At 41.3% G+C, this 72089-nt stretch overlaps 2 protein-coding genes across 2 annotated transcripts; one reads left to right on the top strand and one right to left on the bottom strand.

Annotated features, from left to right (window-relative positions):
* Positions 1–23433: 23433 nt before the first annotated feature.
* On the bottom strand, positions 23434–55530 carry C5H14orf39 (chromosome 5 C14orf39 homolog). Its single transcript, XM_075753045.1, has 17 exons — positions 55482–55530; positions 55090–55146; positions 52078–52204; positions 46568–46657; positions 42093–42280; positions 41560–41602; positions 41033–41153; positions 39756–39850; positions 34757–34896; positions 34230–34309; positions 32328–32413; positions 32170–32234; positions 28946–29016; positions 27112–27269; positions 26456–26591; positions 24867–24924; positions 23434–23636 (listed from the first exon to the last, which is right to left on the bottom strand). The coding sequence occupies exons 1-17, from the start codon at positions 55528–55530 to the stop codon at positions 23434–23436; spliced, it is 1767 nt and encodes a 588-aa protein (XP_075609160.1).
* An 11383-nt stretch (positions 55531–66913) lies between these two features.
* On the top strand, positions 66914–69276 carry SIX6 (SIX homeobox 6). The gene is made up of 2 exons (XM_075753046.1): positions 66914–67905; positions 69108–69276. The coding sequence occupies exons 1-2, from the start codon at positions 67334–67336 to the stop codon at positions 69274–69276; spliced, it is 741 nt and encodes a 246-aa protein (XP_075609161.1). The 5' UTR covers positions 66914–67333.
* The last annotated feature ends 2813 nt before the right edge of the window (positions 69277–72089 follow it).

Genomic DNA, 72089 nt, shown 5'->3' on the forward strand with positions numbered 1-72089 from the left:
GTCCAGAGGAGGCTACAAAGATGATCCGAGGGCTGGAGCACCTCTCCTATGAAGACAGGCTGAGAGAGTTGGGGTTGTTCAGCCTGGGGAGGAGAAGGCTCTGGGGAGACCTTAGAGCCCCTTCCAGTCCCTAAAGGGGCTACAGGAAAGCTGGAGAGGGACTGGTGACAAGGGCAGGGAGTGACAGGACAAGGGGGAACTGCTTTAAGCTGAATGAGGGGAGATTTAGATTAGATATTGGGAAGAATTTTTTTATGATGAGCATGATGAGGCACTAGAACAGGTTGCCCAGCAAAGCTGTGGATGCCCCCTCCCTGGAAGTGTTCAAGGCCAGGTTGGATGGGGCTTTGGGCAACCTGGTCTAGTGGAAGGTGTCCCTGCCCATGGCAGGGGGGTTGGGACTACATGGGCTTTGAGGTCCCAAACCATTCTATGAGTCTATGATTCTATGAATAATCCCACTGCTATGTACAAGAAACTGTTCATTTATTACCAGTACCACTTGTCTGCTCAGGGAAAGGCAGTGTAAAAATAGAAAAGTTTCCTCTATTTATAAACTAGCTCATCGCAGTTAGATTTAACCCACAGTGTTCAGAAACCCTAGGGAAAAAAATGCCATTAATTCCAAGTAGCTTTGGACCAGACCCTGTCTGAAGGGAAACATTTCCACTTGCAGATACATCCCATCAGCAATTTAATTTTCCTTTCAGAGTCTGAATCTGATGATCAACAAAATCGTTTACTGTGGAAGTCGAGGAGCGCACACGGAAGTATGACTCTCAACAATGATCTGAGATGAGAGGGTTGTTTCTCAGTAAATATTTTGAAAGCAAAAATTAACTGAAATGTTCACGATTCGAGAATTATGCAATGGCTTGTTCGTCCAAATGCACAAGCCAATTAAATGAAGGTAAAAATGTAATGCAGAGTAATGAAGTAATACTGCAACATGAAGCAGCGATGCCTCAGTTGCAGTGGGTACATGCTCTTTGTGCCCCAAATTCCTCCCCACTGCAGTGTCCCCAGCTGCCGTCCCCGCTTGGCAGGAACAGCGGCACATTGGCTCGGTCATGGTGCTGCCCTGGCCAAACACCCCGGTCCAAACGCTGGGTAACAGCTGAATCCTGCCTGTCCTTCCTTCAGCAGGGGACTAACCTGCCTCTCCTGTTCCTTCTTGGCAAAACCGTAAGGAAACCGACTGTCAAACGTGATTAAAAAGGACGGTGAGTTCAGAGGTTGGGAGAAACATAGTGTGATTCCCTCAAAAACAAATCCAATGAAAAGGTGGGATATTTTCCTTAACAAAATGATAGTGAGGCGTTGGACATGCCCAAACCCCAGCTTCACTGCCGAGACTATCCACGCAGTGCTTTTTTTTACGTAAACAACTCAGGTTTTTATAGTACTGAGCCTCGAACATGAGCTTTTAAAAAGATGCTGATAACGGTACGAGTTCACACCAGGAGCATGCAAATCTGCTAAAAATAAAATCAGATTGATAGAGAGGAGGAGTGGAAGCAGACTGTTACATTCCCAGTTTGCAAAAGACTCGGTGTGCAACAGACTGGGTAGGTAGGTAGGTAGGTAGGTAGATAGACGGATAGAAAGGCAAGGAAGCCTACAGGGTTAGGGCCAGCAGGTTGTAGTGCCAAGCAAATAGTCATTTAGTTTCCCTTTGGTTTGGGTGATGGTCCTAGTTAGAACATCGTTTTCACAATATAAATAATGGCCGGTGTGATTTTTTTCTTAGTCTTATAACTTACACAGTATCTTGCATACGTGCAAGTGAGCGTGAGAAGCAGCTGTCTGGCTTTATAACCACCTTAAACTCCTCGTGCAGAAGAGATCGCTGCTCTTTGCTACCTCTGGAGCGCATCCTCGCCTCTGAGAGAGGCCCTCAGCTAGCCCAAATACCTTTAGCTTTAATGGTTTGTCTGATCAGAGGAAGCCAACGAGTGAGTGGTAAACATTTCCCCACCGCTGGTCTGCAGATCCTCAGGGAGTTGTGTGTGATGCTTCAGAGACCCATGGAGGGCAATTAAGAAAAGTCAGCCTTTCAAAGGCATGATAGAGTAGCGCTTACTCCCACTGGAAAAAAATTTAGACATTTATCAGCCAAAATAAGCCCAAAAATACTTTTTTGCAGAGACAGCATAGCTTCGGAGTGTTCATTCTGTCTGACCTTATGAGCCACGTCCCCAAATCCTCATGTGGACAGGACTCACCAGGCACAGACCCTGTCCCATGGAGGTCTGTGGGCAAGTGGGGCTGATGGACACAGCGAGAGCTTCCCACTGTGGGCAGGGGACCAGCAGCTGTCCCAGGTTGTCCCAAGACCCCATCTACCTCTCACACACCATACCCCTGCTGCAGGAGCCACAGCTTCCCCCTCCTGCTGTTATCCTGAAGGCACCCAAATCTACATGCTGTTCCTCATGGTGCAGGTAGGACCCCACAGCAACTCACCGTTCCCATCCCACAGAGCTCACAAACTGCTTCACAAGCAGACACCAAGATGGACAGGCTGGCGAAGCATGGGCAAACGTGCCAGCACTGAAGCTACATATTCAGTGAGGCTAATGCAGAGGAGGAGCGACAATTCCTGTTGTCATGTGGTAAATGGATGAAGCCACCAGGAGTTGTGTTTATTTAAGGTCATGGAAGAAAAGGTTCTTCAAAAAGTATTCAAAGTAGGCTAGGGGGATGACTTCATGAAAGCACCTCAGGAAGGCTGTGAATAGTGGCAGGAGGAGAAAATGCTAAAAGGTTCACAGAGAAGCAGTTTCACAGGATGCTGAAGTTGATATGTAGGGCATGGAGGATGTGTGAGGGATAGCACGCGAAGTGGGGAAGAGCTGGAATTATGCAGGGCACAAAGGCAAGGACAAGGAGCTTGAACAAGATGCAGTAGAGAAAGGGGGAGTTAGTGACTGATTGAAAAAGGGCTGGGCTGATCTTGGCAAAGACAGAAAGGGATTTCAACAGCTGTGTTCTGTCTGGGTGGCAGGGAGGATGGAGAAAAGGAAGTTTTATTTAATAACTAATAAGCAAATAATTAGCCTGGATTTTTAGCAGTGTAATTTGAAAGGCAGAGTTTAGCCCTTTACTTTTCTTTCTCCTCTCACACAGACTTCGTTTGATTCCTGCCATTGCTGGAAAAAGCACTGGCATTTTAATTCAGCTTTGCTCTCATTTGTATTGAATTTTTCTTCCTCAGCCACATGCATGGTAAATGTTTTCATTTCATCCTGGCTCAGAATTGCTCAGGACCCACTCTGATTTCTCTTACTCCAGCTCTGCATCGCTGCAAATCCCTCCATAATGTTGCAGTTGCCTCAAATTTTCTGTGGATGTAAATGCAAGAAGCGTCAAGCCTTGTATTTGGATCAGGAGGACTGACTGCCTTTTAACAGAAGCATAATGAAACCATCAAGAGTTTTCATTCAATTAGACTTTTTTCCCTCTGGCAAATGATTATAACACATTTATAGTGTAATGGGCAATTACTTTATACTCCTTGTCTGTTGACATCTTATTAAGTCTACATTTTCTGTCCCTAACAAAGAGATCAGATATAATTGTTAGGAACTACAAGGAATACATAAGAACTACCAGAATACATTTAAGCAGAATGAATATGTATCTGTTAGTGAGATGCATGATATGCGGTGGCAGATTTCTCCAGTCCTTTCTGCTCTGGTGAAATCTCAATTCTTTTATTTCTTCATACATTAACTTTTCCTCTGGTGTCAAGAATGATCTTTGTGCTGAGTGGGTGTGGATTATACAATGAATTCTGTACTTGTGAACATGAGACTGAGAGATGCGATGAAGGCTGCAGAGGAAAGTTCTGCCCCTGGTGGCTCTGAAGATATGTGTATTGCTGGGGTTTTCTAAACCTGTAGCAGGGAGGCAGGGAAGGCAGGGCAGGGGCAACAACTGATGGAGTCAGCTCCGTTGTGAAGCACAGCGGGTAGTTCTAACGATGCTGATGTTTTCTTTAGCTCAATAACATTTCTTATCCAGACTCTGAAGAACGTGAACCTTCCTGCGGTGCTCTACCACCTCGGGATGTCCTGATGCCAGGCAACAAGCAGATGTGTTCAGCATGAATGGGTATTGATGGGAGCTGTGTGTACATATCCCTGAGAGCAGAATACAGCCTTTGCATTGGGCTACTGAGCAATACCCTTACGCAAGGATTTTAACTGAAGTCTGGTAGATCAGCACTTTCCAGCAGCATTCTGCAGAATCCACTCTGGTCACACACAAGCTACCACCGATCTGGGACTCACCTGTCTCAGCAAGAGTCTGAAGATCTCATATACGTGGCAGTAATTCTCCTACGAGCAGCCCTGCTCACCCTGCACAGGGATACCGTTAGGTGATGGTCCAGGAAGCATCTCACGGCTGCACTGTCCTTGTTTGCTGTCACCCTTCCTGAGGTACTCTGCTTGGAGAGGTATTACACCGGTGGGACGTGAGGCCACTGGTAGTGGCAAACCATGTGAACTCTGTGTGGGACACGTACGGGCCTTTGCAAACTGTGGATCATCTGTGAGGTTAGCAAACACCTGAACACTTCGCTCCCAGTCCTCGTTGGTGTTCCAGCTCATCGCGTTAGAGCTCCTAATAACTTCAGCGTGGCCATCTCTTTACGGACAGATTAAAGGGCAACAAACAGTACGTGCAAAGACCTCTTTCACCTGCTTGGTTTGATGCTCTTTCATTACCCTCTGTGGTTACACACCCGTGACTGACAGGATAAGCAATGCCACAGCCTGACACAGTTGCCTGGGAATCCTGAGCACACGACAGTAATTCCTACCCGGCCGCTGAAACGGGATCGGTTTACAGCTCAGGAATCATCTTACAAAGAAGAGCTTTAAGAAACAGTGACAGTCACCCAGAAAGAGACGTTCCTCAGATGCTCTATCAGCAGAGTCAGGGGAGCGGGACAGAGCTCGGTCTGTGACAATTTCCATGGGAGCAGAGTCCAGGCCAGGACTGTGGGACGTCTGAAATCAGCAAGTCAGGCAAAAGCACTTCATCTGCAAGTCCAAAAGCCACAAACAAAGACTTTAAACCTGAGCACCAAAGCCCTCACTCTTCTTGATCTGCCTTCTACACCTCCCTGGAGCTTGAGACAGGCAAGAGTGCACCTGTGATGGGCAGGGACACACTTCTCATGTATGGTCTTCAAGGTCTTTGTTTTAGTGCCCTCATATGAACACCACACTGCTTCTCTGTTAGGTTGATGCTGCTAATTCTGATCGTTTATAAGAGACTGAAAGGATATTTTTTTTCACCTCTAGTATCACCTTGGGGTTGCTTTTCTGCAGCCTCTTCTGAAACACCCACATGTGGATGGATTTTCATGTGAGTTAAGTTGGTGCTTCCACTGATCCCAAGAAACCTCTCCAGTAGCAGGTGCCTTGTCACAAAGTTGGGGTTAAATTGATGACAGGCTTGGGGTCAAGAAGGAATTTGTGCCATAGATCAGACGGACATGTGCCATTGGTTTAGGGCTACAATTTTTTGCTTTTACCTATAGTATGGGGTAAAATCTTCTCCCCAGTGTCACCCAATTTCTCACTGACACACAATAAAGGTGTTCAACACACTGAAGGTGTTAATTTAACACACTGAAGATGTTAAATGTGCTGTTGATGCCAGAGTGCTGTGTGACACACCAGGAATGATGGCATGTGAGGACTGGCGCCTGTGCTGTGAGTCTATCGCCAAACTGTTGGTGATGCCAAGGGTGGACTTTGGTGAAATGGGGGGACCCTTTCCAAGCCTTTGTCCCCATGTATCTGTGCATTCCTCTATAGAATAAGAATGCAAACATCTGTGCTTCTGCCTGCTGTTGGCTCTTGTCTCTTCCTCCCATAGATTCAAGCATTACTTTTTTTCACGCACTACCTAAATTATCCATTTTGCACCCATTTGTTATGGATTTGTTTTCTAAGGCAATTATCTGGGTTTTCTTAAATCAAATGCCTGCATGCATTTTGTTTTCAGAGTAAATATGAATTTCATTATACTTTGATTATTGTTTAATAGTACTGGGGACACAATGTTTGGAGGCAGCATGAATTTTGATTCAAAATGTCAGGTCTTTTTCTGAATAGCTCCTTCAACTGGAGACCTTCCCCATCAGGTCTTTCATAAAGAGAAAGGAGACAAATGGGAAGATAAGCTAACTAGGAAAGAAAGAGATATTCCTTCCCTTGACCTAGAAGCCTGGCAGGACTCTTTTTCAATGCAGTGTATTATGTAGTGGTTTTCACTATTATGCATATATTTAGCAACTGCCGCTCACCAATCTGCAAAGGGAATAGGGTGGTGAAAGATGGAATTCAAGGGAGGAAAGAAACACAGGAGATGTTTTGTCTCTGCTTTTATATTGCAAAGATTGCACTGGAATATACACAAGAATATATCTCCATTGTAGTGTGGGACTCTGTAGCTTTTAATACCTTTGGCATCTCTCCATTAATATACTTCCTGGTGACATTTCTGAACAAAAAACCCACTTCAAATTGCTGTCAAGACCAATCAGAAAGCAGTTCTAATTACAAGCAAAGGTGAAAAAGATACACCACAGTGCAATGAGGAATGCAGGGGCCTGTTGGAGAACATATACCAAAATGCTCCTCATCCTCCAGGTAGGGAATATATATTGGGAAAGACTTTGCTCAGAAGCTGGATTTTGAGCATCGTTTAGGCATATTAGTTTTGCTGGGTTCCTACTTTGCATGCGGTATGTATACTGGCTTACAAGTAATTTCCACTGATAAATTCCGGCATCTCAAGTGCTTGGTACCTGCTACAGTTTAGATTCTCTATTTTAAAGACCTGCTGGAGGAAAGTACCTCTGAGTGTTGATGTGTCGTTATGTACTCTGAGCGTTCTTTGTTTCCTTGGCATTATCCCCTGGCAGATTATCCAGCTTGCAGATAAATCACTTCTGCATATGGGCACTGTACAAGCAATATAGATGGAGACGCTCTAGTGCAGAGTCACAAAAATACCGCTCTACTCTTCCTGAGTCTGCTCGAGTATCTTCACACCTTCCAGTTCAGAGCTGACTGTATATTGTAATGCAACTCACGTGAAGGAGGCTAATGTGAGCAGACCTGGCCACACTCCTTAGTGCAGGGTCCGTGCTTGCACAGCTCCTGCTTCATCCTGCTGGAGGCTCCTAGATGTGTCCACAATGTACATTACAAGGAGTCATGCTTTAAGCTGGGATTTGCACAACAGCAAAGATGTCGTTACTCACCTGTTAGTTTTAAAATATTACAGACAGACAATGAAGGCAGAACTTGGTTCTAATGGGGGATACAAATATAAATGTCCTGCTTCAGTTATTGTGTCTCTGGGCCAATAGAAGATGACAAGGGAGATTTGAGTCCAGAAAGTGAACTAAAACCCTGAATCTCAGCAGCACAATGAGCAACAGGAGGAAATGCACATCTGAAAGGTGTGGTAAAGCCACATTAGATAGGAGGAAAAAAGAAAAGGGTATGGAGGTCATTGGAAATCTTAAGCTTGCAACTGGTGCAGGTTTATGAAACAGGACAGTCCATCTCAGTAAAGATACAAGCCAAGAGGAAATAAAGCCAAGGAAAGAGATAATTTTCAATGTACAATGTATTTAATTAATACACGGTAAGTGTGCCATCTCACAGCACATTTAATTTCCTTTATGCATTTGGGTATTTGATGTTATTTTTTAAGGTTATTTAAGTTTTTGTTTCTGGTCAAAAGCAGTTCATCGTGAATATTGTGTATTTGGTATTAGAGAATTATTCCCCGGATTAAACTGAATGTACAGTGAATGTTTAATCATCAGTCATCATCCTTCACCATCAGTCCTGACCTGCCGGAGTCCCTCTGCAATTGCAACATGAATTCCTATGCAAGAGAATTTGAAATACAGATTCTGGACACAGAGGAACTGGTACAGAGGACATATGCATGGCCTGAGACCAAACACAGGAGTCAGCACTCAACAAAGAAACTCAGAGAGGGGCTGAAGTAGAGCCACGTGAAATGTTGGCATTTCTGGTGCCTCTTCGCTGTGTTCAGCACTGCACATATCACAGCAGATGAACGTTTCCATGAAAGCATCCATGAACAGAATAAGCCAAGTGCTTACCATGTGCCTACTATGGACTCACTCTCCGTTCTCGAAATGTTCAACCACAGACTGGAGAATAAAAGCCTCCAGGTGAGCCTACATCACACACCTCCTGTGTTCAATGCCTCATACTGACATCATTTCTTCAGGGACATTTTTTGTTTATACTGCAATGAAAACCCAACTCATTTATGAGGTGTTTAGTCTCTTTTAAAGGCTTTTAGAAGCAAGATGTGAGGCTCAAGTTAATTCTGTCCTTCGCTCTGTAGTAATCCCAGTAATGAGAACTGTTTCCTAAGTTATCTGCCAGCCATTGCAAGCACTATTTTTGAGTGGATGCTGAAGTGATTGAGAAGTCCGTAACACCTGGGTATTGCTTGGGAGATGCAGCATTCAGAGCCCAGTGACTGACAACCAACCTTTCAACAAAAACAAACAAACAAACAAAAAAAAAATCCAAATTTATTTTTCTTCACCAAAGTGATTATTGATTGGCTTAAGGCAAAGCCGGTGACTAACCATATGGGGATGTCTGTTATACGATTGGATTAGTGTTTGCGTCTAACTGCACTCCATCTCTATCTTTAGGATCAATAGAACATGATAAAGAATTATTAGCCTTGCAGCTTCATTGTACATTGTAATTCTTCAACCATACAGCAAAAAAAAATTGAGAAACTAATCAGAAGATGTAGAAAAATAACTTTTATCTCTAAAAAATGCCATTCCATTGTTTCCTAAACTGAGGGAATATTTAGCAGCAGTCAGCAACACAGAAATATCAAATGTAGATTCATATATAGTTTAACTTTCTGTTCCAAGAGATACCTCTACTGCCTAGAAGACGCAAAATCTTAAATGCTTTGGCTGTAACTTTGCCTGTAAAAATTGTCAGAGAATTAGATTGGTCATTTCTTTCTTAAAGGATGGAGACACATGGATTACACTCAAAATCACATACTCATAAAGACATTATAAAGTTTTCTCTATATTCTTTCAAAAATATACTACCTTCCTTTTATTCTGCTTTGAGAATATAGCACAGGGCTTTTCTTTTCTGCTTTGAGATGAACATGTAAAAATACATTTTAGTACAAAGGAACACCCCTACATTCTAATATTAGAGATGGCTTGGGTTACTAATCCCTGTTTCTAGGAGCAGATGCTGATTGCCCTATTAATCAAAGCAAATCATTAGGCATTAATTACACTTAGTAACAGAATAATTGCTTGGTTTACCTAAACTGTGGTAGGAATGTTTTTTTCTTTCTGAGTAGGATAAGCTTATTTAAATTATGTCATGTGCACACTCACAAAACTTAATGAAAGTAGATCAAAATCTGGTTTGTTTTGCACATGTTTGAGGTGAGCTGATCTTGGAAACAGTGTCGATGGGTTGATGTAAGCAGTCAAAGACAGGATCAGTCTCAGAGATGTTCTGGCAGAAGGAAAGATTGTTGTGATATAGGAGGAAATAGTCAATAAATTGTGTATCTTGATTGGTGGAAGTGATGGCAACTGGGTTTTTTTCTGCTTTCCCTGGTTGAGGTTTGAATGTTGAGTGATCAGCTCTTCCACTGAAGTACAGAAATATGAGTCAGTGAAATATACCCCCGGGGTCAGTGGAGTACCTTTTCTGATCAAGTAAAGCAGTACATAATCAAAAGCACAGAGGTACGATCTAAGGGTGCATTATGAACTTTAATGTACCCTATATACAAAGTTAAATAAAAGAGTTTATTTAACTTTGTATGATGAGATGGGCATATACGTTCCACCTGGATTTTTAGAGAGACAGGGGACCCATTCTGTCACTCTGGTGCCAGAAAGGCAGGCGGATGTGACCAGGATCATGCCGGTGGTACCTACAGCAGTTCCAAATACAGGGGAGAGGTGCCAGTCATGCTCAGGAAGGTCAGAGCTCCGCCATGAATACACCCCTTTGGTTAAACACTCAGCTGAACTGGGTTGGCTTTTCCTGCCAATGGCTTTAGAAAGACCATGTCTTTCCCTGGGAAAGAGAGACTATATGTCCCTGGTGAATAAAAAAAAAAAAAATTCCTCAACCAAAGCTTAGACTCACTTTCACCAGGTTTCCACCTGAAGTTTGCAGAGCTAAAAGCTCAGCACAGCTTTGCTGTATTTATTCCCAATAAATGTCCTATGAATGTTTGTGATGTTTAAGGTATGGAAAAATGTAGCTTTTCAGTACTGTAACAAGACAGTTACAGATTCTAGACATAGCAATCCAATACTGGCAATAAGAAGCATTTGTTGTCATAAACAAATTAATATACTCAGCAAATACTCAGCCATGGTCAGGGGACACCGTTCCTCTCCTGGAGAGCAAATGGGAGCAGCACCTGGAGCAAACAGCTCAGAGCAAACCTCACACTGGCCTAAAGGTGGAGATATTTCCGACAAATCTCAATTCTGTCTAAGAAATCTAAATATTTCTCACAAAAGCTGATCAGCAAGATACGAATAAAGTCAACATCAGCTGCAATATTTTGTTTTCCATCAGCACCGAAAGGTTTATCAGATCTGGCCAGAGTCACAGAACTTAGTTTTCAGATTGTTATTTCAGCTTTTATATTTTGTACACTGTAAAGAAATCTAGTTATAAGTACTTGAAATAAAAATGTTTCAACTGACCCCAGACATCCATAAACCATGTTGCTCATGGAAAACCACTCCTCCAGCAGAGAAGAAAGGTAATATTTCACAATGTCAAAACCTGTTCTAAAACCTTCCGTCTCCTGCGCAGCTTTAGTCACCGACTTAGGTGGCAGCAATGAGTTGGTGCCCTGGGTGCTCCCCTCCAGTGCTACAACCCCTGGTTTTTCACCTTAGAGTCGGTTTGAACAATCCTTGTAGACAGCACTGCTCATCTCTCGTGGGGAGAGGCCGTGTTTTCAGATGAGACCTTGAATAGAAACATGCAGAAGCACTTAAAAATCCGCCCCCCCGTGCTAGACACAGGAATCAATTTTGCAAATTACATGTTCAGCCTTTATGAAGGAGTGGGAGAAGCTGCCAGTGTATGAAAAGAGGGAACAGGAACGGAAAGAGGCAAAGTCAATGAGACGGGCTGGATGCATCGGTGGAGAAGTGGGGCGGTAGCGTATGCGTATGGGTCTGTTTTCACCGAGAATCCTGGGATGAGTTGTGCTTATGTATTACTAAGATCATAATTCATCTTTATCAGAATCATGACTGCATGTTCAGAGACTAAACCCTTTTTGTAAGAGGCACTCAGCTCACTCCTCAGAAGAGATTAGTCATGCCCTGTTCAATTTGCAGTCTAAACAACCACAAGATGTACCATCACAACTGATGCTAAGTCAAATTAACTAACAGATTTTTTTTTCCCCACTCGTTCAGTCTAATTAAAGACATTATCTCTTCTTACAGACTTTGTAGCACATCAAAATAATAATGATGATGACAATGCCATTATTAACATGCTGACTTTTACCCATTGAGAACTGAGATCCAGGAAGACTAGTGACTCGCCCAGTGACAGATCCAGCTCTCCAGAGCCTTAATGAAACGAATAAATTAGGAGCTTGGCCATTGACCTTAATAAAATAGGACTGGCCCCAGAAATGGTGACACTGCATTTATAGCTGTTCTAATTAGAAATTATTTAATGGTACCAATACCTAAGGATGTTAGTGGCTCTACATTCATTCATTCAGCAAATTATTTAGACTCTGCACTAGTACCACACCTTCCTATATCCACACGTGATTCGGGAAGTAAGAGGCTGACAGCTGAAGTGTGTGTGGAATAGGGACTGCGCTGCTGTTTGTTGGTGTGCGTGCGCCTGCGCTTGCTCACATTCATTTTATGGAGATAATGTTCTTGCTGATCCTGAACGCGTGAACAGCCAGGTCTGCCAGCCATAGGAGTGTGAGTGGTACTTACACCATGCTATAAGTATTGGTAAGAGGAACAAAGCTGAAAAGCAGCATGCGCTTTGTCCTTGCTCTACTTTCCAAGGCTCTGAGAAAGTATCAGGAATGTAACCAGACTCCGTTACCACTTGGCTTCAAACTCATCATACGAAACAAATTTATCATAAGATAAATATCACCGCTTTTGGAGAACGCTGTCAAGAAACTCATTTGTTGAAATCAGCTGGTATCTTTGTCCGTCACAAGGAGACAGAGAAGCCAGTGAGCTCTGAGTTCAGGGGATCGGCTCCCTCCATCACAAATATCCCACCCGAGTGACGCAGGCGTCCTCCATCCGTGATACTCTGAGCGTCCTTGCATTCCTGACTGCATATCCAAGCAGCTGGCCAGACATGAGTCCTGTTCTAGCAGCGTGCAAGCAGCTCAGATGCAGAAATCAACTTTAGCAGAGCCTGTCAGGCTGGGGCAGCACCTAGATTAAGTGCAGCCCACTTCACAAACAAAGAGCGACTGCTTTGGCGTGTTCAGGGCAGCGCTGCTCAACAACAAGGCACGTTGTAAGCAAACACCAAATGAAAAGATAATTCATTCCGTGGTCAAACCAGGCTGGTCTAGCAGCCAGGGCTGGCACTTTGTACAACGGAGGAGTTAGGTAAGTGGAAGCACACAGAGGCGTAGACATTTCTGCATCGTGATTTCCAAATCTGCTACTGTCCATCTCAGCAATGGTTTTACTAGCTATGTCTTTACCTCAGCGTCTCCTCAGATCACTGCCCATCTAAGTTGATGTAATTGGCCATTGAGGTCCTCACAAAAGCTATAAAAGGGCTAAGAAAGCTGAGGTCCCTGCCTAGAAGTAGTTGGCCACGTCCTCACTGGAGCCAATGCACAGCAGGGAGGAGGCACTAAGGAGGTAAAGCATTTGGGTCAAAGAAAAGTGTCTCAGCTGGAATTAACAGAACCCATTTGGAGATCTATTTTCCCACCCATTGTTCCTTCTTCATGCTTCGTGATCCTGTTCTTTTTCTGATATCCCGCTTCTTGCTTATTTCGGTTTTCCTGCTTTTCCTCCCCTACTTCAAGCTCTGTTTAAACGCTCTCCCTTTCACTTTGTTTGTAAGTGTCTGTCATTCTACTCCAGATCTTGCGACAGACGCAGTAACCAACATTTCATCTGGCCAAGTGATGCTCTCAGCCTCTTGAGAGTTCACCGGCAGTGAGACTGAGGGTGGCATAAATAAGTTTAGTACATTACAGCTCCTTCCCCAAAATTTATTTTCTCCACAGGCGATGGAAAAAATGAAATTGGTGGCCCGACACAGTGGCCCAAGCCTGCCTGTCTGCAGGCTTACTCTGGCTTCAGTCCCACTGTTGCAGAGAGCTGCTGATGGCAGCATATGACCCTGTGTTTTTCACAGTATACTGTGCACATCTGTGACGCTCTGTGCATAATGTAAGAAAGACAAACAGAATTGCCAGGGATTAAGGTTTTGATTCTGCTCCTACTAATAAACGCCAAAATCCCCATTGACTTTGCTGAAATAAAATCAGGCCTTAAATGACCCACCATTGACATTTGTAAGAATCTTCCCAAACGCAAGACGCCTTTGATACGATACGCAGCGCCATATGGATGGCCTTCTTTTCGCCTCCCGCAACAGCTGCCAGAAGCTGTAACGCTGACTGTAGTAAAGACAATAAAAATAACCCCAACAAAGATGGTATTTACTATAGGAAAAAATCAGGCCAGCTTCCCAGGCTGCTTACCTGACATAATGCTGTTGACTGCGGTATCTTTACGCTGACTGACACTGGCCTGCACATGGACTACAGCTGCACCGCTGTGATATAATTATAATAAAACATGCTAAATGCTGGGTTATGCACACCCATGCCATGGATCTACCTTACTCAGCTTAAATCCGGCTCTGAAAGCACTGGAGCACGCAGACATTGACTAATCTTACCTATAGTCTTACATACAGTCTGGAGGTAAGAAGGAATAAATGTGTTATATCTCTGGCACTAATTGTCAGTCTCTCCTTGATACCAAAGACCTTTTCCGTGACTTTTTCCTTCTTGCTATTTGCCTCTCTTTCCCTCATCAGATTTGTTCTTTCATCATCTTTCTAGACTGACATACATTGAAAGGACATTCAACACTTCGAAAGCTGCTGTTTTTCAGATTTTATAAATTTCTCCCAGCTTAAGTTCTTGATGACAACTCTGCTCAGAGCATGGCTTGTCAGTAACATTGATCTAGTGGAAATGGCCCAGTTTGAATTTGGTGTACGATGCTTTCCTGAGACATCCTAACAAAGCCTGGCCAAAGAGAGGAATTCTGCTTTATTTCCAATGATCACAGTTTCCAAACGCTTAGTATTTCTTTTAAGGCTTTTTCACCTCTGCAAATGCTATAAAACTAACAGAGGGAGGTGTTATTCTTTATTATTGTAGTTGATATTTTCTTTTTAATGGGTCCTATGGGCTTGATGGAGCAGACTGACTGGTACTGAGAGGTGCTAAGCAACCTTACATCCCATTGGCTTCACTGGAAACCCAACGTGCTCAGCACTTATGGGAAGCACTCAGCATTTTATCATCCAGCCCATCAGTGTCTGTCCAGTCCTTTTAAATTGTAAAACGTTTAAGGCTTGGACTCTCTCTCATTGTGTGTAACACAATGCACCCCTAAATGAAGCTGTACCCTGTGGGCACTCCTGTAATCTAAATGATAATTGCTACATAGGTCTCCCAGCTGTAACTACAAAGTTATTCAGACACATGCTTGCTTTCACTGATGAAGGGAGAATAGGAAGCATTGCTCCCAAATCAATCTTTCCAGTCATTACAGCAGCGATGTTTTCTCAGCCAGGAATACATATGCAAAGTTTATCCAGTTCTCACATACAGTGAAAGAAAGTCAACCTGTTCTTAATTTAGAAGTGGCTGATTGCATAAAACTAAGTTTTATTAGTTCATTTTTTACACAGTTCCTGAAATCTCAGCCATATTTATCAAAATGATTTAGCAGTGATTATTGTTTTCTTTTGCCAATACCATAGTCACAGAGGTTATACTTTACAACTCCATATATCTACATTACAATTACAGTATAATGCAGCCATGTCTTGATACTTAATTATCATTTAGTCATATGAGGGAAGCATTAATTATGACATCAAGATTTAAACTTTGCTGTTTTCTCAGTTGTTTTTTTTTCTTAATATCCTGGTACATTAATTCAACTCTATTCATATTACAACCCCTCAATGGCAGAACTTTCTAATTACAAGGACTAGTGCTTCACCTAGGGAAATTTAATGTATAGTTAAACATTACCTGTGTAGATCGTTAGATATAAAATTACCATAGGGTTAGCATCACTGTACTGTAATATATAACAAAACCAGCTAATAGAAGCACACATTTACTCTAATAACAACATTGTTCTAAACAACTTCCACTCAGGAATTTTCAGAGATATGAATATTTCTGAAACACTAGTATTTTTCAAGAGACTTGCTCAGAATAGTATTTTTATCTTCCCTGCTTTATGATGGCAAAAAACTATTCTCTGAAGTTATTCTGCACAACTTAACACGTACCAAGAATTTTACCAAGTCTGAATATAAGTACATGACATAATCCCATGGAATTACCTTATAAAAGCAGAGAGATGCCTTTGTTGCTCCTAACTTCATTTTGTAATTTACAAAGACAATATATAAGCACTGACCATCAACTGTCAGTCTTGATATGATGATAATAACAGATAACTTAACTATTTCTGAAGCTCTGGAAGAAATCGCTAACCCAGCAGCACTCCCTTGTCAAAAACATCAGCATAACTGACAATGTAAGCCACAAAAGACAGAAAACAGAAATTCAAATCATTATTTTACTTTATGCCAATACTTGCAAATGATAAAAGCACTCTGCTCAGCCTTTGACAATCTACTTTATTCCAGTAGTGTCAGCTCAGATAAAACTCAACAAAGGGAGCTGAAATACATACAGTGTCCACTGGATCATCTTTCCCTTTTTTTTTCTTTTTGTGATGTAAAATGTTCTGTGTTAAAATATTGACACTGCAATATGTGAGCTAGCTGCAATAAACATGCAAAGCAGCGTATGCTGCTGCCAGCCTTACGCTGCTGTGAACATGTAATTTGCATACTGAAAGAGACTCACGCCTCAACCCTTTGCTTTTGCTGTGTATCACAGAGATGCCCAAGGTAACACTAAAGCAATTTTGGCAACACAGGAATTCTTCTGGTTTAGGTCATCTGTGGCTTCCTTCTTCCACAAAATCAGCACAGGGACACGAGCAATAGGTATGCACAGATCTTCCGTACCCCAGCAAACCCTGGTTATTGTAATGACATGGGCAGCACATTGAATTTAGGCCAAACCCACAGTTCCCTTACATACAAAGGGAATGCCTACCATTAATATTTTTAATTCTTTTATGTGAACGTGTAGCTGCTGGGAATAATACTATTAGCAGTTACGGAGATAAATGTCCTTTACATACCCATAGATGGTCCAGTGGATCAGGCAATAGCAACAGATTCTGAAGATCTGAGCTAATATTTCTGCTTGTGATCCTGCTTTTAGACCTGTGGGAAGTCTACAACAATCCAACGTCCCTCAACAGTCTGACCTCAAACTCAGGTCCTCGTTAGGTTACTGGAAACTGTGAGATGCTCAATGACTGTGGTAATGTGGCAACATAATCACCTGAGGCAGTTTCAATGCAACACAAGACACAATCTGAGAATATTTATTTAAAAGAGTGGTCTGGACAATTAAACTCTTGTGTCCATCAAATTATTGACATTTTTAGCAATTCTTTAAAAAATTGTCACTGCAATTGGTCATTTTGATACAACTCTGTCTACAAGTGATAATAAAACTATATTCTTGCTCCATGTGGCAGCAGGCATTCAGCAGATTATTGTTAGGGGCACTACTATAATATCTGAATTTGTAACTGGCAAACAAGAATTACAAGCATATGCAGTAACAACATCAACCCCACCCCAAACCCCACTCTCGCAGCTCTCAGGTCTACAAAGTTTGCCTGAAGCAGAAAAATATATCCAACAGTTATTGCACTGTTTTTGCAATCTGTATACTTCTCCTGTGCTAGCGAAAAAAACCTACCTATTTGTTTGAAATCTGGTAAGAGCACAATCCAAGGTAAAGTGAAGTTTCCATGAAGTCATGACCTTCAAAGAACCAGCTTCCTTTAAGTACTCTGGATGGACGGGTGGGTTTAAAAACACCTCGAAGAACTTTCTGAACTAGTGTTGGTTTTCCACACAATCTGTGATTTATATCTTTTTTTTTTCTCAGAACTCGACTGCTCTTTGGCCTCCAATGACAAGTCACAAGTATTAGTTCAAGATGGAAAAAAAAAAAAATCTAAGAAGCCATGTCCTTACAGCAAAACCACAGCCGTGGCAACCAATGGGTCTACAATGAGCATAGACAGTCAGGGCCTTAGTTTAATATCTCATCTCTAAGATCACATTGGTACTAACTGGCGTGTTTCCAAGAGCCTCTTCCAACTGCGAGGGACAAAAAGAAATAGCAGCTGCACATAACTCCTTCAATGTATGTGGCAGTGAGAAACATGACTGGTCAAGTGGTTGGGGCAACATTCCCAAGGCAAAAACTCACCTTGAAGTATGTCTTGTGAAGTATGTCCAGTGACATTTGTCTAACCTATGTGGCATTATTTGAAATCATGACGCACATCAGTCCTGCTTGGGTAACGGCTAGAGTGCTGCAAAGGCTTGGCACCTGCCTGAAATCTAATGGCAACATTGCTTGGAAAGCATTTTGTGGATAATTGTTAAGAAACATTTTTAATCACTTCTGATATCCATAGCTTCTGGACATGAGCCCTTTGAGCAGTGAGCAACATCACTGATCTGTGATCAGCACCGTGCATTTTGTGGAAATAGTAAAACTAGCCAAACACGTGCCTCAAGAAAAAGAAAAAAGCAGTAAGAAACCACGCCTAGCTCAAGGCAATCCCGCTCCAGCAGAAGGGAGCAGATAAGGACTGCACGCTCCAAGCTGAGATTCAGTATGGACTGTCAACTACCAAGCTTCATGGACTGTCAGCTACCAACCTTCCCACCAGTCATAACGCTGGTTCCCCACTAGAGAAAACTTTTTTTACTTAACCCTGTACTTCTTTCCCTGATTTTCCCCAAGTCTCAAAGGACTACGGAGTAAGTCTTGTGCTGTGTGAAATAATTTTGTGGCTGCTTTATGGATTGTGGTACAATACAGAAAATTAAGTTCATGTTATTACAACATTTGACATTAATTCTCCTAGGGAATCATTTGTATATGTTTAAACCTTCTATTTACATGGAAATGTCCATCTTCTGATATTTTCTTCTTTACCCTTTTGGCAGCATCTTTTGATTTGAATGAAACCAAATACAACCTACCTATTATTGCTGAATTCAAGTGACTACTGAAAAGAAGAAAAACTGGAATGTAACAAGGTGGGGAGGGAAATTTACCTTTCCAAAGGTAACATGTTGCAAGTGCTAAAAAGAGCATCATCTTCACATCAAATCAAGCAAGGTACAGGATTCAAGAAACAACGTGCCAAGAGGCAATTTATCAGCAAGATGTTAGCATCAGAACACAAAGTGATGTGTCTGGAAGCAGAACTGCTGAGCTGCAAACAACCTGGGTGTGAGTCAGAGAATATTAGGACAGTGCCTGTCCACCAGGAATATGGACTTGATTGCATGTGACTTGTGTCAACTCTGGAGACATCAAGAGCAGAACATAAAAGCAAGGCCACAGAGATATTTCTAAATGAGCCATTCAGCCTCTAAGGCAATGAATCTGGCAACAACTCAAGTTCCAAGAGAAAAAGTCAACATTCCAGGTTTGTGTTCCATGGTTATAGACTTCATTCATTTTTTCAGGAAAAAGGTCACTGAAACATCGCATTTTCAATCATTAAAAGACACAATCATCTCCTTTTAAACTAGCCCATAACTTTGAAACCACAATCCAATTGCCTGTTCAGGCTCATTAGTGTCTTTGGATCCTAATGACCCACTCAGTTGCAGTAAATGAAAAACTAATCCTTGTTTTATGCCATTGGCTGAAAAGGATTAGCCAACTCTTGCTACCCATGCAATCAGCCTTGCACTGGGGAGATTACTGCTATCTAATACTGTAAGTCTACACATTCCAATCTGTTACAATAAGTAGCACTTAAAGCTTATTTCCTTGAAATGCTTAAGCGTGTTAATGATATAGTGTAAGATTGTTTTCTTATGATGCAATGATTCTTCTACCCCTGCCTCTAAAGGCTGCATTTACCAACATATATGCAGTGATACCCCTTTAGTTCCAACATTAAGTTTTAATTACATTCCTAGTCTTGAAATGAAAAATTGAATAGAATTTTTTTCTTTGTATAGGGTTCAAACTGGGCAGGCATCATGTACAGAATTTCAACAGGGTTCAGTGCAGTAATTTTCTTGAATTATGTGGAAAGACTGCAACTCAGGCTGTAAACAATTCCAGTGGAAACCAGGGTTTTAATTAATTATTTGATATTTAAAGATCCAGGTGATATTTTTTGCACCATACTATTAATTTAACAAGCAGCTAGAAATAGAACATTTAATGTTCTCTAATCGACACTACAGCCTGTTACTCAGTTTTGTACCACTTGTACCACTGCAACTTTTACAACCCAGAATTCTGGTTGCTTTTGCTATATTACACATAAAATGAGTAACCAATTATATGAGAGGAATCTACAGTGTGATTCCATATACTTTATTTTCCCCCCCTCAAAGTATTCACACAATGTTGTAATTGAAAGTTTAATATGGTAAAAAACCAATTTTAACACTATCACATGCTCCATTCATACTTGAACACTGAACAATTTCTCTGACATAATATTAAGGAACTCTCATGTTTTTATCACCTTAAGCATTATATATAACAACACAATTAAATTTGTCCTAAATTATGTTATGCTGTGCATATCTGCTTTATATTGATAGACTTAGACTGAAGTTACAGAAAATGAATAAAGTACTCTTAACTGGAAACCTGATTTTTGAGTGGGAACAGTTTGATGAATGTCTAATTTTCTATGACAGGCAGTGTGTGAAGCCATAAAACAGCATTACATTAAAATAAATGCTATATCCCACAACTGCTGGAAGTCATTCCATTACTCTTTACCTCCTAGTTCCTAGATTAATTTTTTAGAATCAAACCTGTCCAGCTGTGGTTATTTGTTAGCCAAATATCCTGGACAGTTTAAAGCATGCTTTATATTTATGCATCAGTAAAATTAACAGTAAAATAGTAGATGGGGCTCCAGTCAAAGTGTTATATCACCTTACAAATTATAATGAATTTTTTTCACTGGAAGACCATTTTTCACAACAAGGCAAATGTGGAGAAATGCTCTTGGTGTTATTTCTGATCAGAAAAATGACATCTCCATATAGGTATTATTTCTGTGGGAGAAAGAAAACTGAGGCATCAGCTTCCTCCTGGCAGCAGCAGGTAAGAGTGTAGATTTTGTTCTTCACTGTTAAAAGATTGTACTCAGCAAATTCAAAAACTGATTTATTCAAATATCATAATATTTCCTACCATTTTGGCGATGACGTATTTAACCAGCACTGACCTAATGTACTGGGTTGTACATTAGCGTTTATAAGGAATTTTCAAGCTAAATATTTTTCTGTCAAAAACATCATTAAAACCCTAAATGGAAGATACCAGAGCCCTAAATAAACATTTGCCTTCTGTTAGGGTACTCATATAAGATTCAAAGTCAAATCCCTGCCCTGCTTATTTAAGAGAGGGATTTTTATTGTTATTACCTTAGGGCTCAGTTGTGAACCTGAACTCTATTTTACTAGGTGCAGTACAAGGACAGAACAAAAAGGCAACCCCCACCTCCAAGGACTCACAGTAGAAGTACACACTATAGCCACATTACCACTTTGCAGACAGCTGCACTGCTTTTAAGAGATTACAACTCCCAGCTGCCATTGCTATCCTGCTGCTGGAGGTTACTGATGTCTAGTTAAGTTGTGGCCATGTATGAAATACCTGTTCCTCATCTACTGGAGTCCAGAGTCAGCTAAGTTAGCTTTCCACACTTTCAGCAGTGATATAAATTAAACTTACGGACTCCGCATTCAGGAATGAGGAACTAGTGCACAGTCCATTTGCTGGATCTGCACCATGGGGGTGATAACTGGAAATAACAAGTGGTAATGAGCAAATAGCACTTGGCTCTCCGACGGCCTCTGCTACATTGACAAGGGGATCTCTGTCTACACTTTCAGACCAGAGATGGATGTACTCAGATGTGTTCCTAAAGCACAAAACCAAATGACATTGGTCAGTGATGTACATGCTAGTCTCAGCAATCCAGCAACATGACTGCTGTTGATTTTATAGACATAATAACTAGGGATCACTTTTTAGGCAGAATTTGAGAGATACCGATGAAAAAGCTCAATGCATGTTTAGAAGCAGTTCATTGCCTTAAATGTCAGAAAAGTGACATATCCCAAATACTGAGTGGTTGCCTTTTCTGAAGTAGCTTTCTCTTTTATGTCATTAATCAGCTGATCCAATTTCTGCGAGCAAACATCCAGCAAGACCCAGAACTGTGGTTTCTGCCACTTCAGCCAGCAGCCTGGACTACTGGACTGTAACATCAGAGACATGGACAACAGAATTCATCAAATTCATCAGAAGATAGGAAAGCAAGCTTTAGTTATGGAATAACTGAGCAAACAAAAATGTACTTTCCAGCTTTCTAAATTATCTCAGAAGAATATCTGCCAGTAGCATACCCTAAGACACTACTCCAAATAACATAGAGACTCTCAAACTTGCCTCTAGCTTATGTTTTTCAGATTGTGAGGTATGCAGTAGATTAGAAAAGCTGTTTAAAATAGATAAACATGGAAACCTACATTTGGAGAGCATAAAGTCCACCAAATCCATATGTCTCACTTCTTATTAGCTGGGTCTCAGCAACACTTCACTTAAGCTTCCTGAATCCTCCAGCATCCTTAAAAAATACCTAACTTTCACCAGTCTCTGGGCTCAAGTACTTAAGGAGAAACTGGGCTGCACAAAAATGGTCCTAAGGCATTAGGAGTGTGGAAGAAAAGAAGTAGTGGCATAGATGATCAAGCTTTTGGTCATTTAGGGCTCTGCAGGTCAGCTGAGGAAAGGGGACTTTACTCCCCTTTGAACTTTGTTGACATTTTATTGGCAGAGTGTGCAGACTACACTGCTAGGATGCTTTTTGTCAATTTGTTCCGCTCGGTCCGTGTGCCCTTCTGACTAGCTTGTGCATTTGCAATGTGTTCTGTGAAGTCTGCTGAATGATGTAGTCTCCTCTTTATTTGCTTTGCTTCCATTTCAGCATTTTTCTTGCCTGCTGTCAGGCAGGCTGTTTACTTCATAGTAAATGTCTGAGAAACCCAATTTCCCTTAAAAATTCATAAGGAGTTTCAAAAATTAGTAATCTATGTTTCACATGTAACAGGGGGAAAAAAGTAACTCAAAAATGATCTGGTATTTCCAGCCAGCCATTCCATAGGGAAATTCATGGAGAACTGGTGAATATACTTGTACTGACCACAGCTAGACTTTGGGAACTGTCTGGTTTTGTATCTTTTTTTTGGAAGGTATCAGATAAAGAGGAAGGAACTCACTTTCAGTGTTTCAAGTTAGAAAGACAAAAGTTGAAATGGTATTACAACTGCAACATTACTTTAGCTATTAAGAAATACCCACAAAACTTTACATAAAATTAACAAAAATGTTTATTTAAAAAATTTCAGAAAAGTTCTGTATATAACAGCTAATATAAGAACACTGTCTTTAACTCAAATTCAGCTTTTACAGCTACAATAAACAGTTACTCTTACTAACACTTTCTATACAAGTTATTTAGTTTATATCAGAGGCTGAAAGTACTCATCTAGGAGTTTATATGCTCTCTCACAGACATTGAATTAACTTGACACACTACTGTAAAATGATATTTCTGCTGCTTGTAACTGCCAATTTAGCGAGAGCGTATCATAATTTTTTATGAAAACAACATATTTAGAAAATAAATAAGAAAAATAAAAGCTACATCTCAAAGCATGTGTGCTTGATGAACATGCACATTCTCTTGCAGCAATTGCAATAATGTATTCTTACATGAAATGAAAGGAGAAGATAAAATGCTTTGTACTTTAACTTAAGAAACTGAAAACATTTGTCAAGGCTAAGTAGGAAAAGAATTTAAGAGGAAGTCAAAGGTATTCAAAAGAATGTAAATGGCTTTGTATTTTGTAAGGAAGAATGAAAACCTTTCACAGAAGGAGACTGTGATGATCTCTGATCCTGTCCAAATGCAAATGGAAAACTAAAGTCATCTTTTCCATCTCCAAATGCATGAGAAGTCGATTCCGAGGGGAAGGGAAAGGCAAATGCTTCCTCACCTTCTGATTTCCCAAACAAGCTTCCTATATAGAGTACAGATTCTATTTATTATTAGATTAAATTTTACTGAAATAATGATGCATTCAGCATAATATGTTTCTTTAATAATACAGCACTCTCAACATCCTGCTGAGTATCAGCCAACATTCGTGTATTTATTTCTGCACTAGAAATGGTACTTCAAGGAGGGCATTATTAAAATCTACATGGAATGAAATCTGAAGTACTTGAATGATTTAGAACAACAAAACACTTCTGCATAATATACTGGGTGAAATATTTTGAATACTAAGCCACAGAGGTCTTTGTAAACCAATATCAGGAAAACTAAAGCCCTGATAGAATTAAATCTGGCCAGGGATATCAAGGGCAACAAGAAAAGCTTCTATAGGTACGTCAGTGATAAAAGGAAAACTACGGAAAATGTGGCCTCTCTCCAGAAGGAAACAGGAGACGAGGTTGTCGTGTTCTTCTAAATCATTCAAGTACCCTCTAAATTGGAGAGACATGGATTTGATGGATGGACCACTCAGTGGATAAGGAATTGGCTGGATGGTCGCACTCGAAGAGTCGTGGTCAACGGCTGAACGTCCAAGTGGAGATCAGTGAGGAGTGGTGTTCCTCAGGGGTCGGTATTGGGACCGGTGCTGTTTAACGTCCTTATCAGTGACATGGACAGTGGGATGGAGTGCACCCTCAGCAAGTTTGCCGACATCACCACGCTGTGTGGTGTGGTCAGTATACTGGAGGGAAGGGAGTCTTTAACCCAATAGAAACTTTATTTTCCTTTTAGTTGAGGGAGGAAAAAACCCAACAGATGTACTCTTTCCAACACTAAGCTGGTAGCCTTAGGTTAAAAAGTAGTATTTACCAAATGCTATAGTTTTTTACGCTACAAGAACTGATCTTTTTATCAATGAAAAAGCTTTGACACTTAAATTTTTCTTCGCCATTGCAGCTCCACTCAATTTCATTCAAACCCACAAACACTATCCCTATTTCTTTCTTATACCTCTTTTTTATGACATCTTATACATTTGAAGTCAAAAACGGAAGGGAAGGTTTAAGATAGCCAAAACACAAATGAACAGAATAAACCACTGAACTACAATATCACAACTGAACATCCTTTTGGACAACCAAAGGTGCCCTGTTAAGCAGGATCATGAGCTTGTCAGTCATAGAAGCACAAGTCATAGAAGCACAAGAATAACAAGATGTTATACACAAGCACATCCGAGTTTCACACTTACCAATATCTTTGTGTGGGGACAGAGTGTTCATGTTTCCTACAGAATAACTTTCATCTGTCTGAAATGTAAACAGTCATTTTATGTAAAAAATGAGAAAGAGAAAAGATGAGCTCTAATGCTGATACATAATTAGTTCACTTGCTTTTGGTGAGAAAGACACTATCCCAGTGAATGTTAGCAGCTTTCACAAAATCTGCATTTAAATCTATGTATCAGTCCCTAAAGTTGCAAGGTAAACTCTTTGACGAGATAGGTTTCATGATATTTGCTTACATCTGCAAATACACTGCCTCCTTTCTTCGGGGAAAAAACATCAGATTTAGAACAGACCAAAATCTGATCTAACTTCCTGCTGTTTTTTAAACTGAAAAGATTCAAAATTATTTCATTCTGTGACGATTTAGAAAACCTCCAAGCTACAACATAATTACTGCCTACTGAGTTGAACCTGATATTGCCAGAAGGAGTAGCAGAATAACCACTTGTCACTCTTGAGAAGAGTTCTTAGGCTAGATTTATAATAGATACTTAAGTCCAAATTAAGACCTTCAAAACTCCCATCTAACTTCACAGAATCCCACATGGCTCCTAGAGGCTGGTAAATTCTTGGTTTCTGCCACTCAGCAGGCACAAAATAACATAGGTTCTAACAGCACTAGGTACCTTAATACCTACCTACTTCATTCCTAAACAATTCACAAACTGCTCACCAGTCTATTTTCCCCTACAGGCAGCTGATGCTAGGAGATAGCAACAGCATGTATCTTGCCAAATACAAAATAAAACGGTGTTTTCCTCTTCCCTCCTTCAGCTTTTATCTAGTAACCTCAAGACTGAGCATAGCCACTGAAATAGGAGATACCCAGGTTCAAATCTCTTGTTTGCGTAATGTGGTTTGAATCTAAATTGCCAGGGAGTGATACCTAACCACTGCTCTATGCACTGACACACATCTATCCTGAACAGCCAATTATCTATCTATTAGCCCAGAAGAGTAAAAATTACTCTAGAGCACTGTAGTAAGGAAATCTGCAAAGGAAAATGAAGACTTGGATTCCACTCCCTGTTCCAATTAGTTTCCTACCTATCTCCTCCATTTAAGTATAGCTAGTCCATATTTGCTGTTCAATATTCCTAATATATAATCTTTTCTTCCTTTTCTCAGTGTTCTGCATTTTGTGAAAAATGGAGGGAGAAAAACATGTTAAATACTCGATTCCCCACTTCAGCAAGTTGAAACCACACAGGATAGGCAGGTGAGTTGTGAATTCTGCTAGGGTACCTTAAGTTTTACATTGCAACACTGAACCAGAAGCCTTTTTGTGAATCTAGCAATCTGTATATTTGCACAAGATTCAATCTTGCCCATATGGGAAAGTTTCATACTTGGTCAGAAGTCATCACAGTGGGATCACCAGGAAAGGAGACAAGCATTTTCAAAGGATATCAAATGTAAAATTAAGCAAGCTAATAAAAAAATTATTTGCTACAAAGATAACTAGTCTGAAAAACCTCATTCACTGTCAATGCTATTTTCTTAGCATATTTTGCTTTGTGGCAATTTAATATTCTCAAGTACTCATTTTTACCTCGTCAGATGAATTTTCTGCCCCAAACACAGAAGAATCAAATAAATTAAAGCCAGGTGACTTCTGGGAGAAGTTCATGAGAGAAAAGAAACTGGGAGATTTTGATGTCCCTTCTTCACAACCTAAATTGTGAATGCTGTAAAGCCAGAAAGGAAGAAACAACATTAATATTTTTTAAAAGTTTTGTCATTTTTTTAGATTCCCATAGCTTCCATCAACAATTACTTCTTGCAACACAGAACAGGTAACACAACTCTTTAAAGCAAAGTGAGGTCGTGGTCCTACCAATGACCTACCTTTTTACAAAAAACAAACAAACAAACAAACAAACAAAACCCCCCTGTTTAAAGATAGAAATTTGTGTAACAAATATTACTAAAAGAAAATACAATTTTAGCAAAGGGGCTACAAAGACCCTGTGTCTCTCATATTTCTAAGCAGAGACCCCTCATTCAAAATACCTTCAAGTGGAAATGATACTTGTAAGAAGAAAATCTAATAAATTACCTAGCGTAACTCAGAAAAAAAAATTAATATTTCAAGTAGAGCTTTCTAGAGAAGTGTTTCTACAGTACCTTTCAAAAACAGCAGAAATGCTTATACAATTAACATCAATAGAACTTTGCTCAAAATCAAAATAAAAGTTGAAATCATACAAGTCAAATGGCGGTGTTTTAGAGAACTGGCTTTTCTTCCCCTTTGAGTCAGGTGTTGCTACAAACTCAGGTGCTTCATGTGCTCTTAGAAAATGTTCTGCACTTTCTTCTGCTGTGCCAGGATTATCTTCATTTGACTTAAAACATGTTTGTATGTCCTATTAAAAAGAGATATACAATAATGTTTATGGCATATAACATTTCCAAAAATATTGTTAGTCCATTTACCTATAAATATATTCATTACATGTTTTAGGGTTAGTTAGTTATTTTTATTGTCATGAAAAATGAAATTTTTTTAATAAAATGCTCACAGTGACATATTCACCATACTTAAAACTGTAATCTTAATTTATCTAATTTACAATGGACATCTTGTGAATGAAACTCTATATGAAAACTTTCATTCAAAAAATAAACTTGTGAACTGACTGAAAACACTGATTTTGAATAAAAGAACTATTTCACTCTAAAGTATGTCTTAGCATAATGCTTAAAGTCACACTGGAATCCTCTTGGTACTCTCTAGTGAAATAATGCAAAATCACCATCAGAATATATTTCAGTTGACTGAGGTACTTCCTCTTGCTCAGAAAATGTTAAATGAGAATGTACACTTGGATTCTGTGGAGCAGTTTCCACCAGACACAATATTGGTTTACAGACATTCTTCTGCACCAGCTGCCTGCAGGCATCAGCCTGTGGTGAGCCAACCAGAAGATGAGGAGAGTCTCAAACTTGATATTGTGTACTGGTTTTGGCTGAGAGTTCGTAGCTTGTATGGAGCTACGTTTTGGATTTGTGATGAAAACAGTGTGATAACACAGACATATTTTAGGTACTGCTGAGCAGCGCTTACATACAGTCAAGGCCTTTTCTGCTTCTCACACCACCTTATCAGTGAGCAGACTGGAGGTGCACAAAAAGTTGGGAGGGGACACAGCCAGGACAGCTGACCCCAACTGACCAAATGGATATTCCGTACCACATGATGGCATGCTCAGCAATAAAAGCTGCAGGAAAGAAGGAGGGAGGAGGGGATGCTTGGAGTTATGGCATCTGTCTTCCCAAGTAACCATTACATGTGATGAAGCCCTAAATTCCTGGAAATGGTCAAATGACTGCCTATAGATGGGACATAGTGAATGAATTCCTTATCTTGTTTTGCTAGTGTGCACAGCTTTTGCTATACCTATTAAATTGTCTTTATCTCAACCCATAAGTTTTTGCACTTTTACCCTTCTGATTCGCTTCCCCATCCCACTGTGGGGGGGGAGTGAGCAAGTGGCTGTGTGGTGCTTAGCTGCTGGCCGGTGTTAAACCACATCTTGATATCACCTATATGTGTAAGCTGTCCACACACCTGGCTTGAATATTATGGCATGGTGAGCTTGATCTCACATTCAGGCACAGCTAGTAAAAGCAGTACCAATGGAGCCATACAGACTGTAGCCAGCACAGAGCTTATTTACTATAGTTTCGTGGGAGAAATGAGTTTCAGATGCAAACTTTTTTTTTTTAAATGTTTCTTCAGCTCACACTAATGAAAATTATATGCACCAATTTATTCAAAAACTATGATGTGCATATGATAGTCATCCTAAATATCCTGTTGTTAAAGTAGCATAAAAACCCACAGAACACTGACATGACCAAGAGCAATGATCACTATTTTAGTAATCAGATGGCATTGATTGGCTTCTCACCTGTTGGGTGCCTTACAATGAGTCACTTTGTCAATTTCTGAGACCTCTTGCCAATAGTTTCAAATATGTTCAAGATACTATGACTACTATAAATAAAGTAATTACAACATCAGAAACACTTTGCTTACCTGAGGTATATACGAAGAATCCTTTGGCTCATCTTCTACTTCTTTATCACCACATTTGGTCTCTTGGTTTGCTATACAAAAAAGACAGCATTGCTTGTATTATAACAGCATTTTAAATGGATAAATAAAAATTACGTTGTGGGAAAGAATCCTTGAGAAAGGTTTACTAGCCTGGCACTGCTGTTAGTAAGGAAGGATTCTGACTGTAGTTTTCATAATAACCCACTTTGTGGCTATGTCCATAGTCACCTATCGTTCTGCCATTTACTTGCCGTCGTTAAAGCAACGCTTAGGCTGCTTCATATCATAGAATCACAGAACTGTTTGGGTTGGAAGGGACCTTAAAGCACATCTAGTTCCAACCCCCCTGCCAGGGGCAGGGACACCCTGCACTAGACCACGTTGCCCAAAGACTCATCCAACCTGGCCTTGAACACTTCCAGGGATGGGGCATCCACAACCTCTCCGGGCAACCTCTTCCAGTGCCTCACCACCCTTACAGTAAAGAATTTCTTCCTAACATCTAATCTAAATCTCCCCTCCTTCAGCTTAAAGCCATTCCCCCTTGTCCTATCACTCCACGCCCTTGTAAACAGTCCCTCTCTAGCTTTCTTGTAGGCTCCTTCAGGTACTGGAAGGCTGCTATAACGTCTCCCTAGAGCCTTCTCTTCCCCAGGCTGAACAATCCCAACTCTCTCAGCCTGTCTTCACTCTCTCAGCTGTCTTCCAAGCCCTTGGATTATCTTTGTGGCCTCCTCTGGACTCGCTCCAGCAGGTCCATGTCTGTCTTGTGCTGGGGACTCCAGAGCTGTACGTAATACTCCCACTGGGGTCTCACCAGTGCAGAGCAGAGGGGCAGAATCACCTCCCTTGACCTGCTGGTCACACTGCTTTTGATGCAGCCCAGGATACGGTTGGCTTTCTGGGCTGCAAGCACACGTTGCCAGCTCACGTTGAGTTTCTCATCAACCAACACCCTCAAGTCCTTCTCCTCGGAGCTACTCTCAATCCATTCTCTGCCCAGCCTGTAGTTGTGCTTGGGATTACGCTGACCCACGTGCAGGACCTTGCACTTGGCCTTGTTGAACTTCATGCAGTTCTCAAGCCTGGCAAGGTCCTGTGGATGGCATCCCTTCCCTCCAGCATGTCGATCACACCACACAGCGTGGTGACGTCGGCAAACTTGCTGAGGGTGCACTCCATCCCACTGTCCATGTCGCCAACAAAGATGTTAAAGAGCACCAGTCCCAAGACCGACCCCTGAGGAACGACACTCAATCACTGTTGTCCCCTTGGACATCGAGCCATTGACTACAACTCTTTGAGTGTGACCGTCCAGCCAATTCCTTATCCACCAAGTGATCCATCCGTTAAATCCATGCCTCTCCAATTCAGAGGCAAGGATGTTGTGCAAGACAGTGTCAAATGCTTTGCCAAATCCAGGTAGATGACATCAGTTGCTCTTCCCTTATCCACCAATGCTGTAACCATATCATAGAAGGCCACACCAAATTTGTCAGGCACAATTTACCCTTAGTAAAGCCATGTTGATTGTCACCAATCGCCTCCTTATTTTACATGTGCCTGAGCATAGTTTCCAGGAGGATCTGCTTCATGATCTTGCAAGGACCAGAGGTGAGACTGTCCGTGGGTTTTCTTTTTTTCCCTTTTTAAAATGTTTCCCCTTTTCCAGTCAGTGGGAATTTTACCAGACTGCCACAACTTCTCAAATATGATGGATAGTGGCTTAGGAACTTCATCTGCCAGTTCCCCCAGGACCCACAGATGCATCTCATCAGGTCCCATGGACTTGTGCACCTTCAGGTTCCTCAGACGGTCTCAGACTTGATCTTTTCCTACAGTGGGCAGTTCTTCATTCTCCCAGTCCCTACCTTTGCCTTCTGTGACTTGGGCGCTGTGATTAGAGCACTTGCCAGGGAAGACTGAGGCAAAAACCTTCCCCTTATGTCGGGTAACCAGGTCTCTCGTTTCCTTCTGGAGAGGGTCCACATTTTCCCTAGTCTTCCTTTTATCACTGTCATACCTATAGAAGCTTTTCCTGTTGCCTTTGATGTCCCTGGCCAGATATAATTCTGTCAGGGTTTTAGCTTTCCTAACCTGATCCCTGGCTGCTTGGACAATTTCTCTGTATTCCTCTCAGGCTATCTGCCCTTGCTTCCATCCTCTGTAGGCTTCCTTTTTGCATTTGAATTTGTCCAGGAGGTACGTGTTCATCCATGCAGGCCTCCTGGCATTTTTGCCTGACTTCCTCTTTGCTGGGCTGCCTCACTCCTGAGCTTGGAGGAGGTAATCCTTGAATACTAACCGGCTTTCTTGGGCCCCTCTTCCCTCCAGGGCTTTGTCTCATGGTACTCTATCAAGCGGGTCCCTGAAGAGGCCATATGGTTTGGTATGTTCTTCAAACCTAGCTATTGTTCCCTGAGAGTGTTATGTTTGTCTAATCCAGCTATTGCCCTGTGACAGCGCTAATACCAGTCAACAGAAACTGGGTGGAAACAATATAAAAAGCATATCTACACGACACTGATGAAGTGCATCTTATAGAATTTTTAAGGCACTGTGGGTTAAGATCCTGTGTTTCAAGACACATAATTAGGATCTTATTTATTAAAAAAAAAAACCCTATAATTTTTTACATGCATCTAAATTGGCAGTATAATTTAAAAAATACATTTAAACTGAAGCTCAGTGCCTTGTGATTTCAAAAAACTATAGGTGTGTTTGTAACTACCCTGTTTTGTTCCTGTAAGCATTCTGTATGTATTTCTCAAATTAGTTTTCATTTTTAATAATGTTAATCTGATGCTTCAAGATTCGTGAATTACTGAGTTTATTTTAGCCCTTTTCTTTGCATTTTTTCATGCCTTCTGGGCAGATTTTCAGATGATTTCTTTTTACCCAAGTAATCTGAGACTGGAGCATGGATTTACAAGAGATGCTGGAAGATTGCTTTCATTAGCAATGGTCAATGCAGAATGAATCTCACATTACTAAGCAGTTCGGTCTCTCTTTAAATTAGGACTCTGCCTGTCTGCTATATTCAAAGTTTGTACTAAATCAAGGTGGAAAAGGAACACAAATGGTGACCCACTTAATATCAGAATGAAAATTTGGACCTCAGAATTTTCCCTTTTATAATTATGTGATCCAGCATACAGTAACTGCACATCCTATTAAAAAAAAAAATTACAGTGGTACTTTACCTATTACTGCATTTTCACTCTCAAACTGTTGATTAGAAGTCATCTGCTTTGGAGGAATTACCAGTCTAAAAGACAAAAATTACTGTTTGTCTGAATATTGATTATTTCCATAAACCTTAATCTCAAGAATGAAAACTACTTTATTAAAGAAAAGTTACCTGAATTCCATTTGGTTTTGTAAGCTTGCTATTGATGGAACTTGGGTAATTTGTGGATTATTAGTCCCTGCAGTATCAATAACCATCTAAAACATAGCAAAAAATTCAAATGAGGCAGCATATGAAATTATCACTTCAACAATATCATTCCGGCCTGTCTTCACCTCAGAAGGCCGAAGTGAGTGAATATGTCATCAGTGAATATGTCTCCTGTGTGGATTGAAAAACTGCAGAACACATGGAAATACTCCCACCTCACAGATTTTCATTGGATCAGAAGTCCTAACTCTTGTATGTATGTAGCATGCATTTGTTCCTTAAGAGCAGAGTGGCACTAGGAATCTATGCCTCAGCATCAGATAGCACATTATTTCACAGGGAGCTACTAGTTCTGGTTTGGGTTTCACTTGCAAAATGTATCAAATTGAATGCAGTTTGGGGTGGGGGACAAAAGGGCCGGTTATGCAGATCTGTCTGCAATTCAACTCCTGTAGCATACAGCACTCCTTTTCTGAAGTATAGCAACATCCTTTCTTCCAATCTTTTTTATTTTTCCTCACACTCCATCTTCTTTTCCTTGTTGCTAGCACCCTTTCTTAAAGTTCCCTTAACCTTGACTTACTGCTTCCCACTATTCTCTAAGTGCAATACTAGGTCCCAGATTCCCATCCTCATCTCTGGATTACCCTGGCAACAGCCCTTCCATCATACTCATCATGTTCAACTCCCTCAGCCAGTCACAAATCAGAATTTCTTGAAATTTCTTCTGGTCTTGTTCCACTCAGTCTAGCCATTGCCCTTCATGTTGTCTTATCTTATGAAGGCTTCTTCTTCTACCACAGGCTCTATCCTAAACTATTTAGTGATTCACTCACTTCATCCTTCAGTTCCCATGAAATTCTCAAGAAAATCACAACCAGTTCTGTTAATTTTTTTACTTCACAATTTTTTTTATAAACCTTTGGTTTTAAATAGATCCAGTGACATGTCCCTTATAAAGAAAGGATTGGGTATAGAAACTTCCCCAAGCTTCTACACAGCAAACATATTTGCAAACTATTTATTTTATTTCCTGTGGCCTTATCTAATCCAAGTACTTCTTTTATACTTTAGCAATCAATTGGTCCCATGAATGTTCTTGCACTTAATGAGATTTCATTAATGGTTTTCATAACTGTGCAAGTTGTTCCTCCAACTTGTTTCTGGATTGTTTTATTGTGTTTGTAAATTTAAGATATTAAGCTGCAATACACTTCACCTTTTCAAAAAAAGTACCATAGGAACTATGTGTTTGTGGGGTGAGAGATGGAAAAACCTAGCTGTGGACTCCTCAAGTGTACAAAGCAATGCTGCTCATGGTTTTATTCCTCTCAGCCCAGATTTTTCTTTCTGGTTAAACTTCAGAATTGAGTTGTTAAGTGTAGGAGGTCCTGTATAGGATCCTGCACATTTAGTCCTTTATGAAATCCTTCATTATGGAGTAAATGACCAACAATTAATCACTAATAGAAGATTATGTTCCTCCTTTAGAATTCAAAAAAATTTCTACATACAGCCAAGTGAATCTACAAAGGTTATTCTATATTTTAAATGCTATTATACAAAATTAATTGGATAGATGGTCCACCTCACCTTCGGCATTAGAATGCTTTCTAGGACTACCAGTTGCACTTTGTAAGAACATACGCATTTTCAGTTGAATTAGAAATGGCACCAAAGAAAGATTTTTATTATGATTACCAAGAAATAGCAGATTCCCAAGATTAGTGTCCTAGTTCCAATGCTAACAAGTTTTATGTAAGATATAATAGCACTAGGTGTATTTGAAGTATTTTAAATTTAAACAACCACATAAACCAGATTATATAATCTCATGTTTTTACCAGTGGGAGAGCTACATACCTGTGACGAATTTTCTGCAAGGCTGGAGGAACTGCTAGTGGCCACTGAAAGTTCCACAGGCTTTTCTTTTTCTTCTCTCCCTAAATTAATAAATGCTACTTAATATAGTCAATAGGAGTAAGTATCCAAAGCAAGACGTTGTTAAACTGAACTTGGGAATAAAGCTTATGAATTTTCCTGTTAATAGAGAACTAAAAGAAAATTATGAATTTTCACATCACAAAATATGAAAGTATTGATCAATTTACTGCAAGTAATACTCAGTTAATATTTACTGTATTTATGCAAACAGTGATAAAGGCATGTTTCAGATTTGTCTGACACTATGCATCAGGTGTACTTGTCATGTTACTTTACTCACTGCATAGATAAGAGAGGAATTGGACACAGAAAATTTTCAGAACATAAAGACAGGTAAGTACCCAACTTCCATTGAAAGCCTGGCTCCAACTATCACAGCAGGAGCAGTTCACTATCATGTTTTCCATTCATTTACACAAAAATAATCCAAAAACCTCACACTACACCTGTTTCTATTCGTTGCATTGAGAATCTAATACTCTGTACAGACTGGACTAATTTCCGAGGAATGCATGGGACATGCAATGGTTTATACAGCTGATGTTTCTCATTTAGCAAAGATGGATGTTCGCTTTCTTCAAATATCCTAAAAAAAAAAAAAAAAAAAAAAAAAAGTTAACAATTGCAAAAGAAAGGAAATCATAAAATACAACTGCTTCAAATAAGGGGAGTTTTCAAGGGAGATGCATGCTGCCAGGGATGTTTCTACCTCTACCTACTTATCAAGTACCTCCAGCACTTGATAAAAATTGAAGTTTTCTTTAAATACTATCAGACAGAGAATATCGCTGAAAGTAGAAAACATAAAGTAATAATAGGCCAATCATAAGAACATTGCTGACTTACCTTTTGTCAGTATCAAAGAAAAGTATTAGTAGTTTGGGGTTTTGCACTTTGATAAAAGTACTTCATTCTTGTAGTTTTGAAAACACATTTTCACGTTTAAAAACACTTCTCTCTCTGAGATTGTCTGGAATACTCACAGTATACACACACAAAAGAGTAAACTGCAGCAAGTGTTTTCACTTGTGGGGTAATTATCTGTGTAGGGTAAATAGCCTTTTACAGTGTAGAAAGACAAAGGTTAGCAGAACAATGCAGGGTAAAGTGGCCATTTGGCACAGGAACATTTACCATTTTTTAAAATAATGAGTTCTATTTTATTTTCTCTCAGCATTCCTGCTTAGCGCCTCTGTGCTTCTGGCTAAAACATCTGGTTTATAGCTGACTAAAAAATGCTATTCAGAACGAATGAAGAACTGAGTCAGTCTTTTGGTTCTTCTTGAAATTTTCCTTAAATAAATATAAGATGTAGGATGTGCTTTATAAGGTAGTGTGGAGTAAAATTAGCAACACTACTAAAAAAATACCAAACTAGAAGCACTGGCTAAGATATATGAACCTAACAACACATTAAACTAATATACATGCACAACTACAATCACATAAAACCATGAATGCACCTCAGTCGAATACTAGAGGAAAAGGACTATTTTGTTCTATAAAGTTACATACACACCTAGTGCTGTGCTGGACTGAGACCTAACAAACTATATAAACCATCTATCCCCTAATTCATCAATATAAAACCCCAAATAACCCAGGAATAATAAAATATTTAAAAAATCATAATCTGTATTTCTTCCAGTTACAGTAATTATTGATATTACCTGTGTCAAGAATGAGTACTACAGGAAATTAGATATGTATATGGCTGGTTTATCTTTAAATTCAGATGCCAAGAGCATAAACCCAAGGAGAAATAAAACCAGAGCTAAGCAGAGATCCCTGGCTAAAACTGGGTCACTTTGTTCAAAATGGCTTATTTGGCCATTTTACCACAATCATCATTCAAAAATTAATTGAACAAGGCTGCTGCTGAGGTCATGGGTTAGACTGCCATAAATCACTTTTTTTACAGAACTTGGGATGCCAAATGATGTTTTTAGAAGTTCCTGGAGTCAGTTTCCCTGTAGAGCCTAGCAGACAACTCTCCATTTCTAAAAATTCACTCTCCATGAAATAAAGCATTCTTTTACAATGCATATCTATTCAGAAGGATGTATTGATGGCAGAGTTACAAACAGGACTCAGAACCTCTTAAGATATGTACTTTTCAAGTAACAAAACCTTCCAAAAGAGCCTGCAGTTAAACTTGATGCATATGCAATACACCTGCTTCCTTCCCTCCCCAAAAACATGATTGAAAAAAACCCATGTGTATCTTCTCTGACATAATTAATAACCATTGAAAGAAAAATCAAAGTGCATACTGAAGCTCAAAATAGTGCAAATTGCAGTAACAACAACAAAGATCATTTGTCTTCTTTCTCTACTTCATTGTTAGTAGACATCTGAGTAGATAAAAAAATTTTTATCTTGATCCATACTGCAAAATAGATAACATTTTTTTCCTAAAGTGCAGAGAAAAAAATAGATATTCTGAAGTCAAAATAAAGTCCCATTTCCTTAGCAGTAGTTTCTTCTTTGTAGCATAATGAAGCTCAAAGATTAATAAGAGTTTATCTTCACTATAGGAATCAAGTGTATTTGATTATACATACGAAGAATCACACTTGCTAGTCTGGTATTTACCAGTAGACTCTCTACTGATGCCATGTTCAGTATTCTAATCAGGCACATGCCAGCAAGTCCTTTTGGAAGCAGGACTTTTAATAACTTGCTGCCATAATAGTTGGTAACTAATAATTGCCTATGAGGTTGTGGTCAGCATAAGGTTGACTCTTCATATATGTTTACATTTAGAAGTCCACTTTCATTAGTATTTTTCCAAGAATTATATTACAAAGTTTTTTCTTTGGTCAGTAAAAGATAATCACTTGTAATGCAAAGATAATGAAAGAATTGCAATAATCTGCCATGGAATATCCTTTACAAGAAGCTTTAGCAAAAATCTCTCACTTGGAATGTAAGATATTTTAGGTATTCAGAGGTGGAATTAATACAAAATCAAACTGGAAAAAAATACAATTGCAGAATAATGGAATTAAAGTGCTCTCAAACATTTTACAAAAGCAGAAAGGATGAACATGATATACGCCAAAGCACAGTTCAAGATGTCAGCCTTTCTATGTAATAAATATAATCTCTAATTGAGAAATCAAGACCAGGGCTTCAAAAGAGTTGAGTCCTATTTGGTGACTGATGAGAACTCTTGATTTGGAAATTTTAACTATGACACTTGTCTACGTAACTGGTGAACTATGAAAGCCCACTAATCAGAGAAAACAGCTCTATGAGAAGAGGAATATGTGTTTTGCAGTCAGTCTAATCAATGACTATCTGGCCAGCAGTGATTCAAACTAAAACATTCCAAGTCTTTTAAAAGAATGGTTACCACTGCCATCCTCCTGCCCGAAGGAGAACATATATATCAGCACCTATTCATTAACTTGCAAGTTGGGTTCTTGACTTGTAGTCCTCTAAAGCATTTCATGGGTATTAATTTGTACATTGTTCTGCTCAGCGCTTTCACTGCTCTGTTCAGTTCTTTCCCTTGATGCTGCTGGTTTCTCTTCACGCTGGTCTGCATCATTTCATGGAGATTCACAGTACAATGCTTTTTTCTTCTTCTTCTTTTGTGGCAGAAGGTGAAAACATCTTTTTTTTCTTCACAAAGCTTTCTTTGCTTGGTAGTAACCTTGCAGTGACTGCAGAACAGCTCACGAGATCAGTGCCTTTGGTACCCATATTCTGCTGTTATATTTTTGTACATTGCCTTGAGTCTGCAAGGGTTTCAATTCATGTGACTCATTATCTTAGCACATTTTCTGTTCATGTGTTTTCCACAGTGATTATAATCACAGATTCATAATACACCTATTTTTACATCAGTAGTTACTTAATGTGATATTTCTAAGCTTTCTAGTGAAGACTTTTTTTTAATACACTAATGCCAAACAGGCATTTTTAAAAACAATTTTTATGCCATTTTCTACAAGTGTTTATGTTATGGCTATCTTTGACAAAAATAAGCTTTAAAATTTACTCTAGGAAAAACATATTAATTAATAAACAGGTTATGGTCTGATACCATATGCTATATCACATAAATGCATACATGGAGGTTAAAAGGCAATGTGAGTTAGGATAGTGTAAAACATTTACAACATCTTATAATCATGATGCAAGCCATGGAATTATTCCTTCAGTAAGAGCATCAAAAAAAGATCTACTTGTATGCAATCACAACACAATTTCAGGTGAAGGTACAAGCACCTGAAGACTCCATGACAGGGAGGTAAACATACAACTGGCAGGTCTAGCAATGCACCCTATGAATTCTTTCCATAAGGAGCCTGATTGAGTTTTTCTTACGTCTCCATGCACAGAGCATAGATCTCTGCCTTTTATAATAGGTCTTTAATGGCATTTTGCATTCTGCAGACTGAATATACAAGTCTTTCTTTGAAAATTCAAAGGGAATGCTTCCAATTTTTTTTTAACTTAGTCTTAAACTAAAGTGGATTTCTTGCTTCCCTACATTTCTGAGGTCTTGCCAATTACAAAAGGTTATATAAGAAGGTAGAACAGGTGTAAGGGCTTAAACCACAAAAAAATAATCATCTGAATAGTTCATAGGTCTGTAAAAAGATATTAAAGACCTAAAATGCCCCCGTAGAAAGGATCTTAGGGATGATTAAAATGACACATTTCTATAGATATAGTCCACTAAATCCCTATTTAAAGGCCTAAAAAGCTTCTTTTTCAAGCACACCACAATGTAAAATCACTTGAACAAAATCTTTCGGACATATTTTCAGTTTAAAATGGATTTTGATCTAAAGGCATCAGCTCTAAGGGTGATGTTTCAACATTCACAAGGACTCCTGATAAGTGCAAGATAGTCCTGACAGTGATTTTCAGTCATTGTAATTGAGCTCAAATTAAAGTGAGTCCCAGCTGTAAATGACCACTGACTAATTTACTAAGCCATTAATCCTGTCTATGAAACTTTCACTCATGCTTGTTTTTAAGAACTAAATTAAAATTTAAATTTCTTAAGTAGTTCAGAGCTGAAGACAGATGATATGTGGAACCCTGACTCTTTTTCTCAAAATAGGTGTTTAGTAGAAATAATGCATTTTATCTCTGACTGCACAGTCACTGTAGTTATAGTCAAAACTCGTAAAACTACTCACATAGATCTATCAGCAGTAGTGGTGAGGAGCAAAGGTTTCTACAAAATACTTTTTAATAGTATGTTTCTGGATACATTTAGCTTCCGAGAATCAAAATTTGCCACCATCTTAACCCCAAGAAAAATAAAACTTTTAAAATTACATAATTAAATGACATAACCAGGGTTAGAGAATCTTGCCAGTCATTATTTAGCAACAATTTGTGTTTTGTGGCAGTCTTTGTGTAAATGTTGCGATAGTACTCTGGATAAAAGCAAGGCAAAGAAATCAGTTTTAAGTGTACCTTTCTTTAAACTCCCTTGGCTTCTCTAGACTTTTCTGATTTTTTCCTTCAATCATTTCAGATTTATTTTGATCTTCTGTAGTGTCTTCAAACGTCTTAAAAGATAAAGAACAAATAACATAAAAACCAAAAAAACTTGAAAAATTATGGTTACGTGCTGCAAATGTTTCCTAAACCTGATGAATGAGTGCACAGTAGTGGAGTTTTTTTGTAACCAAGACAATCTGAAGAAATAAGCAGAACAAGGTTAAAGGAAGACAATATTTTTTTGTTGAACCAACTGTAACAACTGGAATAAACACAGAAGGTTTTGAGCACAGACTCTACATATCTATTCAGAACAAGGAGCTCCTTACATGGTCTCCTTAATAAATTCGCCACATCCCTTCTTACTGCATGTTTATACAGCACATACCACATTAGGAATTTGTGTCTGTAACTATGAGTGTCAAACAGTATCACAAAATATAAATAGAAAACATCACCTTCTATCAGCATAAGGCTGGCTGAAGTGGACACGGCTGACACAGCAATAGAGTCCTCGATCATCTGGTCCGGAGAGGTAAAAGTGTCCAGCTGCAACAGTATACAAACTTACTAAACTCTTTACGAGATTGGTCTACTGGGCTATTCAGGCTTAGGAGAGACCTTTTACCTCCCAGCAGATGAGTGGGTCAAAATGCTGTGCTGACCAAGTCCTTTTTTTGGAAGACTATCCCTTTGGAATCAGTGCTTCTTAGAGTCAGTGGAACTGTACTGATCTCCTGTCTAAAATCAGTCAGTTTTACCTCTGACTATTATTTATGCACACATTTATTTAGAGGAAGAAAAAAAAAAAAAAGAATTTACGTGATTTTTATTGTAAAGCATATTTAGTTAAACACATTAATATTAACCTTAAAAAAACAGTAGGACCTGTGAAGACTGTATACTCAAGCCCTGGGGCTCACTAAGGAATGGCCCTGCTATATTTTGAAGTGTGTTCTCTGCCACTCTAGAGCTAGCACAAAAGTCACCACGACACAGTGCCTTGATGGAAAATACAGTGTAAACTGAGGTCAACAGAAAGCAAGCTTTAAGAGCCTTTACATTCATGGACTCCTCTAAAAAAACATATGTGATGATATAGAAACATAAATTACTAATACTGGAATTATCATGTTGGTCCATGTGCTTGAAAATACACTACTTTTCTTACGTTTCCAAAAATACAAAGGTGGTATATATAACTACATATATAAAAATGTATTTATATAAAATAAAATTAAAATAGTTACCTTTTTCAAATATTTTATTCTCATTTCTAATTCCTCTGCTTCTTTTTGTAGTTCAATGGATTCTCGTGTGGCAACTGCAGCAAGCTTTAACATTTCCTGTGTTTTTTGCCTCGAAGAAGCACTTTCATGTTACGGAATATATACTGCAATGTTACTTTTTTTCAAGCAAGGGATACTATCAGATCCCTGAACCCTCTATGCCATAAGTGCAAATGCTAGAGGAACAGAAAGCTCTGACAAACTTACATTTCTTAGACAAATCTTCAAAACTAATGTCATTTAGGCTTCTCCCCCTTAATGAAGCATTTTGACAGATATGTCATTAAGTGAAATTTGATTTTCTTTCCTCAAAATGCTCCCCTAAATTTAAACTGAAAAGTATTATTCAACCTTCAATTTCCTCACAGAGGCAATCTCTCTAAACGTAAATATATAAATAATTACTATTCTTTTTGACAGAAAGTTGTAAAAGGTAAATATAAACTAACTTGCCTGTAAACTGCATAAACATTACAAAACAAGGATACATCTGTAAAGCCCAATCATTTACAGATTTAAAAGGAACAGGCTCTGCAGAAATAAATAAAATTTCATTTCAGATCATTAATTCACAAATCTAATTTTCTTTACAAATACAAGATAAATTAATAGATCTGGAGCACTTATCTTTACTTCCTAAACATAACAGAAATAGCAGTATAACAGACAATAATGTCATTAAAAACAGCACCAAAAATATGAAAAATAAATTTAAAATTTTGAGAGGCTTGTTCTGAAGTCATTTTAGGACTTTTTAACCCCAAGAAGCCCAACGCCAAACATCTCCCCATTACATTCACAGGTTGGAGGAATGAATATTAGTATATATACTCTTAATTCTTGTTCAAAGTCTCAATTTGCTACAGAATTTTTTCCTAAAAAATGGTGTAACAAAAAGAAAATCCTTTTATTAGGTTGAGAGAAACTACAGAAAAATAATTAGCAGATTTCTGTACACCATTTTTAATGTGCAGTGCGCTACCAACAGACTCTACTGTAAAAGCATTGATAATAGTAGTACCTCGAATATCCAAGCAAGCATCTTCTTTCCATTTATATTTTTCAGACTGTTTCAAAATTCTGGTTTGGATTTCTTCAAGTTCTTTCTTTTTTTTGTAATACTCCTGTGCAAGAGCAGTTTCTGCATATTTTTCACGGTGTTGCTTCAAAATCTCTTTATACTGGGTTATGCAATCCTGATACATTTTCCTATAAAGATACATGTAATTTATTTTTTTCCATGTGAAGACATTGTTTATAAGGAAAAAAACCTATTAATTTATGCCATCAGCTCCATCAAATTTGTTGCTGTCCTGGAAAAGAGTCGGATTATATTTAATATACCACTATTTGGCTCTATTTTTTATCTTCCTGCTATTTTTTTAAGGAAGACTATGCTGTATGTATCAAAGAATACATTCATGATGTAAACAACCATCAAACCTCATTGTTCTGGAAGGGATATAGACCATACCATATTCAAAGGCAGCCTGGCAGATGACAAATGTTTTTTTTCCCTGTGTAATTATTATGAAACTCACCGCAGGCCAAATTCTCTGTTTGTGTATATTGGCACAACTCCAGTGTTTTCAGTGGAGCTGTATCAAACTTACAGTAAAGGAGAATTTGGCCTAGCATCCCATATTTAGAGCAGCCTGATGCATCACTGGACTAAGAGCTGCCTCCGTGGAGATGCTGAGTAATCTGTGTCTGACTCAGGGAAGCCTTAAACACACACATTAGTCACACTAAAACAATAGGACTATTCATGCTTAAGGTTAAGCAAACACTTAAATGTTTAAATGGCAAAGAGCCAGAATGCTCAGCTTCTTGTAGGACTGCCCTCTAAATTGATGTTACACTAATACAGCTACAAGTTACTAAAATAGGTGGCATTCAATTAATGTTCATGGCATTTTAGAAATCTAAAACAGCTTTTGAAAAAATTGTACTGTAAAAATTAATAAATACCATAACAAGTAATAGGATATAACTGATCACGTAAAGCTAAGATTGATCAATATTATGTTTGGAAAGAAGAGAAAGAAAAGTGCTGTTGCACAGAACAGTCATCTTGTGTTAAATCACTGACTACATTGGAAAAGACTTCTTTTTTTTCAGGTCTTCTCACTCAGGCAAGGAATTTACAGGATAGATTGTTAATGACAGATCAAATATTCAACTACCCCATTGGCATGAGTCTTTTATTACACCAATAATGCTGCTAGGCATAACTTTTATTAGAGGTAATTTCCAGTACAAAAATAGTATCTTTTTGGGAAAGCTGAATAATTAACAATGCCATCAAGGAACGGTTTTGGTTCTCAATGTCACACACAGATAATCTAAGTATAGACCTGCAGGAAGTCTGTATTTCCCACATAGACAAGAATAAACTACTAATAGTTTTTAAAATTATTAATAATAACAACCAGTGCCCAGTAACTATATTTCTCTCTGCATTTGAAAGCAAAAGTTTAACAACTACTTAAAACGAAATTAAAAGATGCCGTCTTTTCTTTTCTTTTTTTTTTTTAATGTTGATATTCTATGCCCCTTATTCCTGAAAAAAAGATAAATTCAGGCATATGCAAAATACATAAGAAGAGTTTTATGGTGAATATTTATGCATATGGCACATGTTTATAAAGAGATATCACAGCTACAGACATCCAGCATGTATTGTTAACACAGACAAGTCATTTAACTGAGAAAGAAATATTACACAAAGTTGCCTGATATTAGAAAATGCCAATATAAAATCACAGAAGGTGAAGAAAATGTCATCCTCTAGGAAAAAAAGCTCATGTGAGCAATAGAAAGGCAAATTTAAATATTGTTAGTACACCTGTAGATTAGCCAGAAATTCCTTTATGAAACAAATTATGGTGCATGATAACAACTAAAGCCAGAGACCCATCTGTCTACCTGCACCATGAATAAAATCTACATAAACAAACAGCTCTCACTGCTTGTGAAGCATACAATATTTCTCTTTAAAGAGCATGTTTTATCTCAAACTGCTAATAATCATTTAAATGCAGTATGACCAAAAGGCAGACACTCCTGGCTGCCCACTGGCTAGGCTGGGCAATGGAAGAGAGAAAAAATTGTGTCCAAATTCAATAGTAGAAGCTTCTGCTCTTGCAAAAAGAAACTTTTTTTTTTTTTAATTGTCACAGGAAAAAAAGTAAGATCTCAATTTTCAGATAAAACTGCACTCCAGACATTAGTTCCCATTAAATTGACTGAAGTTCAATATACCTGTTTAGGGGGATATACTATTAAGAATGCATTACAAATAAATTTGAAAAATATAAATAAGTAATTTGTTGTAGAAGGTACACGTCAAGCTTCTGAAAATAATCCTCAAACTTTATATTCTTTTCCTAAAATGTATTTTCCACAGATTAATATTTTTGGCCATGTATAGTATAGTACGGTATAGTATAGTAGTCTTGAGAAATAGTCACTTTAAAATATTTTTCCTAAGTAATTCACATCCTCCAGTTCATGCAGTTAAACATAGGCTATTTAGAATTCAGCACTGTTCACATTAAAGTCATTAGAAAAAGTTTTAATCTAATGACAATGGGAAAAGGACAGCACCCGCAAAACCCCTGTACATTATGTGGATAGTTATTTATTCCTCTTTCCTTCTTCATATCAGTTACTCTCAGGATGAACTTCCAGTACTAAGTGTTCTAACATGTTCTTGAAACCAATAATAATGAAAAAACATGGAACGTTTTTAAAACCTCCATAAGTGCCTAATTAAATGCAGACTGACCTGCCCATCTTTTTAAAACATCTTCCTGTCTAAAGCTGTATGTCCTCAGAGCCCCCAAATGCCAGGCTAAAAGTACATTCAGTGCGTAAAGTTTTAAATGTACATATTTTTCTTCCTAATTTAAATATTTAGAATTTGTTGAATGCACATCTTGCTGATTTGAATGCATCATCAAATGCTTCAGTACAGAGGGACTGTATTTGCAAGACCGCTTTTGTAAAATACATGAATTAAAATTATTTTGTGATTTATAGTCATGATGTCTTATAATTAAGCTCAGGAAAACAGATCAAACACTTTCATGTTGGAATTGAAACTAGTTATTTAAAGAAGCAATTTAAAAGTAATGCTTCTTTGGTTTGTCAGCTCAAATTAGTGAAAGCCAAAATGGTTTAATCATATACTCATAGAAAGCCAATTTAGTTTTATTTTTCACCAAATATAGACCTCTGAACAGGAAGAAGACAGACAAGCTACTGAGTTAATTAAGGTCTATCAGGCATGCTATTTCTGCTGCCCTGGACAAATGGCAAAAAGAACACTTACAAAAGATTCAAAGCCAACATTTTAAATTACCTAAAGTTACACCTCTAAACTGATATTTATATCTCTAGATGGATCTGCCATGATTTTTTCACCATAGGGCTAACCAACCTCTTCCCCTTCACAAGAAGATTAGTAAAGGTGAGCAACCTCTCTACAATGTAGATCAGTTTTACCTGAGTGTTAAATAGAACTTCAGAGAGTTAACTTGGCACACTGCATTTTGAACATTTCAGTGAAAATCTTCAGGGACTGCTCTTCATTCCATTGAATGTAGGCAGCTACATTCCACAACTAATCATTTCTTTAAAATGTAGAATCTAATTAATGAAGCTCAAACAACTGAAATACTGCTTACCGAACAGAATTGAATTTGCAGTTAATACTGACTAGAATCTTACCCACAGCTGGTCTTAAAATGGGTTTAGATCAGGCTTCCCTGAGCCACTCACTCTATTTTTTAGGATCTAATACTGAATTTGCATGCTTTGTGGTTATTTTTAATAATATACAGCAGCATACAAAAGACTTGAATTGTATATTCTAATAATCATATGCAATTCATATTCACAGAAAATGAAAAGCACAAAATTATCTGCCTCTAATTTTTATCTTACTTAGTCCATATATGAATTTTAAGGCTCAGGTTCAATTAAATGATGCTTCTGAAAAAATATAAAACACGAGTATTTTCAAAAAAGTCTTCTCAAACCCAAATATCTGAAACTACTGAAATTACAGTGTATCTGAAGACACGCCATAATAATGGCAAAAACATAATTTGTGGATAACACTTATGTATGCTTTTGCAAATATGCTCTGATATGTCATATTTCTGCCAAAGCTGGAAAATTTATCCTTTATTTCAGAGGGTTTTTCTTGACTTTGTAGGCAATTGAACAATGTTCTGAAAAATTATAATAGGCCTTTGGGAAGCAATTGAATTTGAAGAAGCCGTATCTTATACTATTCCATCGGTAACTACAAAATAACATATGACCTCATAATAACATAAACTGAAAATTCTTTTAATTACTCAATCACTTTTATTAACCTGAAAAGTTTACAACTTTTTGATGCAGACTGCACTATCTTTTCTGATCAGTTTAAATAGGTTAATAAGTACTACTGCTAGAAACCTCATCTCACATGATCATAGATACCTTTCATTTTCTGTAGCTTCTTGTAAAGCTTCAAGTTCATTTTTCAAATATTCTTCATGCTTGCTAAGAATTACATAGGTGGGCTTCCAGCTGTGGAGAAAGTACAAAAAAGAAAGCATATAAGTGGTTTTTCCTAATAAAAAGCCATTCAGAAACAGACATCAAGTTACTTTAGCTGGCTTACTAGAACAAATAATTTATTTAATGTTTTGAAAGTCAAACAAATCATTTTAGCACAGAAAACGTTCACATGCATACATATATTTTCTTAAGATTTTAAAGCTACAAATTCAATAATTTATATATATATAAAATAAGGAAAGATTATAAAGCAGGTTTTATGAAATAAATAGTGAGCTTCACAAATTTTTGGAGCCAATGCTAAGCAGTCAGGCATCTAAATCCACATGAGTTACTCAGAACAGTGCCATCAATAAATCCTTTAGATATGTATGATCCTCTTGCTGGAGATACACGCAGCTTCATTCTCGCCAATATCACTAGCACCTATCATACCTAAATGCAAGCAGCAATCACAAACTCAGAATTTTCTCCATTTGCTAAGCAAGCCCTGCTCAGAAAACAGCCACAAAAAAGATGCTGTCTTTCAGTACAATAGCCCAGACATTGGGAGCCGTGACCTGACAGTTTGGAGTCACAGGTCCACCACATACCACCTCTTACTGACTAGATTTGGACTCAAACTCTGCCCCTACAGGAAAACACACCAGCTGATAGTTAAATTAATGGCAGATAACAACTGAACTTCAGTTGCTGTTAAGTAACATTCTTTTCTGCTTCTAAGTCATCATCCACATGTATTTTCATATTTCATGCTATTGGTATCTGGCTATGTAGTATGTCTGCACTATTAAATGCACCCATTCCAGAAATCTGTCTCCAGACAAGAGGTGCTGAGTGGCTCTTACCCAGCTCATAACTAGATTCTTCTAGAGCAAACTGATGAGTCCACATTCTGTAATGCTTATCCTGGACCTCCTTTCATGTGGTTCCCCTACAGCTTTGAAATAACTTCAGGAGCCTCCTATAATAGAAGAGCTATGATTCAGCCCACCAAAGTGATTTTCTTACAGCAGAATGCTGTAGATCATACTGACATCACAGCAACTTCAGGGAATACACAAAGGACTTACAACTAGTAAACGAATAGTCCTTTCTCAACATCCAGGTATCAGAGATGCCTCTTCCTTGGGTGTGAGAACTATAGAAAAACAGGCAGATAAACTTTCTGATTCAACTGAAATTCAAACGTGATCTTTAGGAGAGACATATAATGGGTCCTATAAAAAAGCATCCTGCCCGAAAAAAGATGACGTAAGGAGCATGAGGCATCCAGGCCTGGATGTCTCCTACCCTCCAGCTGAGTTAGCACCTATCAGAAAAGACATTTTCAGAGAAAGTTGTAACTGAACAAATGGCCAGGATCTTGCTCAGATAGAGACGGTGAGAAACAAATTCAGAAACCTGTGGTGCATGGAGCCTCCAAACAGCGAGTAATACCTTGGTAAGACTTAACACATACCAAAGTGATGTGACGTGAGGAACAGAACAGAAAAATTACTTAAGTCTTCTGAGCTAAATAGGTATATGTACTACTGACAAACACTCCACTCATTCAGAGAGAATAATCTCTGTAATACAGGTTGTCAACAGGCAACTTCTGAGATGCGAGGAGCGGAGATTCAGATGATGACTGAATCATCAGAACAGACTGGGCTAGAGTCTATCAAAGATCCTATTTCTGATGAAAAAAATCACATTCTCCCTCCAAGGGAACCTTCTACAGAAAAAAAAATAGTATACCCTCCCCTCTCTCTAGTCAGGGCTTAAAGTGATCTGTAAATTCAGCTTTTGTCCAGAATACAAGCTATCCTAAGGCAACACAAACACCTACAATGAAGTTTGTCTGACTGGAACTATCTGTCCTAGGAGATGTACACGCAAACCCCAATTTACACATATATACATACATACATATGTATGGAACACATACATAGGTTCTATCAAAGCTAAACATTGAAGAAATAGAAGGAAAAATCCACAAGGACTGAAGAGACCAAGTGAGTCTGGAACAGCAGAGATAGTTACATTTAAAGAGTTACATCAACAAGGAGGAGGGAAGAAATGGCAATACAGAAAAAGGTTGCAATTCAACAAATCAAATAATTCTTTACTGGACAGATGAGAGCAACTGAGGATGTACAGTTCACTTTCCATATTCATGAGTAAGGTAAGTAAAGGACATTTTTTAGATGTGAGGCTGCCCTATGTTTCAAAACTGAAGGGTTTACAGCATGCAAACACACAAAGCATGAACCTACATTTGGACTATCGCTCCAAAGGTAGAATAATAGAGACTTCAGTAACAGCTAACGTAATGCAATTTCCATCATGGAAATAAATAAGAACAAAGATCTGACAATTAATTTGCTGAACTGAAGTCCAATAACCTTGAACAACATATAAAGTACTCCAGGTGGTGAGACAACACAACGTATAATCAACGTTTATAACAGCAGTAAAGTTTGTCAACAAAAAAGCTGAATGAGAAATTGCAGCATCCATTCAGGAAATTTAGCACTATTGGCACAAATTTTTTGACACCACTGGTGATTAAAATATAATTACAAAACGCTACTTCACCACATCTACTGCAAATTCTGCAGAAAGCTGTATTTTTAAAGGATCAGATTTTTTAAAAAGTGGAAAGAACAGTACTTGTATAAAAATGTACTGGCAAACAATCACTGTGATGAACTTCTACTCAGAAAACTCCATGCCTTTCATTGGAGAAAAAAACAAAACAAAACAACAAGCAATGAAAACTTCATAGAGTTTTTATTAATCTAAGTGCAAACCATATCACGCGTTACATTTTGTGTTCACATCTATACTGCAGACATGCAAAAAACACATAGTACAAGAGTGCTGTTTGCATCAGAATGAGGTGTACAGGATTCAAGTAGCTCATCTACTAGTCTGTTAAATGCATCACTGTTTCACAGAGGTTCTTGGTAGCTATCACATTTATTTGTCCTTCCTATGTGTCAGCTAGAGTCCAAAAAAATCTTTATCCACACTAATCAGAAAGCAATTAAAATATCCTCTAGTTTAGTTAGTGGGACAAGACAACAATTCATTTTCCAAATTAGCAACATTCTGAGTTCATCTAGCTTTTTCTTTATAGTATTATTTCCATGAAATCTCACCACCCTTAAACCCAAATTTAGAAAATAGAAGAGAAGCAATAAAGTTAGAATAGGTTCCATCAGCAGTATTTCGCCACTTCTTCTTGTTCTGGGATCAACATTTTAGTTTGAATCATTCAAGAAACTAGATATTAGAAAAAATTCATGACTTGTCTAAAAATATATATTTCATTTTGGTCATTTTGTGACTTCAGTTCTTTGTTATATAGACCAATATTGATTTCTTTAGAAAAACACAACAGTATCTTGATGCACCAGTCTCATAGATCATATTTTCTGTAAATTTGTTGAATATAAGAATCCCATATTTTGTTCAAAGTCTTCAAACATGCTTGAATATACTTATGATGTCTAGTAATCCAGACAAAAAGTTGCTTCTTTGAGAGCTCTATTGAGCATTACGGACGATTAGTCAGCTACGAGGGTGATTTTGACTCCAAGACAATATTTGAATTTAAAAAATCAACATTAGAGTCATGACCAGTATATATGAAGTATCAACCAGAATAAATTTTAGAAGTTTAAGATGATTCTACTACATAAGTGCTCTAATTGTCTGATCTTATAGCTAGGGCTTGTTTGTTGCAGTTTTCAGTATGTCGTTAAATGACATTTTCAATAATTTAAGACACAAAGTCTCTACTCTTCTGCAAGCATTGTCCTTCTATGAATACATGTATTCATTAATGAGTCGCTTCTCATTTTCAGTCTCTTTACACTAATGCCATTAATTATTCTTTGTAGGACCTAAGCCAAAACCTATTGAATTCAATGATAAGAATTTAGATCAGATCCTTAGTTCTACCCTTATTTTTTTATTTCTTTATTTGCATCACTTGACAGTTTGTGATTTGCAAACAGATCTGCAACTTCAAAAGACATCTTAGGAAGTAGTGTGAATGGTTTCAGAAACTTACAAAAGTGTTCCTTTTATACGGCATTGGAGGCAAGAATTTAATGTAAAGGAAAACTGGAATTTTTTTGTCAAGATCAAATCTTTTCATAACTCTTTTTATGATAAAACTACAAATCAGTATGGTGTGGCAATTGATTCAAACACCTAGCTATATACCCACTTCACTCACTAATGATTCCATTCTTTCTTCTGTTTTCAGATAGTTCAAAATAAACCTAGGAAGGACCCTGTACTTCTTATTCTTAGAAACACACACATTCTCCATTCATATCCTAAAAAAAAATTCAAATATATGTTATATACATTTTTATTCAAGTATACATCTTTAGGTATAGAATTGCAAGAAAACAAAACTGATAGAATTTGCTAACAAATCATCACGTCAACCGCCCAGGAACTATACAGATTGCGGAGAGATGAACGCTGCAATGAAAAGACAGGATTATATCCTCTGTGCCAAACTCTCTGTATTGTCAAATACAGATTTGCCTTTTTAGCTACTCTTGCAAACACCTGAGATTTTTCATTTTTAAAAATCAGACATTCCCTGTCAGTAAGAAAAAACACCTTGTGGCCAAATTCTTGGTTGAGAAACTTCTAATTACTAAGATCCAAATGTGATCTGCATTTAAAACTTGCACTAATAATCAGATAGAAAATTTCTATAAAGAAAACTGTGAACTGCAGCCCATTGCATTCATCAAAACAGTGTGCCTAGAAGAACAATTTTGCAGACTGCAGTAAAAATTATACCAAAATCTGCTAGTAGAAGTACACACATATCTGTATGTAGAGCCAGTTACTACATGTTAGTAGAGAATATGTATAGAACAAAAAGTAACGTGAAACATGTTGTAAACAAAGAATAGAAAGATGCTTCAGTTTCAGGAAGTTCAATTCGGAATTAAACAAAGAACATAATGGACGCTTATTGTCACTGATAGTTTTTAACTTTTTAGTAAAAAAAAAAAATCTTTTTTTAACAGTATTCTTAATAATGTTCAAATTTGACCAAACTCAGATGCATCCAAATATAGAAAAATTCTGTTTCTATTACCTTACTACTTTAATACTTTAGCATGCTGCAAAGACAGTACCTGTGATCTCTGAAAACTGTTGCTTCTAATACAAAACTAAAACAAACTTAACTGTAGGCCATTTTTCCATAACTTATTTTTTCAGGGGATGGGTAATACCGTAATTTTTGTATCTGATGATTTGCAGCTTGAAAAAATAGGAGAATACTAAAGTTTTTCTCTAACATCACTCCTGTCTGAATACACACATACATATTTTCACACTGCTTCCTCACTGACTTTCTTAATGCCATCCATAACTCAAAGGTCAGACTATATTATACTTACGCATTACAGCTCTCCTTACTACTCTCATTTTGCTTGTGCAGATCAGCAATTGCATCATTGCTGTTATTTATATTTTCCTGCAACCTAGCGATTTCATTCTTTTTTTCTGTGATTTTTACAGTATACACTGGAATTAAAAAAAAAAAAAAAAAAGTATTTTCAACATATCCATGAACTAAAAAGTCTAGATTTAGAATGATTAAAAAAATTCTTCCAAAATACTTAATCTCGATAGTGCCAGATGAGTGGACAGACTGCAATTAAGCAAAGCAACAACAAAGTGAGTCAAAAACTTAGGGAGTTTCAGCTGTGTGGCGAGTACCTTAATTATCATCTAATATTGTGAGATTGACTTTGGAAGAAAAAATTTATTTGTACTGTTTGTGCATCCCAGTCTATATAAAACTGAAGTAACTATTAGTGGTAGAAAGCAAAGCACTCTTAACAGAGTTGACCTTTTTTTTTTTTTCCAGTCCACAGCATCTGCAGATACTAGAAGTGGTATACAGCGAAACCAGAGTGTAAGCCACTTTGTCTTCGGTAACGCTTGCAACTGAGGAGACTGAAGTACAAAAGTTGCTTGAGATAAAGGTCCCTTTTGGACTTTTGTTTTCTTTTACAGAAGTCCAGAAACACAAGTGTTTTGAATGGGAAAGCTGACTACAAGAAGGGAAAAATAAAAACATTGCTAACAGCATATAAGAAAATTATTACTAGAAATGGAAACAGAGAAATTAAAATAAAAAGGAAATTTACTCAAGGTGGGAATGTGTAACGTGTGATAAATTTAAGATGAAAGACAGTGATTAATGAATGAAAAAAAAGCATTATAATGACAAATCCTCAATGATATATTTTTGGAGATTCTTAAGGCAGATCCTTAATTCTGTCTTTTTTAACTGCAGACTGATGACAACATTTTCTGAATGAGTGGTTAGTAGAGAATCCATGTTGTTGAACATGATCAATGTTCTCTTTCACACGTAAAAGCTGTGAGAGCTATCATGCATGCTCACATTGCAATGCAATGAGCACAACTATGTGCACTTTTTTTTTCTCTGTTTCTTATTTTTTCATACAAGGTTTCAGATTTATTAGTGCCAAATCATCCCTTGCCATCACTGCAGCCCTGATGCACTGTATGCCAAAGTTGGTAGCCCTAAACAGAAGTCAATCACAGACGTCCTGCCCTTCTCATCTACTTAACCAGGAAGGGCATCTTAGGCGAGATGTGTCTTGAGTTGTTCGAGTTACTGCTCTAGAATTTCAGGTCATCCTGAAGTTTGAGCCTGTTTTTGCAGTACTTGCTATATATTTACTTTCAACACCAGCTGCATTTGTATCAGAAAAAAACATTTTGAGATTTACCAAGATGTAACATAACTGTATTAACAAAATACATATTATATAAGCAAAGCTATACACTTAATATTTCATTTAGTATTTTCTATAGGTGAGCACTTCTCTGACAAGTGTGAGTTGTTCTACTCACCCTTTGCTCTCACAAGGACCTTGTGGATGAGATCCATCTCACCCAACTTTACAATGCAGGCAGCTACTTCAGAACTAGACACCCATGGCTACAGCTACACTCAGAGGAGACAAGTGCACATTTTTTAAAGCTTACTTTATCTAACCTACTTTAAACTCTTTCTTCAGGATAAGAGAAATCACACCCTAAAAGTTCCTGTTTCCCTCCACTGGTTATAAAGGGACTCTAGCCAAAAAGCCTGATGAATCTCACACCAAAAGTCTGAGGCTGAATGCTACAACTGTTCCTCTGCCAAGTAATACTCACACAGAGACAAAATTAAATCAGTGGAACTATTTCTGCATAAGTTTTTGAAAGATGTAACACAAACTTTTAAAAGTCTGAGTGTTGGTTTTGACTTCACACATATTTAGATATCTCTGAACTGAACACGTAAATAGCTACGCCATGTTACTATACAGCCTTTGGGTTTTCCCTAAAAGTGTGCTTATTTACTGTAAGCTTGCATAAATGTTAAGAAAAACCTCAACTCTAAGGCTCAATTATGTGAGTGAAGAGTTAAAACAGAATTCTAGGTATACCAGATTCAGAGTTACAGATGTTTTAATGTTTAAGATGCTTCAACTTAATAATGATAATCTTCTTAATGAGTAAGTACTTGCTTGGACATATCAGTCAAGATTATTAGAAATGTTGCCTTCAAGAGCAACACCAATTAGACCAGAATTCTCTCTTGTTCTTTTTCCTGAAGGTTATGAGCTTCAATATCTACTTATGGAGTACCAGTGATGAGCACAGATGTCCTCAGATTGTCTAAAGAATAGTGTCTCTACCACAATCATTCTCCTGAGCGAGTGATTCCACACAGCAGCATGGCAAAAAAAACCAAAAAAAAAACCAAAAAAAAAAAAAAAAAATCAGTCCAGACCTAAGTCCATAATACTATGCTGTCTGTAAGTCCTGAGGGAAAAGAATTTGATGTGGAGCAAGACTTTCTCATTGGGTTTACTGTTTTGAATTTCAATAAAAATACCAGCTGCTTGATTGCAAAAAAGAAGAACCAGGCTTGAGTAGGTAGTAGCAACTGAGAGAACTTTCATTATTATAAGGAAACAGAAAGAGAGAAGAAGCAGTGAGGCAGAGGTCCAAATCTGGAAAGAACAAAAAACATGAAGAAAGAAAGGGAGGCAAGTGGCAGATGTATTGAGCAAGCACAGCTGAATCAAAGAACTGCCAGTGACTGTGAGGAGCTAGAGAGTAAGAGCAGGAAATGGCGCAGCATGAAACTGGCTGTCCATGAAACAGCTGAACAGCATTAGCTAAAAGTCACAAGCGAAAGCAAAGTCTGCTAGGGAGAATGAACAAGTATTGATGGCAAAAAATGAGGTAGGGTGAGAGCAGGACACGGGACAGCTTTCATTATTAGGCTTGCTTCCGCCCCTGAAACACAGAATATGTACCAGAACTAATAAAACAAAAGCAGTGTGTTCAACATCTAATGATAATTTATCACTACTCACAATTTATCTGTTGATTCACATGTTCTTTAGCATAAGTAGTTTGTTCTAGCTGGAAAACTAAGAAGAAAATAAACACATTTTCATATATATATATATAGAGAGAGACATATATATATGAGTCGAGCTGTGAAACAAATATATGTTGTGCAGCATTAATTGCACACTGATTAACAAAGATTTTAACCAAATATCTAATTAGCAATTTTACTAGTAGATAACTGTTAGTACCCCTCTCCATAACCTCACAGTTAACAAAATATTATGTAGGCAAACATCAAAACATGAATATTATGAATTTATTTGAAGTTAATATAATTGTTCAAAGCAGAAAACATCACTATATGTACTGCATTAGTAATTATTAATTAAAAATATATTCTATAATGACCTACCAAACTCGAGCAGAAGTTTGTCCAAGTTGTTCAAAAGCCTGTCACTCATTGTGTAAACTACAAAAGAAAAATGCAATTCAAGGATTTACACAGTCAAGAGCTTTATTGATACAATAAACAAGTCAAAATTGCAAGACAATACTATGCATTTTAAGATAAAAGGGAGACAAAAAAAGTTTTAATTGCGTTTTAATTAGTATTTAAACCACTTTAGCAGAACCAAATTTCTCACCGATAGTGGTAATGGACTCATTAAAGCCTAAATCGCAGATAGGAAAAAAGGAGGAGTATCGTTTAGGTAAAGCTTTGTTCCTGGAGCAGCTCTATCTTTGAGAGGCTTAATGTTCTTAGAAGGCATGAGGAATGCAAGAAAAGATGCTTGTGTACAAAATGTGTAGCCTCTACTCCAGCTGGTTTACTAAGCCTATCGACTGCAACGCCGCTAATGGAAAAGCTACTTATCCATTCTGTACACGCCTCCCGTAGTAACTGCAAAGTACATTTAAATCAGAAGGTATATGCAAAAGTGTGAGTAGACAGAACTCACATACAATGGAAAGCAGATTATTACAAATCCATTCTTCTGTTTGCATAGTGGTGCCATGTGCAGAAGTTCAGTTATTGATTTTTAAACAGTTTGGGAGTCATGTAATCTTCTAAAAAGGATGCACTCACCATTTTATCAGAACATACTGAATATACCTAGTTAGCTCAGATATACTTAACATTAAGCAAAGTTATTTGAGACTTAACTGTCCCACAATGGCTTCCCCATACCCTTAGTATTGTGTAAAAAGTAAAGCCACAACAAATTGGTGATGAAATTCTAATCTGGGATAAAGTGGAGTGGAAAACAACGGCAGAATTTAACTAAAGTGGCATTAAGGCTTCATACTGTAGCACTGAGGCTGTGGAAACGGGAGGGGGTGGGGGAGCATTTAAAATGATGGATGTTTGACAGAAATGAATTTACCTAAAAATTAAGTGAGGATCAGAACTCCTAATCCAACTGACTGGATTAGTATAGGCTGTGATAAAAACTCTGAGAAAGAGATAATAGTTTTACCAAATGTATTTAAAAGCTTGAAACGCTAGTTCCTGGTGCCTGGAAGCACTCAAGACAGCAAACAAAACATTTTCTGAAAACACTAAGAAAAATACTAAGAAATACTACCTCAATCCACAGGTTAATGCAGAATATTTTTGCTTTTACACGATGTGAAAGAAAATCCTAAGTAATTCCTTTGGATGAAAAAATTAGTTTGGAGCCTATGTTAAAAATATGTTATCTAGAAACAGTATAACAATGTTTGTTAGTTGTTTTCCTTACAGTTCCCATAAAAACTGCAAGACATTAGGGTGTACACAGAAGGTATGCAAATTAATGAAAACAAACAAAAAAAAGGCAGCACAAACATTACTTTAAACAGCAAATAATTTCTATTAATTAATTTATAAATCACAACAAAGTTCACCAATAGAGCAGACTGTACAGTATTCTATCATCTAGTCACTAAGACAATTAATTTTATATTTTGAGTGCTTTTGTGGGAGAAACAGAACTAAAGTGAGTGTTTAATATTTTTTTTCTGCATTTTTACAATACAGTTTTCATGAAGGTTAAAGTTGCAGAAAATGACAGTGCTTCTGAATGCATGCGTATGTAAAATACCTGCCATTCTGGATGCTGTTAAAATGAAGTAACTGTAAATGGCAAATGCTATTCTGTGTTGTGAAGTAAGAGGTTACATGAGCCACTAGTAGCAAGGGCTGGTAATCTATAGGATGTTTGTAGACTTTAAAAACAGTAGTTAACACCAACCTGTGTTGGTGACATCTACATTTTGGACAATTTATGACTTCCAGGATATGACTAGTAAAGACTCCTGGTCCTACTGGAGAAAAGTAGCATCGAACCATTAGCGAACTCTGGATGACAAATTCAAATGATGTTCTCATACGGAGCTGTTATTTTTATTAAAGAGAAATATGTAATACACTGCAATGGGTAAAACAGCTTCAAACTGCGTATCTTACATCTAATGGTGCTATTCAGAATGCTGCCACAAGAAAGTATTATTATGCATCTTGCATTTTTGTACAGCATTAATGTAATTATATGAAATCAAATTGTGGCAATAAAGTTCCATGTATTACAAGATTGCATTGAGTGCAAAATCCACGAACAAACTGCTTGATGGAGTCTCTAGCCTTTATTGTAACACTAACATTAATGCCACTTCTCATAGCAGAGTTACAGCTATCTGACAGTGGTTCCTCATTAACAGGTGAAAAATACCCATAATCTATGAGGTAAATTTCTCCCTTAAAATCAAACGCTCAATTCTACCCACTGTCAGCTGTGCAACAGTATTAATTTCTGTTGGCTTTATATAAATAATTTTCACTCCAGTGGGGCTCTTTTGAGAGCAAGCCTTATTTATCCTGTGCTATTCATTACTGTTTAAGACTCTCTTAAGTGACTGGTTAATCGATTCTTCTTGAAATGTAGCAGAGTTCCTGTTTCTGGGCTAACTTTTTACCCATGTTTAAAAAAAAAAAAAAAAAGTGCCTCTCATTGTGTTGTTTATGTTCCTCTGCCCTTCTTCTGCAATACTGTTTCAGGAACCCGGTGAGGAGACTTAAACCCTGCATTCAAGGTGAGGACGTGCCATCTTTTTCAAAACCCACTGCTGTTTTCACTGTTTTCAACATCATCAAAGCCCTTTCCTGACTTGTGACAATTCTAGTTATTACTTCTGAGTTAACGTAATTGTAGTGCTCTTCATTTATGAAGTCCCTGTTTCTAACACTTATGTTTCAAAGCGCATTGCCACCGTGCACTATGTACCTTGCCTTTATTAGTAGCTACTGATGTGTCCATCAAGTCCTCAGAAACTCAAACATCTACTGGATTGCCGTATTTTACTTAGTTGGGCACATACCAAACAAAAGGATGTTGCTGCAGATTATTCCCTAAATTCCTGGAATTTAAAAATTAAACCGATTTTTGTCAAAATGATGAGGGAAAAAAACAATCCTGTGGGATATCACAGGGGCTGTGGATGAGCGCCACAAAATGGCGGCACCAAGCAAAAGGGAGTGAGTCCCTCTAGGTGAAGAGGGCTAATGAGGCTGGGGCGGCCAGGTGGCCCCTCAGCATTTTGGGAGGCCATCAGCACTGGAAAAGTGACCAGGACATGGTGGCCCTGCACGGTCTGAGGTGCTGCCAGAAGGTGAAGGGCGAGGAGAGCCACGACAGTCGTCCAGGACTTCACCCAGGGCCATCAGGCAGAGGCGGCCATGGCCACCGCCTCGCTCTCTCAGCTTCGTGCTCGCCGCCGCGGAGGAGAACAGGGGCGGCCCAGAGCCGCCGCCAACCTACCCCGTGGGGAGCACCGCACCCCGGCCAAGGGCCCACTTCAGCCCCCGCGGGGACCCAGTACCGCCTCGTCGCTCTCCCTCACCGCCGCCCGCGGCCACCGCCGCCGTGAGGCGGGAAAACGGCCGAGCCCCCCGCGTCTCTGGGCGGGCGGAAGGGAGAGGCGGCGAGTGCCCGGCAGGAGGGTGCGGGGTCGGGCTGCAGCAACGGGCTCCTGCGTGGCGGAACGGGCAGCTCAGCCCCGTCAAATGGTGCGGAGACGGCGGCAGGTGTCACCTCCCCGCCACCGCCTCGCCGCTCTCCTTGCCGGGGGGGGGAGAGTGGCAGCTGCCAGCGGTCGAGCTTTCCGCTGGGAAACCTGAAGCAGCTTCACCTGGCGGGAGAAGGGGCTGAGGCCCTTTTGCGAACAGGTCAACAAGCAGCGCCCACAGCCCTGTGCTCCCTCGAGGGCACATCAACGGGGCGCATGTACCCCAAATAACACCCGTTTGCCTTAGACAGTGAGAGTTATGAAGGAAAGATCAACGTTTCCGAGGGCTTCGGGGCGGGGGGTTGAGCCAGCGGCGCTGGCGGTGGGTGAAAAGCGATGAGGATGCTCCATCTACCGGGGAGAGCGCAGGCAGGCGGGAGCCGGGCGGCCGCCGGGGAGAGGAGGCAGCGCCGCTGAAACGGGGCATCTCCTCGAAACGTGCTGGGGATTAGACACGCACGCACCCCGGGGGGTAACACAAAAAGAAGAGGCTGCAGCGTGTAACTTGGTTTATGCGCTCTCCGGGTCCCACGCGTGTTGCTGACCCAGTCTCGGGGGGAGAGGGGGTGCAGGTGTAGCGATTGCGTAAAGCCTTCTTTCCTCCATACCTCATGTCTAAAGGTGCGGCCCAGCCCTCTGACAGGTTATTGAGATTGCTGGGGCAGAGGATGGATTTAAAACTATCAATAAGTAAAGGAAAATAAAGAAGGGGAGCACAAGGCGGAGGGAAGAAAAAAAAAAAAGACATGAGCATGGCTGATGAAAGAAGAAAGGATAGGGAAAATAGAAACAGGATGGAAGAGATGAACAGAAAACTATTTCTGCCACCCGCAGCACGGGTGTCGGTCAGATGCGATGCTGCTTTCAGAAGAGTCAATTCAACCAACAAGAAATGCAGCTTCAAAGAGAAATAGCTGACCTACCTGGCTTCAGGTCAGAGATGAAGGAGGAGAAAGAAAAGAGAGAGAGATAAGTGGGAAACGGCATGTTCTTTTGGAAGCCACATGTCTGCAGCCTCTGCTCCGTCCTTTCCAAGAGCATCTCCGTGCTGCATCCTACCTTCTCCCCCTGCTTGCCTGTCCCGGAGGGAGAGAGCCGGCTCCCCAGGGACACTTTCATTCCTAAATACCCCTAGGCTCTCCACAACTGCTGCTTTGCAACCCCTCTTCCCAACCATTAAATAAAACCCAAGGAGAAATCGCTTCAAAACTTTGTCCTGCCTTTAAGCAATTCTCTAAAAGATCCCCCAAACTTCTACAGGAATATAACAGAAGAGTAGCAGATAGCTTCAATGATGCTCATTAACACCTCCTGGTGTCCCGGTAATTTAAGGAGCGGTGTCCAGGGAGTCTGGGGTTCTCACAGATCCAGGGACCTGAGCTCACCCGGAAGGCTGTCAGTCATTTCAACAGGCTTTGGATAAAGCAGCGGGGACTTCCCCGTTAATTCCCGCTAAGGACTGCCGGGAGCTGGTCCCCACTGGGGCTTTTCAGGCCCCGAGAGCTCCGTTAGCCCACCTATTTTTCACAAGGACTCCCGACCTGTGGTTATCGCTCTGCACCCACAAACAAACAAACAAACAAAAAAAACCACCAAACAAAACCCACAAACAAACAACAACAACAAAAAACCCCACACCACAGTTTCTGCAGCTGCAGAAAGGAGGGCTTTTTGTCCCGGTGGTTCCACCTTGTTTGTTTTGCCTTGCTTCCCAATAACATCCCTCTAAAAACAAAACAACAACAAAAAAAAACCCAACCCAAAGTCATAAACAACTACTTTCATTACCAGCCGGCAAGCAGGAAGGACTCTTTCATAGTATCATCTCTAATCAGTGATGACTGGGTTGCATTTCTCTGAAAAGAGATATGGTCCCTTCGGGGCTCCGAAAGAGCTCCCAAACCCGCTGCCCCCACGCTGGCAGACCCCCGGGGCCGTGACTCAGTTAGCGGGGAGCCCCGACGCTGCTTCTCGGTGGGCTCCGCTTTCTCCGTGCCCCTCTCCTCTGGTTTTTGTGGCATTCCCTCTTCCTCCAGCTGATGGAGGCAAAGAAACCCGGGACCTTCTCCCCAGAGAGGAAAGGGCACCCAGCAGCACCTATGAACCGGTTTGGGGAGATCTGGGAAACGGGGTCTCTGCAGTGTTTGGGAGACACGGGGGGGCGGGGAGTGATGATGGCGACAGGAACAGGATAAAGGTGTCCCCAAAAGTGCGTTTCTTCTCAACCTGAATAGCTCAGAAAGGCAATGAGCAGGTAATGCAGAGAGGCTGAAGTGCTGGCCCTTAAAACTGGGCAAGGTTCAGGGACCTCCTAAGCTGTTATTTTACACACACACACACACACACACACAAAAAGAAAAAGCATGGCAATTTCTCAAGGTAAGGGATGGACGATTCCTGTCCTTATGTAACTTGCTCCTTGCAGCAGCACCGTGAATGCTGGAGCCCAGGCAGATGCCCACCTTCAGCAGTGGCCCCAATCCCCAAGGCCGGGGTGATGCCAGGGAGCTGGACCAGGAGCTGGACTGGCCTGGGCGTGATGCTGCTGACTCCCTCAGGGCTCCCAAAGCTGTGGAGGAGCTCCCTTACAAGAAATAGGGACCCCAATTCCTGAGCAGCCTTCATCTGCAGCGAGCAGCCTCTGGCAAGGACTGGAGTCCAACTCAGCCCAGTGCCCAGACCAGCTGTGACAGTATTTCTCCTGGACTCAGCCCTATACATTCAGCCCCAGAAACATTTAGATACTACACTAGCTCAGCGTATCTAATCCTAGTTCTGCACCCTCTCCCAAACACGCGAGTTGTCCCCATTCCTGCTTTTTGCTAAGTAAGTGTTTTCGTGACAGCCTTCTTCCCTATCCTGGGAGAAGATATAATATTTGAAGGACTTTTTCCATAGACATGAAATAATTTTCCATACGACTCCTGCTCTCAGTTCCCAGCCTCCCATGGGAAAGAAGCTGCAAGAATGCATTCTTTCCCAAAGGACCACTTCCCATTGGAAAAAAAGGGAAAAAAAGGAAGGTAAAAAAAGTTAAAAAAAAAAAATACTCTGGGGAAAAAGCCCACCTGAAGGCAAAAATCTTCCAGATTTATTTGAATACTTTGAGGGTTTTTTTGGTTGTTTTTGTTGGAATTTTCAGAGAAAACTCTGATGGAAACCAGAGATTTTAAGCAGAGCAAAGATTTTACGTGAGCACACTTCAGTTAAAAAGGAGATTCGGTGCTGTGTGTATTTACCTGCAGGTAAAGACAGCAGCTAAACAAATCCCAATGGATCAGGGACTTTAAAACCAGGCCCATAGCTACACCCTAAAGAAAACTAAAGATAAATTTTAGGTGGTAGATCATTTCTGCCTGCAGCCCTGGCCTTGACCAGGACCCTGTACAAGGAAGATCTTTCCTTACCAGTCTCAAAATAATTCAGGTTTTTTGAGTTTTCAATGCTTCTTTATTCTAACATCAAATATACCAGCCATGATCTGACACTGTGTATTACAGGTAACCTAAGTAATATGCCGAAGGACAAAGAATACAATGAATACGTGGTCTGAGAGTGGAAAGTGGGTGAACTTCTCTGTCGATCTGACAGCATTTTAGGGACTCTTCAGTGCTTTCGACAGTTATCAATAATTTAAGTGAGGATCCAACTTGCACACTCTCCCTAATCTTAAGCAGACTACAGCTTTAAAGGTAACTCTTTTTAGGAAGAAATTGAGCCATCGATAGCTGCTATTTCAACAATTATGGCACTCTTAGAAATAAAAAAGGCAAGCACATGAAACTCATCGAAACACGGGTCTTTTCCCTACCAAGCATCCCCCACCGCATCATCCTGAGCTTGAGGTCCTCCCCCCACCAAAGCTCCCGGGTGGGTCGGTGGGAAACGCTCCCGAAAAACCCTGACCCGGTCTCCGGAGGGGCTGACATTTTCAGTAACCTTCTCTATAAGCGACACTCTGCTACGGCTGAGCATCCCTTCTACCTCCCCCGGGGCAGCGGGGTAAAAGCCGGCCGGGGTGAGGGCCGGGAGCCGCGCCGCTCCCCGGTGCCCGCTCCAGCCCTGCCCGAGCCGGAGCGCTCCCAGGCACCAGGCCTGGTCCTGCCGATACCGATCCAAGGTTAAAAAATCCCGGCTGATTGCCCAGGTACCCGCCCGAGGGACTGCCTGCACCCCTGGTCTCTCGGCCAACGCTGCAGGCTCCGTTAGCATCACTTAATGAACCCCCACATCTCCGGCAATCCTACCGAGACCCTTGAAGTGGGGCTTCTCGTTCCCGGGGGTATTTTTTAATACAATACTTAACGCCAATCAAGGGTTTAAAAAAATCTGTTCGCACCTCTGCTGCGTTTGGAAACTTCGTCTAGATAAATAATCCCCAGGGACTGCGCTTCTGGGACCCAGGATAGCTGCCAAGTGTATGAGGATGTATAGATATGTTCCTTAGCGTATTTTTCCTTTAAGGCCCGGGGAGGGGGGGGATGCACACCGTGTCGACTCAGGCCATCGGGCCGATATGGATTGCTGGCAGTATTTTAAAAAAAATCTTTTTTAATGTGTAGTTTTATTCCTCGTTCTCTAGTAGGTTCATCTCTGCAGGGATAACTCCTCATGCTACCTGTTAGCAAGGGTCAGGGCCGTGACCTAAATTAAGGTGGCTATCATTGCCGGCTATTAATGTCACGAGTGGTGTCCCTATTACCCGGGGAAGAAAAGAAGAAAAAGGAGGAAAAAAGCAGAAACGAAGCGGACATGCCCGAGTGCACACCCGGGCTCGCAGGCAGCTCTAATGAGAGACGGGGGCTGAGCCAGGAGCCAGGGCACCGCAGGACCCTGCTCTTCCCCGGGGAGCCTCTCCCGGACGGGACACCGGGTCCCACGGGGGTGGGGGTCGTTCCTGGCGGCCCCGGTTGAGCTGCGGAGGCAAAGCCCGGCCAAGCCCGGCCTGGCCGGGCGGTAAAGCTCATCCGGAGCGAGGGGGCGGGGGAAAACCTGCCGGGGTCCTGGCCACGGAAAAAACGCCCGAGGGGGTGGGAGGGGGCCGGAGAGAGCCCCTGGGAGCTGATTTTTCTCGCGCGGTGCTGGTGGCACAGAGCAAGGAGCCCCCAGGTCCTTCTCCAGCCAGGGACAAGCCGGTTCCCCCTGGACTGTGACAATTCCCAAACAGAGACCCCAGCCTTCACAGCTGGAGAGGGCGCAGAGCCGCTGGGGCTGGGCTGATTTTCCCCCTCGGGTCACCCTTTAAATGGTTAATACAGGGCTCCTGAGTCCATTTCGGTGTCTCCTGTTCTTTCTCTTCCTGTCCCTTCCCAGCACGGCTGCCAGCATCTCCCCATCCGGGCCGGTTTCTGGGGAACAAAGGCTGGGGACCTGGGGGACAGCCCCTCGCCCCTACGAGCTGCTCTCGCTGCTCTTAATGAGGATTCATTTCTTTAGCCTACAGTCCTGGGTTTCATTATGGAGCCTGTCTCTCTCTGTTCATGGTCATTAGGCTGCAGCCCAGTAACTCCCTCGCCAGATCATGTGTATGCTTTTAAAAAAAAATTAAAAAAGAAAAAGAACGACCTGCAGTAATATTAGTAATCATCGTCAGCAATCGTCTGGCCGGTCTAAATTAGCTACCCTTTCACATAGGCTTTCCACCCTTCCACCTCTCTCAAAGCAGAGGTTTTTCTCCATCAGCCTCTGTCCCGGGATGTTTCGGGGGCCGCTGGCCGCCCCCCGAACAGGGGGTCCTGCGGGGCAGGCGGCGGGGCGGCGGGGCAGCAGCTCCCCTGCCCGCGGAGGTCGTCGCCTTCTCACCCGCTCGCTAGGGAAGCCCGATGCTCATACCGAAGAGGTTTGGGGTATTTTTGTTTTTATCCCTGTCCGAAGTGGTTATTTGGGATCTTTCATTGAGCTGCTCAAATTACTGTTTTTTGCTTGGCGGAGAGGACAGGGGTGGGGTGGAACGGCACTCTCCCTCAGTAATATTTATAGATGATATTTTCCTCTTCTCTGATTTTTTTTCCTCCCCTTTTTTCCCCTAAGCGGATCGGCAAATCAAACCTGGGTCTGTAAAGTGAAATCGAAGAGTCTGCCCTTTTATTTTTTAAGTTTCTGTGGAGTGTCTCTGAACTCGTGAGTTTTGTCTGTGCTTTTATGTCTTCCCAGCTCTGTCGGGTTTTATGAAAATGAGCAGTATTGAAAGCTTTTCCATCCCGCTAGCTGTGAGCCTCCCATAAATGATGTAAATGGCTCGAAGGGTTTTTTTCAAGTGAACTGTGTAGATCTGTGAAAATAATATCAGGGTTTTCCGTCAGAATGAGCTTAGCACTGTACTGAGGCGTACCATAATCTGACCCGACACCTCCGACCATCTGCGCTATCTATCTGCCTTCTGATTTACCAAATCTTCACAAGCAAAAGACAAATTGTACTTGATACTAAAGAAAAGACGGCGAGCCCCAGTCCAGCTCCATTTCTGCGGAGAAATGATGGGAGAAAATGTAAATCTGTTTAATTTCGGTCTGTGGGCACCTAGCAAGGGAGCTTTCTGAAGAAAGGGAAGACAAGAAAACAAAAACACAAGGAGAAAAAAAAAACAAAGAAGAAAAGAGAAGGGGGGAAGAGACAACAACAAGATATCAAATTAAGAAGGCATTTCTTTGACAAGCGTTCTAGGAAAAAAAAAAAAAAAAAAACAAAAACAACCAAACAAACCCAAAACAAAACCCTCATTGCAAAGATCAGAGGAGAGAACATATTGAGCTGAATTCAAAATATATGCTGCCTTTCCGAACATGGTCCCTAATGTTCCCGGAAAGAAATTGCCACTGAGCAGCTACATGTAGAATAAAGAGTGGCTTCTTCATCCGCCCTCCCCTTCTCTCCAGAAAACAAATCGTATCCTCACAGCTCCGAAAGTGATTTATCCCAGCCCCGAGACGGCCGGAGGTTGCCCCGCTCCTGGCGAAGGGGCGGCCGGGCGCTCACCTCGCCCCCAGCCCCGCGGTCTCTCGCTCGGGGCGCGGAGGGGGAAAACCCGCGGGGAATGATTATGACTAGGTGATCAATATTTCAAAAGATTCCTGAAATCTGCTTGAAGTCGCTGTCCTGACCTACAAATGACTTCTCACTCCCCGCGACTATTCTCGGCGTCTGTTCAGGGCCATTCAGCCGAAAACAATACGGTTTAATGATAAATATATATATATATATATAAAGCTTTAGTTGAACGGAGAAGAGCGCTGGGCTCTTTGCAGATAATTCGTCGTCTTAACAGAGATGGGAAGTCACCTATAAGGGGAAAGGGGAGAGTTTTTCCCTAAATCTCGGCTCTTCTTGTATTCCCCTCGCTGCATCCAGTCTCACTGACACTCCCGGCATCACTACCACTGTTATGCAGCCGGTTTTTTATCCGATTTCTCAGCCCTGCCTTATCCCCCTCTCCGACCCCGAGTGTGCCGAACTCCGTGCGTGCAGCACCAGGCCGGACCCCACGGCTTTACCGGGGAGCGTTTAGGGGGGGTCCCGGCCATCCCATCGCGGGGGCCGCTTCCTCAAACTTTCCGGTAGCAAACGGCAGCGGGTGCCGGGTGCCTGCCTTCTCCTCCGTGCAGCCTGGGTGGGTGAGCTGCTCTGCCCCTGCCCGGAGCGGATGGGCAGGGCGGCGGGGTCGCGGCCCCCGGGGAGCGGGACGGGACGGGACGGGGCGCCCCGGGGAGCGGGGCGGGGAGCCGGGGCGGGGAGGTGCTGCCGGCCGGCGGCGCGGGGCCTTCCGCCGTGATTGGCAGCGGCTGACAGTGAGTGGCAGCCCCGCCATGGAAACCCGGGAGCCAATCTGCCGAGCCCGGCAGCAAATCAGCCGCTCCCGCAGCAGCGCGGCGGCGGCGCGGAGCTGGGCTTGTGCCTTTTCTTTTTTTTCCTTTTTTTTTCTTTTCTTTTTTTTTTTTCTCTTCCCTCCCTCCCCCCACGCCCGCCCTCCCCCCCCGCTCCATCCTCCTCCGCCTCGCCCCTGCCCACCGCCCCCAGTCGCCGGAGCCGCCGAGCGCTCCCCATCGCCTCTCCGCCTTCCACCGTCCCTCCCGCAGCAGCTCCGCCGGCACCGGAGGAAGCAGAAGCGGAGCGAGGGGCGGCCGCCGGGCCCGCTGCCCGCTTCCCCGCCGCGGGGGTGTGCGCGGCGGCGGCGGGCATCGCCGGGGGTACGCGGAGCGCGGAGCTGAGCCCGGCGCCGCCTCCATGTTCCAGCTGCCCATCCTCAATTTCAGCCCGCAGCAGGTGGCCGGGGTATGCGAGACCCTGGAGGAGAGCGGGGACATCGAGCGCCTGGGGCGCTTCCTCTGGTCCCTGCCCGTGGCCCCCGCGGCCTGCGAGGCCCTCAACAAGAACGAGTCGGTGCTGAGAGCCCGGGCCATCGTGGCCTTCCACACGGGGAACTACCGGGAGCTCTACCACATCCTGGAGAACCATAAGTTCACCAAGGAGTCCCACGCCAAACTGCAAGCCCTCTGGCTGGAAGCGCATTACCAGGAGGCAGAGAAGCTGCGGGGCCGACCGCTGGGGCCGGTGGACAAGTACCGGGTGAGGAAGAAGTTCCCGCTGCCCCGCACCATCTGGGACGGCGAGCAGAAGACACATTGCTTCAAGGAGCGGACGAGGCATTTGCTGCGGGAGTGGTACCTTCAGGACCCTTACCCCAACCCCAGCAAAAAGCGGGAACTGGCTCAGGCCACGGGACTTACCCCCACGCAAGTGGGCAACTGGTTCAAAAACCGCAGGCAAAGGGACAGGGCAGCAGCCGCTAAGAACAGGTAAGGTGCTGCCCGTCCCGTCGGGGCACAGGGCCTTCCCTTAGGGAGGCTTCCTTCCCGCCCGCCGAGGCCGGGGGGCTGCGGGGGCCGGTGCGAGGCAGCCGGCGGAGGCAGCGCGACCCCGGCGATGCGGTGAGCCCCGCCTTGGAGGACGGGGAGATGAGCCCGGGAAGTTTCTCCCCGGGAAATGCAACGAGATAAAGTAGGAGCAGCGGGAAAACCCTATGAGGTTTTTATTTATTTATTTATTTATGTATTATAGGGGAAGCTCCACGCCCGGGGTCCCCCTTGGCCGCTTTTCGGGGAGCGGGAGCGGGAGAGAGCCCCCCCGGGCACTGCGGCTGGCGAAGTTGCCGTGACCCCCCGCAGGACCTGGCGGCAGAAAGGGCCGTATTCGGCGGCTAAGCGGAGACAAACCCCCCCTTCAAAGTTTTGCCCGGACATACAGATACCTTTTTCATGTATGTCCATCTGGAGCAGAGCTGGCAATGCCCCTCTGCGGGCCCTGCTCGTTTGCAGAGAGCCGCCCTGCCCTAAACCTCCGTCACAGCCAGGCGGGAACGTTTCTTGGGGTATTTTTCATATTTCTCTTCTTCTTTCCCCTCTTTTTTTTTTTTAAATATTAAAGAACAAAATCGCAGCTCTAAATGCGCGGTGTTACCCTGACAGTAGCGGCACAAGCAGGCGCCCCGCGAAGCAGGGAAGGGAGCGGAGTCCCCCCGTTATCTGCGGTCCCGGAACCCGGGGCGGGGGTGGGGGGGGGGTTCCACTTGTCCCCCCGCCGGCCACTGCGCGCAGCCGAGCGGCCGCACGTTGGGGAAATGGGTGCTGTCACCCGCAGCCCCTTTTCATCGTCTGAGCGGGAAGATGTAAGGCCTGCTGGAGGGGAACCGCCGCCCGGGAGATGCTGCAAGGGAGTTACCGACCCCTCGGATGAGGCCCGGTTTGGGGACAGGTTGCGGAGGAGGGGGACAGCCGCCCCCCCGGGTGTGCCGGCCGAGGAGCGGGGCTGACCCTGGGGTGGGCACCCAGTTTCTCAGGCAGAGCCGCCAGACTGGGATAACTGGTGTGAGCTGGAGGTGGAAGCAGCGGCGTGGGGGTGTCGGTCGGGGGAGCTCCTGGCGGGAAGCGGGGGAGCTGTCGGTGGGTCCCCGGGGCGCGGAGGGTCGGGCGGTGATGCTCTGTGTGCCGGTTCCTTGCAGGCTACAGCAGCAGGTCCTAACGCAGGGCTCGGTGCGCTCGCTGCAAGCGGAGGAGGAGAGCGGCGGGGAGGCGGTGGGGGCCGCCTCCAGCCCCGCAGCCAGCCTCTCCAGCAAAGCGGCCACCTCCGCCATCTCCATCACATCCAGCGACAGTGAATGTGACATCTGACACCACCGCCATGACAAACCGGGGGGAGCGGGAGGTCCAGCTAACCGGTGCTTGCCTGCCTGCCGACACGGCCGGAGCAGCGAGGGCTTGTAATCGTCCGGCCGCGGTCGCCAAACCCGGGGTACGGGGAGCTCCCCAGCCACATGTCGCCCTCCCGCACCTCCCTCCCAGCCCCGCAGCAGACTGCATTAAAAAACGTGATAAAAATCGTTGTCGCCTTTATTTCGAAGGATTTGCAGAATTGATGCCTAAAAAAAAAAAAAAAAAAAAAAAAATAAAGAAAGCCCACAAAACGTTTGAACAAAAAACCAACAAAACAAACCGAATGCCAAGCTGCAAAATTTCTGAGCGCCTGCTCTTATCCCGCGGGGGTGTTTCATGTTGAAAAGACGCTGTTCTTTTGGTTGGGTTTTGCTTTACTTTAAAGGATTTTTTTATATATATATATATAATGTTTATTTACTTATTTAAGGGATTGCTATGGTAGATTTTTTCTATTATTATTATTATTATTAATTATTATTATTTTTGGCTTGTTCTCTATGTGCACAGGTGACTTGTAGAGCATGTGCAGGACGAAACTGTATGAAGCAGCCTAAAACCATAATAAAATATTTGGTGAACGACCCTTTCATCTGCTTTGAAATGACGGTGTCGGTTTCAAGCCCGCCAGTTTACGCTGAGCAGATCTCCGAGGCCACGGGTATTTCAGCATCAGCTCGGCAAGAACCGAAATAGCCGGGTCCCCGGGACTGGGGGTGATGTCTTTACAAGGCAGGGAGCTGGAGGAAGCTGGGGGGAGCGGGGCCGGGGCTGGTGGAGGATGCGGGTGCCCGGGGAAGGGAAGGAGAAGGCATCACGGCAGCTTCTCTCCAATGGGCTGAGGCTTTGGGGATTATCGGCGGTGAATTTTTGGGCAGGGAAGAGAAAAAAGGAAGAAAAAGAAAAGGGAAAAAAAAAGGAAAAAAAGAAAGGGAAAAAAGAAAAAAAAAGAAAAAAGAAAGGGAAAAAAAGAAAGAGAGAGAGAGAAATGGTTGGGGACGACCCATCCGGGGAAGCCAAGCTTCCTCCCTCACCTGGCAAATGCAAGGAGAAGGTGGGGAATTAACGGCTCTCCATGCCCGGGAAGGGCCGAATCGGGGGTAAAATAACCCCAAATCCCGGCCCCTCCAATGTACCAGAGGCTGTCCCCACCATCCGCCTCCCTCGCTTTGTTTTTTGCGGCGGTTTTGCTGGAGGACACCAAACGCCAGGTCTAAGGAGCGTACTAAGCTTTTTCCCCCAGCAGAAGGATTTTGTATTATACAATTTGACATTGATCTTTAAATCGCCTGAGCTGTGCTTTTTTTGTCCGCTCGGTCTCATCGCGTTTACTTCCCTGTCCTCAGAGAGATGCCTCCCCGGTAAGCTGATTGCTCGGCTCGTTTTATTTAGCAGACGAAGCCTTGTGTCGGGGGAAGCCGGGCAGAGCCAGCCCTCGGCGGCTGCGAGAAACGCCCCGGCTCCTGCTCGGCTCCAGCTCCCCTGCAAAGGCACCGAGGCGGCCGGCGGGGGGGGGGACGACACGCACACACGACACAGGGGCCGTTTCAGCGCCCTGATTAATTAAATCGTGCTGCCTTTTATCGAGAGGCATATTCCCGTCTCGGCAGCGGCTTACCCTCTCCGCCTAAGTTTGTATTTAAAGCCTGAAAGACGTTGGCGCCGCGGGTGAAATCTGCGTTTCATCCCCAACGTAGGCGCGTTGGTTTTACTGACAGGCCAGCACAGGGACGGGGCAGGGAGCAGGAATTTATCAGCTGGTTTTTAAGTCCATTTACAAGCACCTATTTCCCCGGCAGGGTGTAATTCAGGGTGCCGGGAGCGAGCAAATAAGCTGTATTTTGCTAGTGCGGGAGCAGCGGATGGCAGGGGTGGGGAGCGGGGACAGCGCGGGGGTTTCCAGCTCCTTTCGGGGGGTACCCACCCGTGGGAGGGGCCGGAGCCCACCTTACACCCCAACCCTGCGCCGGGTTTGTTGCCTCTTAAAAGCCACCAGGTTTGTACCCGGCAGAGCCGTGCAAGAGGACCCCGGCTTTGCTGCTCAAATCAAGGCAGCGAGGTGGGCTTTTGCCTGGGTTTTGGGGTTGGTGGATTCGCTGGCGGGCAGCCCTTCCCACCCGTGAGTTTTTTTAGGGGAGCAAAAGCGGTTTTCACCCTCAAAACGGAATCGTCTGAAACACACCGCATTCTTTCTATCCTTCCCTGAGAATCGGTGAAGCGGGTTGCAATTTCTTCATTGCGGGCAGAGCAGCAAGCGTTTATTGAGGGGAATTAAACCTTTCGATAAGACACGTAGAGAGGTGGAGAATTATATGAACATACCCGCTCAGCCTCTGAAAACGTGGAATTTCTTTCTAACTGAAAAAAAAAAGATGGAATTTGGACAATAGGCAGCGGCGTGAATATTCTATATTTTGACAAATGGTTTCAGTGGTATAAACGATGCTGCATTTCCCGAGTGGGCTATGGAGGGACCCTCCCGCGGATGCCCCCCAGCCGCAGCGAGGGTACGAACCAACCCGTTCCGAAAGAGCGGCCGGGCAGGGGAGCCGAGCAGGGAAGAGCAGCGCCCGTTCCCCGTTCTTGCTTGGTGTGGAAGGATCAGGAGAGCTGAGCATCTCCCAGCCCCGCTTCTCCACCGCCGGAGCTCCGCAGGGGCCGGGGCTGCGCCGGCCGCGTTTGGCCGTACCGGTAAGACCCATGGAGGAAAAACACTTCCCACCCTCCTTTTTTTTTTTTAAATATCTTTTGCCCTTTCCGTTCCCACATTG

Source organism: Balearica regulorum, chromosome 5, assembly GCF_011004875.1.
Source record: "Balearica regulorum gibbericeps isolate bBalReg1 chromosome 5, bBalReg1.pri, whole genome shotgun sequence".
Classification (NCBI taxonomy): Eukaryota; Metazoa; Chordata; class Aves; order Gruiformes; family Gruidae; genus Balearica; species Balearica regulorum.

Bases quoted from the DNA above. Each gene is read 5' to 3' on its own strand.
- C5H14orf39 (XM_075753045.1), bottom strand. From the start codon at position 55,530: ATGAGTGACAGGCTTTTGAACAACTTGGACAAACTTCTGCTCGAGTTT. The intron at 41,603-42,092 runs GTACTACTATTA...TTATTTCTGCAG, and splicing joins TGCTTGCTTGGATATTCGAG to AGCCTGTTCCTTTTAAATCT. The intron at 41,154-41,559 runs GTATCCTTGTTT...GTAACATGAAAG, and splicing joins AATGATTGGGCTTTACAGAT to TGCTTCTTCGAGGCAAAAAA.
- SIX6 (XM_075753046.1), top strand. From the start codon at position 67,334: ATGTTCCAGCTGCCCATCCTCAATTTCAGCCCGCAGCAGGTGGCCGGG. The intron at 67,906-69,107 runs GTAAGGTGCTGC...GGTTCCTTGCAG, and splicing joins GCAGCAGCCGCTAAGAACAG to GCTACAGCAGCAGGTCCTAA.